This window comes from Empidonax traillii, unplaced genomic scaffold, assembly GCF_003031625.1.
Source record: "Empidonax traillii isolate 1590-97213 ecotype Southwest subspecies unplaced genomic scaffold, ASM303162v1 scaffold882:size376633, whole genome shotgun sequence".
Classification (NCBI taxonomy): Eukaryota; Metazoa; Chordata; class Aves; order Passeriformes; family Tyrannidae; genus Empidonax; species Empidonax traillii.
The window spans coordinates 127,161-187,437 of record NW_020956075.1 but is presented as its reverse complement, the minus strand read 5'-3'; the positions used below and the strand labels follow the sequence as shown (position 1 = coordinate 187,437).

The following is a 60,277-nucleotide window of genomic DNA, read 5'->3' as shown; positions in this document are numbered from 1 at the left end:
TACCTTTTGTTCCTAAGGATAATTCAGTAATTTATAAAGAGAACAGCGCGAAGCACATTAGCAAAAGAATAGTAATCACAGGATTCAGACAGCCCTTACACTTGTCCTTCATTTCAGGTTTTTGGTGAGCTCTGTTCCCTTCGAGCTCTGTGTTTCCCTGCAAAACACAGACTTCCAGTAGCCACCTCTGTGACTCCAGGGCTGTGATGGCAGTGCTGGTAGTGACCGGGGCTCTACAGGTCTGTGTGCACCTGAACTTGGGCCAACATCTGGCGTCCAGGCTCTGCTTCCCAGGATAACAGGAAAGCCTAAGCACACAGTATGTAAAAACATCATGCAAAAGTCACATCCAGGTGCATCAGTGTATTGTGTTTCTTCCTCCTTGCTCTGCAATCAGCAGCAGTGAAACTCTGCTCTGTTGGCAGGACTGCGTCTGGCCAAGACTTGTGAAAAAGAAGAGGAGCAGTCAAGGCATAGTTTTCAAGTTTAGAGGTTTGGAGCTGATCTTAAATCACAAAGCCATTTTTGAGACATGCTGAAATCAATTTAACTTGCAGGGAGCAGCTCCCTGAGACCTGAAGGCTTTGATGTATTTAGGATTTCAGGCATGCAGGGCTGAGGACACTTTGCGTGTGTAAAGACCCTGCAAAGGCTGTGTTAAGGGGGAAAGATGGAAAGAGGTGAATGTGTCCAGATTACCAGGTTCTGTCAAAGCCCATGGGTGTTAGCTGACATCAGAAGGATGCTGAGGAATTTCTTATGTAGGTACAAGTGAATGCAATTCGTGTATTTAATTATTTCAGCAGAAAACACTTGTGCTTTGACATGGGAACTGCAGAAAGAGGGAAATGTAAATAGTATAAACTCCCAGCTGAGAGAAGGGTAGCAATCTTCTCCATTACAAAGCTGACTCCCAAGAGGAATCCACCTCCTCAGGAATGTTTAGAAGTTAACTGTACAAAGCACAGTGTAGGGCTACCTACTCATGGGATACGATCACAAGCAGTTACCGCTGCCACTGTCTTGTAATATATAACCATTTTTGACGTGGAGCAAATTCTACCTATTGCTCAGTAAAATGTCCTTCATTAAGGACCACAAAAGCCCATTATTGGTTGGCCCACATGTCCACAAGTATCGTTAGTGATAGTAAATTTAGTAGCAGCACAGTAATGTTGTCTTCTTAATGACACAATAATGTTTGGAATTCTAAAAATCTACCTGTGCACTCTAACAGTGTCATGAAAAATAAGTAATTCACAGACATCGATACCAAGCTACCACATTTTAATAAAAATTGTTATTTGTCATTAAGCTACCCTTGTTGGGGATGTAATGTTCATATACTGCCACTCAACAGCCTGAGACATCTTTATGCTTACAACTTCGAAATACTTGAGTTTTTTGATAGCTACTGATCGTTGATCTCCATGCTCACTGTCTGTGGAAGGTTTTAAAAATACGCAGTTCCCCATATATACTACATCATACCTGTCTAGGTCATGCAGTTTTAACTTTGTGTAAGTAGAAATGCAGTGAATGCAGATATGTAAATGATTGTTACCTTTGCCAGTATCTCAGCACCAGAAGAAATAGCATTTTGTCTCTGATCTTAACACGGTCAAGATTGAAAGTGTGCATAGTTAAAGATTCAGTGATGAGTTATGCTACTAAAATGTGTTTACATATATATATTCTGAATGGAACCTCCATCATCATAAGGATGGCTAAATAAACTTTTGCTTGTGAATGAGGAAAAAATATTTTTTTTGAAAACAGAGATTCCGCTCTGCATTCAGTGCCACACCATTGCCACCAATGAAAAAAAAAATTAGAGTGTACAAACAAATGCATTTGTAGTAGAAATACATACCAAATATGCACACATGCTGAAGGCTTGCTGAACTGCAGGGTTACATTCTTGTTCACCAATTTGACAAGACAAGGACTTCATGGAGGGCTTCAGCTCTTCTTCAGATTCAGTAACTTTTGGGTTTCTGTCATGAAACATACATTATTTATACATTTTGTCTTTTATATCTTGGTCTGGATATATTTATATCCTCCAATTAAAATTACCAATCAGGAGCATGAATCCTGCCATCGTCCATTTAAAAATTATAGGAAAAAAAGGTGCAGAGATATTAGAAATCCATTTCTCTAACCCGTGCCTCAGTTTTTGGCATAATTATTGGTCTGGGAGGGACTTTGAAAATTCTGCCTCCAATCCTCAAGGCTGTTCCATAGGTTGGGTACACTTTCTGAAGGTGCCCAGCACTGCAGCATCCCAGACTGCTCAGAAAAACCACCTCACTGCCTCCTGACCTTACTGCTGGAAAAGTTTCCTAATGGTTAAAATGGATTCAGAGACCATTCCTGTTTGTGCTGTCCTATGGACATGGAAAACAGACCATTCTCTTATTTTCTGCTGCAGCCTTTTACATATTCAAAGTTCGTTAGCCTATTCCTACTGCCTCCTCCTCCTTAAGTTAAGCAATCCCAGTTTGTCCCATCTTTCCATGTAGGTTATTTTTTATTATCAGGTTCCAGCATCTCTCCAGTGGCACACATCTGTTTGGATGGTTATGCTGAGACACTGAAATGCTACTCCAGCAAAGCCCCACTGGTACTGCAGGGCCTGAAGGATTCCCTCAAGGGGTTGGTGACCCCAGGTCTTGACACAAGACTCTTACCCAATCAGGTATTGTACACCTGTGCAATTGAATTAACAACATTTTGTTTTCTCCAGACTGAGTCTTACAAGCCCATTCTGAATCCCTTTCCTCCAATGTGCTGGTGGTCCCTCGCACTTGATCCTTGATCCATGGTGAGACTCCATGACTACTGCTTGACACATCATCCCCTGTATGGAAGGCAGAGCAGATCCATCTGAAAACCTGGGTGTGAACCCAAAGTCACTCTTTGGGTGAGCTAATACCAGTCTTCTGCTCCAAGCTCAGTCTTTTCTGCAGCCTGCTGTGCTAATGATCCAGGAGGGTCCTCCTGAAGCCGATTGCTTTGACTTTGGAATGGTCTGTGGTGCTGAATCCTTCCCAGCGTGTCTCTGCTGCTCAGCTGAGCCATTGAACCTCATCCCGAAGAGTATCCAAGCCTATTTATTTTTGAAGGAGGTGATGATTTCACCCAAAGATCTTCCAGCTGCCAAAATCCAGGGCTGAGTTCTGAAATGCATTGGCTCATTCCTCTGTGCCTGAATTCAGACTTGTAATTAGAGCTTCCTCCAGAAGATAGACAGGAGAGACACAGAGGTGAGTCTCTTCAGAATCCACCTCCTAGAGTTGAGATTTATTACTCTGTTATTTGTAAAAGCTGCAAAGACCTGAAGTTGAAGAGGGAAATAATTAGTTATTGAATAGACTGCGGTCTCTGTAAGTCATTAGATGGTGCCCATAATGGCTCTTCACTCACAGTTAATTGTTACCTGCATTTGGATTTTACTTTGCCCCTCCTGCTCATTTTCATTGTACTCTGTATGCACATTTTGTGCTGATTCATTAGCAAAACTGTGAGGAACAAGATTGGCAGAGTAACTCTTTCATCACATGTTAAGTTGCATATGAAATAGCATCTACCAGTGTTTAATAAAATTATAGGCAGAGTCAATTTACTGCCTCAGAGAAGTTTTGAGGAAGGGAAGCTATTTATTTCTCAAGGTCAGCTATTGACTGTCTTTTGTGTGTATTGAATACACACGAGATCCTGTCCTGTACAGAAAGAAACCTCCTCTTCTCTGTGTAGGGGCTTTCACACTCTATACACCTGGTCATCACAGTGGTTGACCTCTTGTCCCTTCCTCATGCCCAGCACTGAACACCTCTTTCCATTTTTAGCAATCCAGCATATTTTAATAACCAACAAATGAAAGAGGAGTATATTTCTGGGCTGGCTGGTCAGAAGATCTGCCTCACAGCAGAAGCTTCAGCTGTAGACACTGGTCTCCCAGTAACAAAATGCTGACGCAGGAGGGCCTTTGGACCTGGTCTTAGGGAACACACAACTTTTATCCTCACGTTGTAGAGGAACCCATCTGCTGGGCTGTGAGGGCTGGTGTAGAGGGAGGAAAAGGACAGAGCAGTGGCCACAGGGGCTGACCAAACTCAGAGTCCTCCTTGCAATGATTCTGCACAAAGACCATCCTGATAGATGTCTTCAGGGATAAGCACAGAAGACAATCAATAGGAATTAGAAGGTATTAATATGTTCATTTTCTGGGGGGGGGAGCTGGCTCATAGGCATGCAGGTATCTATTCCAAAGCCACAACTTCAAATTAATTTTCTCTTATTAGCCCAGTGCTCTGACCACAAAATTGCTCTTGGTGTGAAAGCTCCCAAAATGGTGAACCATCACAAAAACAAAGGTAAACTCTCATTTGCCTGATAAAAAGAAATGGCTGAAGTTTGGGAAGGCAGGTGTGGGACTTGGGGAGCTACGGTTTGCAGTAAAAGATCTCAAACTATCTGTTCACTTGCAGTGACATGCACATTTTTCATCTCACACCACCCATCTTTCCTGTGGCCATCCCTCTCAACACCAGTTTCTGTGACAGCTGTCCTTTTGCAAGATCACTCCCATACAAAGGTAAGGGATACCATGACAAGGCTGATGCTCAGTCTGGGTACAGAAGTCCGTACTGATGGCAAGACAAATCTCTTGAACACCTAAATGTGAAAACAGGTGTTAGAAATCCCATTCTCCACCCTGTTGGACAAGATGATTCTGTGGTTCACCTAGAAAAGTGTTGGATGTTGCAGGCTAGTCAGGTGTGACACCATCACAACCACCTGAGGTCATTTTATAGGGCCAGCTATGAAAAATGACAATGGGCTTCCCCATGTAAGTGAAAGACAGGGAGTGCTGGACCTATATGAACACCAAACTACTGCAGAACACTGGCTGTGTGCTCACATTCACTGGGCATGTTTCAGAGTCTCTCCTCTGTATTTTCATGTTCTGTGTACTGAATTTGTAAGATGCCGAGCATGAACAGAAAAAATATACTAAAATATGTACTAAAATTTCTAGTCTATTTTGTGCACACTTAAAATTACAGGAAACCATGCTAAAGCAATTACCTTTTAATACATGACACTTATCTTGGTGTCTAATCAAGAATCTGCTGAAGGCACTCTGCTCCATCAACACACCATGAGGTTTTTTGCTGGGCATCTGCTAAATCCCGTGCTGGGATGGACAGCCAAATGAAAGCATGTTTGGAAAAGAAGGTGAAGGTAACTGATTTGGACCTGGGGAATTCTGAATATCCCAATTTCTGCATGAGTAGATTTCCATATTTAATTTACGGAAGCTTTGCCCTCCGGCAACAGCCAAACACACAGAGCGGGGGACCTGTATGAGAAGAAACTTAGATGACTACACATATTTTGAAACATCTTAGGGTTCCAGCGTGTGAAGTGACTGAGAATTTACTGATTGCCATAGATGTGGAATCCAGCTTAGCTACATTTGCTCCAGGTGTCACGACTGCATAGGAGGCACACTAGCTCTCCTATCCGACAGCAAGCACTCCTCCCTAACTAGAAGCACATTATCTGTAAGCTTTCCCAGATACATCATACGGAGAAAAAGTTTTAAAGAGTGGGAATCGCAGTACAACCGCCTGGGCAGGAAGGGAGGCAGTGCAGAGCTGGAGGCAGGAGGCTCTTTATCCAGACAGGTGAATCCAGGAGAGCTGTTCCCAGCCTCGGAGCAGAGGGTGAATCTCAGGCAAGATCAGGAGCAATGTTATCTACTGTACCTTTTTTGCCAAAGCCTCCTTTCCCTTTCTGCCCTGAGAATTCTCCCTGTACCCTCTGCGTTGGGCACTGGGAGTACCTGCACACTGTGAATGCCATTTCCTCTGAGCTGATTGAGGCTTTGCCAAATCGGGTTTTGTTCCCTTTTGGCTAGTTTTCTGTTAGCTTTACAGCAAAGGTGTCACATCTTTTCTTCAGCTGGGCGTGTTACATTTGATTGCACTGAGGTGTATCTGATGGCACTAACACACGGTGAGATTCAAAGTCTTGCAACATGTTCCGGCACAGACAGCATTATGAACTTAACACACAGCACTGTTTTAGATCTCATATCGAATATCCTCTGGCATCAGATCTGAAATGAATTGTATATGGCAACCAAAGAAACGCTCTATCTGTCTGAATAACAAGAAAAAAAAAATGAAGAAAGAGCTCTGCTGTATCTCCAGCTCTAATCTGGACAAATGGCAAACGTCCCAGTGAGCAGCAGACAAGGCAGCCCCATTGCTGCAAGCCCTTGTGCTGCTCCCACAGCCCCCTCTATCTCCCCACACCTTCTTTTCCTCTCTCCTGCCATAAAGGGCTTTCCAGTCATCCTGACACTGCAGTGTCTCCCCATCCTCTTGCAGATGAACAGTGGCCTTGTCCATCACCTTCCACTGGTGTAGATGGGGATGGGAGGTTGGACTAGATGATCTCCAGTGGTCCCTTCCAACCTCAGTCTTTCTGTGACCTCTCTGGGCACGTTTGAAGCTCCCTGGCTGCTGTTCAGCAAGACTGTAGGTAGGTCTCTGAAGGGAAGTTAAGCCACGTTTTGGATATGCTGAGCACAACAGGCATTGGGTCTCCAGCCCTTTGGAGCCACGAGCAACGCAGGGCACTGCCACAGCAAGGAGAAGTAATCACCAGGCAGGATTCCTTTGGGAAGATGGATGTGCCAGATTGGTGGAGGTCTGGAAGCAGCCTGAGGACACGAAAAGCCTCCTGTCCCTTTCACAAAGGCCCACCACCACAGTACCTCCTGGAACAGGAGAGGTTTCTCCCTCACCACCAGCACCACAGGGTTCCTCAGCTGCCCTCCATGGCCCCAGGTGGTTACAAACACACCAGCTGCACGTGTGTCCTGAGACTTACACCTGGCATTTCCAAGGGTAACTGAAATTTTCCAATGGGCAGTTCTGTTTGCATAATTGAACCCTATTGGTTTCCCAGTCCATGCTCTAAAACCCACTGCTTTCATGAATTTCCATTTTTCCTCTAACAGTGCCATCCCTGAGGACTTCTGTGCCAATGAACCTGGAGCCAGACAGCTCTGCCACACCACCTAAAACACTGGAAAACCTTAAAAACTCTTGTCCTGTCTCCTCACAGCAATGAACCCAGCAAATGGGGCATGAGAGACTGGATTTGTGCCGAACTTCACAGCTCTTTCACCTCTTGTCTGATCTTGTCCAACTCCACACCAGACTGGTCAGAGCTGAGGGGAAGAATATCCTTGTGAATCCCTATTCTGCTCTGTCATGGGCCTCTTACACACCTCTTGAGCATCTCAGGAATGGGCATTACGCACTTAAATCCCAATATATATTGATTTTAAGGGGAATTAGGTGCTTGAATAGAATTTTGGCACTAACATTTTTCAAATATGTTAATATCCTACTGTCTACCTCTCAGTGGGTGGTGAGGGGAAAAAGAGGCAGTGAAGATCTTGAATACCCTGGGTAGAAGTTCCTGTGAATGTGGAGGTGCATTTTGGCGGTGCTACCTGCGTATGGGCACTTGTGAGCAGGACTTACCTTCCCCACCTTCAGCCATCTAATTTCTTTGGTCTCCTCAAAGGGTAAAGGAGAAGAGCTGGAGCCCAAGGAAGGTCAGAGGTCTCACTGGGGTGGACAGAACGTCTCTGACTCTCCCCTATTTAATGGGGCTACAGTGAGAGCCCTAGCTTAGGCACAGACTGCAAATTTGGTAAATCCAAAATCCTCCGTGCGTCCGTACTGTGGGAAATTGTATCCTCCCCCATTAAAACTTTTCCAGCTTTGGAAGGAGACCAGCATTATACTTCACTGAGCTGCTGTGTGCCTGTATGTACATTTTACATAATGCCATTAGCCTCCAAAGTCCCCTGAGCTCACTCCAGACATTCCCAATGGGATTCTCTGGTGTGGAAGGTGACGTGCAAAATGTAAAACATCATTGTTGGCCTGTCTGCAGCGATACAATGGAGCATTAAAATTCTGTGTTATAGTTTCTGAACACGATTTCAGACAGCATGTTAAGGGAGCTGGGTCATTGCTTTGATAGCTCTGACTGTGAATTGCTCGGGTCTGCTCAAGCATGCGACCCCTTCATGAGCCACTCTGCTTCTGACAGTGCCACAAACCACCAGTTTCACATCACAGCTCCTCCAGCCAGACCTCTGGGTGTGCCCCACGGAGGAGACCCAGCTGCCTGACGTTTGCTGAGTCCCTCTGATTCTCCTGGGAGGGTCCCAGCTGTCCTTATCAATGTGGGGGCCTCAGATGGCTGCAGATCTCCTCTCCATCCCAGTGCAGCTTCGGGGCCAACTGAAGCCAGCTGAGCATTTCAGTGTTTATTGGCATTCAGCTCCAGCTGGGTGGGAATCATTTCTCCCTCCACCCTCACAGAGGGCTGTGAGGAGGCCAAAAGGGGAGATGCATGCACAGCCAGAGCTTTCTGGCAGCCACTTTTAGTGCAGATTAACTCAGTGCTTACCCTCTTGCTAACTCCAAGCTGCTTGGACCTTCACACTCTCCAAAGTGGCTTCTTCCTGTCTTTAGGCTCTCTTTGGAGATGCTCTCCACAACCAGGAGATGCATCCACATGGCCCCCACTGAGGGAGGAATTACAGCCACAGGTCAGGCTGTGCCAGCATCTCGACCAAGCCCATTCAGGCACCGCTGAGGGCAGCACCGCATGTCAGGGAGCTGGATAAACCAGAAAGTTTGGAGAACCCCAAGAGGAGGTAAAAGAAAGCCCTGTTAAATCATTGCTTTTCAAAGAACCTACCCTGGAGCTAGCTAACTGATCCTGTTAGATCTTTCCTAAGTCAGATAAGGAAAATCTGGCAGGAGTCATCAAAGGCAGAACGATGCATTAAAAAGTCCATTGTGAGGAGATCCTGGAATCAAAGGTAGAGGGTTTGCAGACAAGATTGGTGGGACTCAGGAGCACCAACCCCATGGAAATTTCCACTCCCTTCCTGGTTGTAGGAAGCAGCTTTGTCCCACTGCCTTTGACTGAGAGCTGCTCTTCCCATTGACAGCAGATGCCTCTTGCCTTCCCTGTCTCACGTGGTGACTCATTTCCAGGGAACTGGGGAAAAAGAAAGGAAAGGCAAGTGGGGGAATAGTCAATCCTTTACTATTATTTCAGCTTAGTGGCAGTCAAGTGAAGGCTGTATAAAGGTAAAGGCAAGGGTCTTGTTTTGTCCTGCTAATCCTTCCTCAAACTCCTGCTCTTGGTCCTGTTGGAGGCAGAGGATTGGTCCAGGTAGAGTGATCTGAGCCAGACTGGCTGTTCTTATGTTCTTACTTTTCCTGACAGTAGGAAAAATACCCAACAACCACGTGGTGTTTTAACCCACTAAGTGGCCCTCACACTACCTTTAGAGGTAGCTAAAAGGGGTATCACTATCTTTATTTACGGTCTGTGAAAATGGGATAAAGATGTTCTTTGAGATGTTTTATTCCTTGGACAGCTTGAAGCAGTGTGTCTCTCAGCTGTGGGCACGTGTATTAGGAATGCCCAAGTCAAAACTGGCCAAGGAAGATTGGGGCTCTCTCACTGAAGGCCTGTAGATGACAGATGAAAGGGAAAACAGGACAGAGCAGCAAAAATGGGAGCTGTGCAAACACGAGGCGTTGCCATAGGATCCACCTCGTGTCTTGCCAAAATGCCCATAAGCCAGAGATCTTGTCTTATGTTGCCATATGTCACACACTGCACATAAATCAGTTTGGTTTTGGCTGCCTGCTATTCCTCTTATAATCTCCTATGTATCTTTCCCCATGTAATTATGAGTCAAGCCCTTGGAGGAGAGGGAAAGTCATTCAGTGTCCTGCTGGCATTTCCTTTGAAAAGAAACTACCATCTGCCACTGGAGACGTTGGAGAAAATCACGGAAAAAGGAGAAATACAAATAGGTGGAGAAGCTACACCTCTGGGCTAAAATACAAAGATAAGCAAGCAGTTTCTTTTTGACTTTTTTACTTTTTTCCCTACCTGTTTGGAACTCAGCTCCAACAAAAAAGCCCACAAACAAAACAAACCACATGGTGTGAAAAACCACCAACAGTAACGAAGAGAGAGGTTACAGATAATTGTCCATCCTCTCCTTCCCTCTGACCTGTTGGTGCTATCTTGGCTGCCAAACAATCTAAGATGGTCATGGGACTTCATTCCTGCTTTGCACTTGTGCCAGAATGTCAGAGTTGCCCACTCCCAGACTAAGGACAGGGTTTGTGGACATCACCCCTGGAGCAATACTGGGCTTTCCAGGCCAGGCTGTGAGAGGTCCCTGTGGTTCCTCAAGGGTGTGACATGCACATGGGGATATATGTCAAAACCACAACAAGATATGCCATTGGGGGCCTCTAAAGAATTTAGCTGGAGTTATGCACATACTTTAGTTCCTGTATTTTTGCTATTACGGGGTTTGAATCCTCACTTCAGCTCCACGCTGAAAGAAGAGAGACAGTGATGAGCAAAAGCTCACAGTGCTGATGTCCCAGCTATTGCAGGGGGTAAATGAGATGGACAGTGCCTGAAGAGTTTTCCTGCACCTGAACTGCTGGCTGTCTGGTGTTTCAGTGCATTTCCAAGGGAAAGGAAGAAGAACAGCCAAATCAGCTGTGGATAGATAGGCAGGACTCACCTCACCCAGCTGATGTCTGTGTGGCAGATGTCTGCTACTGAGCTGCCCACCCCACCTTTATGCCTCCACAGTCAACAAAGCAAAGTAGGACTTGTTTCATCAGTCAGATGCAGATGTTGAATCAAAGAGGCTCTGAGACATCCACTTTCTCTCCCCTGATGAGCAGAGAAGCCCAGGGCTGGCTCAGATGGGGGAGCAGGCCGGGCAGACAACTACCTGTGATCAGATGAGCCTCACCTATTTGTCCCCTGAGCAAGCTGCACCTCAGGAGGTACTCCAGGACCAGAAATAACCTTTGGAAATAAATGAGTCTCCAGGTGCAGCAGGGACTGCTGAGGAAGCCTTGCTAGCAACGTTTCAGTGGTGTCCAAACCAGCCCACAGAGCACCAGCACAATCAGTGTCTGGAGCTGTCAAAGTCCAACCTGCAGGAGAGACTAGAGGAAAAGAAGCTGCAGAGGCTGCCAAGGACCAACAGGGCCATTGGCATCAGCAGCTGCTGTCAGCCAGAGGAGGGGATTGCTTTTAAATGCCAGATCCTGGAAGCAGAAACTTTTCTTCAGTCAGGGTTCATGTTTACATTTTTCCACAAACATTTAAGTCCCTTTAGGACATGGTTCAGTCCTATCTCACCATTTTCTCACCACAAAATTGTCATGAGTAATTATTAGTTTAAAAAGGTTTCTTCTTTTTTTTTTTTTTTTTCCTAGGGGAAAAATATCAAAATAAAAAATTGTGGCTGGAATTACCATTTAGTGCATCAAAACACTAAGATTTGGAATAATATGTCCACATGCTGACGCTTTCAATTTCTGGATATTTTGCAGGGTGTAGTTTACAAGAAAATGATGGTATTTTGGCTCTTTGTTCCAGTTTTAGGAGTGAATAATTGAAATGAGAGAATATCCTGCATGTGGGAAATTCTGATTCCTGAAGAGTTGTATTCATGATTGAACCAGCTACTGAGCTGAAAGTCATAGCCTGGTTTGTGTAATAACCCTCCCAAATACTATTGAGAGATCTAATGTATTTGTATATAATTATAAGCAAATAGTAACTGTTCTCCATCATTTATAGTGTGGCTTTCATTATGCCCTCAAAAGAGCTCGTAGCATTTGTTAAACTAAAGTGCTCTCACCCTCTGTTCCTTTTAAATGTTTGAAGCTATTTTAAACTCCTAAGGGAAGGGATTTAAATTATCAGCAGAAAAAAAGACTTATTTTTGAAAGAAAACAATTATTCTGATGACTGCTGTTCACATTAATCAAGAATAGTTTCTTAGCTGAGTTTTTGTTTACCAAACTCACTTTTCCTTGCTCCATGCTAATTATGAGGGTTGCTACATTATGTATTTGGAGGTTTTGTTTGACTGTTTGTTTCCAAACAAGGTTAAAGTATCTTTGAGAACATTTGATAATGAAAAATTACCTACTCACCTTCCTACCTGGAGTCACTGACACCTCTTTGCAATGTATTGCTTTCTTACTCATTTCCACTTAACATGGCCCAGAATAAAAACTAGAACCCCACCAAAGACTGCAACCCAGTCAAAGCATTTAGTCAGTGCATTATTTTATAGCATTTCATCTTTAAAGACTGGAGATAGTAAACCATCAGAGTTTTAGAGGTTTATTGTGTAATTACTTTTGCTCTGTACTCAGGGTAGAGCTATATCAACATTATTTTAAATGAGCACACATGGAAAAATCATTCTGGAAGTGTTTTAATACTTACAAGAAGAACATTTTCTTTGCCATCATGACATGCAGTGACTCAGGGAAAAACTTCAGGGAAAACTTTAGCCTTGATAAGAGTCAAGTGGAGGTTTTCCTTAATCTGCTTTTCTATTATGTGATGCTTAGCAGGGCATTTCAAGATCTCCCTCAGGAGCATTAATTAGAACAAATGAAATTAGTCTATAGCATCCTTATTAAGGCAGAATTCTTACATTAATCAGTAGAAGTTCTGCTGAATTAAGGGATTGTCTCAGGTCTTCCTACACGGCAATACTGACTCGGCACAGGAATCAGAAAGGATTTAGAGGAAAGAGCCAGCAAAATCTCCTGAACCACAGGAGGAATGAACAGAAATCTGAAGTTTTAGTACCTTCTTTATGCTGTAGTTGGTCTTGTGTGCTTGTTGACTTCAGATGGCTTCAAAGGGGTTTGTCATAAGGGTCATCTGCTCGTGGGAGGCTTCTCTGTATAAGCTAATGGGGGAACTGAAAATTCCCACACAGATTGTGCGGCAAGATTGAGTGTCACGGATTGTGACCTTCTAGGAGCTCCAAAAAAGGATTTGGGGGCATATATTGGGATTCTGTTTACAGAAGCCAAATGTTGAACTCTTTCCTGAAAAACTCCTCAGGTGCTGCAGGAAAATGCTGTGTGAAAACTCCTGCTTTGCCTTTTGAGACACTGTGACCTGGACAGGGTTCACCACAGGCAGGCAGGGGAGGTCACACTTACTGTAACTCAGTTTTCCTTAGCATTGCCACCCAAATCAAAGAAGGAAGAACTTTGGGTTGGAAGGGACCACAGGACAGCTCTGGTCCAGCCTCCTGCTCCAGTCAGGCTCAGTGCTGAATCCAGACCATCTTATTCAGCATATCCAATGGGGCTGCAGGAAAATGGGAGAAGCACCCTGCAGTTAGGATCCAGTTCAGCTTTCTCTGAGAGCAAACCTCTCTCTCTTCCTGCCTTCCAGGCAGATACATTTTTTATTAAGGAGATGGCCTGACTCCAGAAGCGATAGGCGCTTGCCCTGAGGGTGCCAGAATTGCCCTGAACAGAACTTTTGGGACTGGGGTCTGATCTGGCACTGCTTTCCTGCTCTTCCAGCACAGACAGCTCTTCTCTGCAGCTTCCCTTGGAGCTCAGCAAAGAGCAGGAGGAAACACATTAATGTGATGGTTCCATCCAGCTTAGAAAAGCCAGTGCATGAAAAAAAGTTAGGTGGGAAAGACTGGTTTTGCTCCTGGGGTTGTGTTCCTGGGATCCACGTGAGGGAATAAGAAAAGCAACTCTGTGTATGTAAATCCTGCAGTGGAGGATCCCAATCCCCAAAAGGGTTAATGCAACCTCTCTTTTCCCCCAATAGCTTCATGGCCCCAACAACTTTCATTGTGAAATGGGTGCAGGTGTGGGCTATGCTTTGTTGATCACAATCCCTTTTGCAGAGGAAGCTTTGAATATGTTTGACATAATCAGCTCACAGCCTTTGCCCGCACTCTTTCATAAACAGGCCATTTTCACATCCTTTTCATGGGATCCGACAAGCGGAAAAATAATTAATGTTACCTCAGCCTAACAGTGACCCAGCTTTGATTCAAAAAGACGGCATGTTGCATAAACTAACCATTTAATTGAGTGATAGAAAAAGCCCACATGTATCAATTCTGCCTCCACGTATTATGATTACTGGGGCTTTGCAAGGATTGTGCTCCCTTGGTCATAAAGCAGAGCTTAAATTCAAGCCCATGAAGAGGTTTCAGCAGGACTGATTGAGCATGAGCTGGGGATTATCTGTATTTACAGTGGCAGGACATGGGAGCAGGGGAATATGTGGGTACCCAGCCATTGAGGCGCATGTTCAGGTTATATCCAGGTTGTGTCACATGTTCTTGTGTGATCTGACAGTGGCCAGATGTTATCCAGCCACAGGACATTTGGGATGTTGATGGCACCACACTGCCACCTTTCCATGACCTCAGAGCCAAAGCTAACTGGTACATACCACAGTTAGGACTACGCCTCATATGAACAGGACAGAGTCACCCTTGAGGTAACCCACCGAAAAAGAAATGTCCAAGATGAATCAGTTAAATTGAGATAGGGTCTCGAGGTGGCAGTGACTCCTCTAATGGCTTTGTGAGAGGCAGGTCCTGCTTGAATAACCTGATGTCCTTCTATGACAAGGTGACATGCTTAGGGAATGAGGAAAAGGCTGTGAATGCTGTCTACCTGGACTTTAGTAAAACCTTTGGCACCATTTCCCCTGGTGTTCTCCTGGACAAACTGGCTGCCTATGGTTTGGACGGGTGCACTGTTCACTGGGTGAAAAACTGGCTGCCTGTCTGGGCCCAGAGAGCGATGAGGAATGAAGTTACATCCAGCTGGTCACCAGTGGTGTTACCCAGGGCTCAGTTTTGGGGTCACTCCTGTTTAACATCTTTGTCGATGATCTGGACAAGGAGATCGAGTGTACCCTCAGTAAGTTTGCAGATCACACCAATCTGGGCAGGAGTGTTGATCTGCTGGAGGGCAGGAGGATCCCTCTGCAAAGGGACCTGGACAGGCTGGAGAGATGGGCTGAGACCAACGGGATGAGGTTCAACAAGGCAAAGTGCCAGGTGCTGCACTTGGGTCACAACAACCCCATGCAGAGCTCCAGGCTGGGGGAAGAGTGGCTGGAAAGCTGCCCAGGGAAGAGGACCTGGGGGTGCTGGTCAATAGTGGCTGAACATGAGCCAGGAGTGTGCCCAAGTGGCCAAGAAAGCCAATGGCATCCTGACCTGTATCAGTTGTTGAACACACCACCTTACATGGTCCCCGCCAGTAATTCCAATGCTAGCCCTTCTTGCTCACACAAGAATTTTCCCTTACAGTGTAGAGGGGAAATATTGTCCTTCCCCATAGTCTGAAAAGCCCCAATACAGCAGGCCAGAAAAGCACTTGGTGAGGCAAATAGATCAATACTCATGAAGCACATTACTGGGCTTTACCAGACGTCCCGATTTGCTGGTGCAAGGACTCCTGTGCTCAGTGTGGGTGCAGCAGAGGAGGGTGAAACAAAGGGTGACTTCGCAGCCACAGGCCCTCAGAAAGCTGATGGGGAGATGTGTCAGGTTGCTTGTCATTGAGGCCATGTCAAGTGCCTTCATGATAAGGCCATGTAGGAGCAGGTACAGAAACCACTCTTCCTCAGAAACCTTCAGTGTTCTCCCAGTGGGCCATTTTGTGTCTCTAGCAAATACTGGTTTTAAAATTATCATAAATATTGGAGATGCAGGAGCTGGGGAGCAACCATTGTACTTCAGCTGATTGCATTTTGTTTCATCCCTACTAACACAACCTTCTGTATTACACCCCCATCCTTTGACTCTTCACACCTCTAGGTATTGGTCACGTTTCTGGCTTGTCTGCTGTGCTATTCCCATTGAACCACCCTCCATCACTCTCTCTCGTAGCTATTTTGTTGAACTTCTCTGAATTTTTTTTTCAGAGCTGTCCATGTTTTTGCCACATCAAAGTATCCCAGTCCAACCTGCTGGGGAAGGAGGACCTGATCTCTGGGTGTTCACTGGTGGTGGTGATGGTACCTGTGGCCACAGGAGCCAAGATATGGTTCCTCCACTGGCCAGCTCACAGCCCATGAAACCACAGAGGAGGCCTCCACTGTGCTCCTCAAGAAGCCTGATGGCACTACAGGAACCAGACCTAGGACTGGTTGCTCCAGCTACCACACCTCAGATGGGACTGGGTGACCTCTTCATGCCTTGGGAACAGACATGACCTTTCCTGCCTTCCCTGCTATGCATACTGCCCATAAAGCCAGTCTGCACAGGCAGGGGTTTTTATTTCCCTGTTCTTCCATTTAAAATCTGAAATGTGAGGGTGGTGAGACGCTGGAACAGATTTCCTAGAGAAGTTGTGGATGTTCCATTCATGGAAGTGTTCAAGTCCAGGTTGGATGAGGCTTTGAGCCACCTGGTCTAGTGGAAGATGTCCCTGCCCATGGCAGGGAGTTGGAATTAGATGGTCTTTTAAAGTCCCTTCCAACCCAAACCATTCTGTGATTCCATGAACTGACCCCAGCAGAGACATGTCACGTAGAGAGCATCCCAGGCTTTGCTGCTTAATGTTCCCAGCCTACTCTCCTCTGAGCTGCTCTCTTCCCTCATCATGGGGCTGTTGCCCAGAAATACTCTGGGTGACCCAATTGCAGGAGAGTTGTGCTTTCCCTGAAGATTCCTGCAGTGGGACACCTTGCCTGGGTAGTCTGGGGTGTCCCTGTGAGGTCCTGGGGATGAGGGTATTAAAATGACCAGGCACAGAGATGGGCAGCAGAAAACAGGCCTGAAGTGTTGCTTCCACGTAGTGACACCCGAAAAGTTTTGCGAGGAAACCATTTAGTGTTTGTAGCAAAAAAAGCTCCACAGTGACACAGAGGAAGGAGTTGCTGAAATCCCAACGAGAGTACCAGCGACAGTCCTGCAGCCTCCCTGCCAGCTCGGGGAGTGCATGCTCCTCACACCTGAACCATCTTCATTAGTCCCTGACGCACACACACCTTCTCCAGGCACATCTCCCTTTTATATAATCAGTCACTGCATAATTGCCACTCATTTGTATTTGGGAAGTCAAAAGGCTGCAGCCTAGGATGATCTTCAGTGCCTAGTTCTCTGCCCTCATAGGAATAGAGACTACACGAGCAGCTCTGAGATGCTCCTTGAAGGGAGACACTCCTTAAAGGGAGCAGGGCAAAATCCTGGCTCTGGTGAAGTTTCGTCCTCATCTGGAACCAGAATATGCTTTGAGGCATGAACTGTGGAAAAGCAGGGCCATCACGTTCACCTTTATTTTGGAGGAGGCTACAGATTTCATACCCTGAGGGGATGGCAGCTTGCTCAAGGAGGGATCCTGCCAGCCCTACTTCCAACAGGTATTACCTTACTCTGCCTGTTCATTCCCGCAGAGCACGGATGGAGTAGGATGCTCTTCAAGATGAAGGTGTGCGTGGGGGGATCAGCCCTCAGTAGAAGAGTTTTCATGTGAAATAAGATTAAACATCCCTGCCACACCTCCACCTCCAGCAGTTTCGGCCTACACAAAAAAGAGGAACGTGCAGAGGAGCAGAGTGCAGGTACTGCTGTAACTTCTGGAAGGGTTTAGAGAGGAAAGAGAAAAAGAAAAGGAAAAGAAAAAGAAAAAGAAAAGAAAAGAAAAGAAAAGAAAAGAAAAGAAAAGAAAAGAAAAGAAAAGAAAAGAAAAGAAAAGAAAAGAAAAGAAAAGAAAAGAAAAGAAAAGAAAAGAAAAGAAAAGAAAAGAAAAGAAAGAAAAAATAAAAGGAAAGAGATATAGAAAGAGATGAGAAAGAAAAAGGAAAAGAAAAAGAAAAAGGAAAAGAAAAAAAAGAAAAAGAAAAAGAAAAAGAAAAAGAGAAAAAAAAGGAAAAGAATGTCCAGAGCTGAAAAGTAAATTTGGCTCTCTACTAACACCCATGGAGCTAATTGGATTTACTGCCTGAGTGCAGAAAAACTTGAAAAGATTATGGGAAGATAAAAAAATTTGGGATTAACACATACAGTACATTTCAATATAGGTAGTGGGACAATTAGAAATGTAGTTAAGATCTGGAAAAAACTTTGTGTGTCCACTCCTGATTTTTCTACCCCAGCCAGGTGCTGAAAACACAGTGCGAAAGAATGGTTTGGAGGGGTTCTTCCTCTTCCCCATTGAAAACCTTGAGGAGAGGGGAGGAAAACACAGAAGACTCTGTCCCCACTGGGTCCTGGAAAGGACAAAGCGATTTTCCCTTCACCTCCTTGGAGTGATGCCATTGGAAAGCCTGCACTGGGCAGAAGACAAACCTGCCTGAGTCCTTCCAGTGAAAGACAACTGGAACAACTCACCGGTTAGGGGAGCCCATGAGGGCTGTTCCTCTTCACTGCTTGGGTGGCATTTAACAATCAGAGCTATTGAATTCTATTTCTCAATGTCAGTCAGTCAACCTGGGCCCAGCGTGGCTCCCTGTGCTGCTTTCAGAGCAAATGAAGTTGTCTGTACTGTGAATAGCAGGATGCATCCAGGGGAATTTACATCAGAAGAGGGACTTGGCCTCATTCCTTCAACAATTAGAGAAACACAGTGGTTTCTCTAGGTGTTGGAGCAAAAGAGAAAAGACCTCTTCCATGGGCAGTGAAATGAATGAACGGTTCCTGATGAGTTTGTCTTGCTTGACCCCTCTCTCCCTCCACATGTCCCAAGGTGCAGCAGCATGGTCTGAAGGCCAGGCCTGATGGAGTCCAACTGTTTCCCTGGGGGAGACAATAATTAGGGCCTCGCTTACTTTCATCACACTTATAGTAGTGTGGAGAGGGAATTGATCCATCTAAAGCAGATCTGCCCTTCTCCATTTGCAGTAGAGATCTGGGGATCAATTTATCCATTCCTGAAGGAAACCTCAAAAAAAAAAAAAAAAAAAAAAAAAAAAAAAAAAAAAAAAAAAAAAAAAAAAAAAAAAAAAAAAAAAAAAAAAAAAAAAAAAAAACAACCCACACAACATCTCCTTCAGTTCAAAGGGAAGACAAGGGTGATTAGCTCAGGTTGTAGACTTCTGACATCTGTGCTGGAAACACCGTAAGTTGGTGAAACCAATCCCACTCTTAGAAGGAGCTGAGGAGTTTTGGTGAGGATTTGACAGCCTCGCGTGTAGGTGGGCAGGGAGGGCAGGATGCAGCTTGCAGGTAAAGCACTGGATTGTACGTGTCTGCAGGTGGGTGTCTATAAGTGAGTGAGGTGTCCAAGTCCTGTAAGTAGCAGGGGAAAGAGGCTCTGCGCAGTCAGAGGAGCTTAGGGAGTGAGTCACACTTGAATGTCTGACATGAAGTGAGCTGAGGCAATTCCTTTGCTACAAATAGATATGTTTTCCTAGACTTACTGAATCAGCACCTTCCAGTAGCTTAGAATCCAGTTGTGGTGACTTGGCCAGGAAAAGACCACTTCTGAGATCAGTTCAGGAGTCATCCCTTCTCCTGCTTCCAGCACTCTCCTTGTAGAAGCTCCGGGCATCACTTTCTTCTAGTGGAAAACACATTGCCAGTGGCAAGGAGGAAGCAAGCATTCCTGAATCAAAAACATCTCACCAAACCAGACATCAGAACCTCATCTGTCCACCAAAAACTGGGGGGAGGGGGGAACTTCCCCCACCCTCAGGACCAAGGAAAGTGGACACTCTCAGTGCACTGTAGCAGCTATGTGGAGGTGCACAAGTGCAAGCAGCACGTGTTCTGTGAGCAGCAAGGCTGGAGAGAACTCGAAATGGGTGGAATCAGATTGATATCACTCCTGAATGCAAAGATGATTGCACTTGGGGTAGAGAAGGGACCTGAACTGCTGTAATTAGATTATCAGATCTCCAGAGCAGGATTCAGCCCATAATGCATTTTTAACCCTTTGTTCTAAGATCGTGACACACAAACTGAACATTGCTACTACAAAACCTTGGCAGATTTGTAATGCAGGGAAATGGATCGCAAGTTTCTGATCACTGCAGCTCTCAGCTGCTGGTATTATTTATGGTAGATGTAGCACATTTCCAGTTGCCTTGTGGTTAAGAACAGGGCTTACACACTATGAAAATCCCTTGGGAGAGAACCAGTCCCTTGGATGTGCAGGTCACTTGTGGGGTTTGGAGGGAGGAAGATTAAATGCTGCAGGATTTCCTAGGCAGGACCAATGTTCCCCCAGCTGCACCCATGTCTCTGTGTAAAGCCACTACAGATAAGATTTGGGAAAGAAATGCTGGGATCTGTTGTGCTTTCCTGTAACAGCACCAAGGAAGGACGAGTTTGGAACCATGCCAGAGTGTTTCAGGCTGACTCAGCAGGGATGGTTTAGTGATGGAGGCATTTGAAAGCATGGATTTGACACCTAACTTTGCTACAGCACTGTGTGACCTTTAACAAATCACTTTCCCATGATGTTCCTTGACCCCTTGCAGTAAAACAGGGACAGCAACACTTCCTCGGTCATACTTGTCTATTTGGACTGTCCCCTTTCCAGGGCAGGGAATGAGGTTTCACACTGTGACAAGCAGCTGCTGTCTGGAATGAAACAGCATTCAGAGTTATGCTAAATGACTTAACATTCATGACATGCTCATTGCTCTGGTCTTCCCACTGCTCACATCTTCCCTGCCAGGGACAGTGAAAATAAACACTGTCCCTTGTTCCAATATAATAAACACATTCCCTGATTCCTTGAAGGGTATCCTTGGTTTTTGTCAGCTGTGCTGCCAAGGATTAGCAGCAAGTGTTGGAGAGGAAGAAGACACGAATTTTGTCTCCACCAAAGTATGACAGCTTTTATTATCTTTTGGCAATGCATATCCATGTTCAGTCACACACACTGCCGCCATTAGCTCACATGGGTTTTACATACAAGCAGGGACGAAATGATCCCTACTTTTCCCATGAGCTGAGAGCTCTGTCTGAAGAGACTGTGGTTTATTATCACTTCCTAACTTGTGTGAGAGCCACAAACTCACGTTGTCTTCCCTGGGGTGTATATCTGTTTCCCTGAACTTGAAGATGAGCTCTGCTCCAGTCAAGGGCCCTAATGAAGAAGCTTCACCAGTGCAAGGCCGGGGCATCCCTTCACAGCTCTCTCATGAGTGTTGCTCTCCTCTTGCACAGCAAAGGCTGTCCATCCTTCTGCCACTCAGACATCTGATGGTTTCGATGCAACCGATCAAATAATGATGCTCCATATCTGCAGATATCCATGCATTCCTGCCCTTGGGGAGGTCTAAAATCTTGACCTAAATTAGCTCTTCAGGCTTCCTTGGCATTGCATGGAGAAAAATAGGCACCTGCAGAGAGCACACTGCCTGGCCTAACTTAGCCAGCATTTTTTTTAGGGTGAGACCCAATGTCCTGAAGCACAGAGATCCCCAGGGTGCCTCCATCACCTCTAAGGTACCTTCTCCTCTGGTCTGCTTTGAATCTGTTGCCTGATTACTGGATGTCCATTGTCTGGACTAGAAGAACACTTACGTGAGTATAAACGTCATTTACACACACAAGCAACATAATTTGGCCCCATTTGAGTATCATTCCCACTGCTGAAGGAAGCCCAAGCTTGGTTGTGCTCCATGTTCACTTTGACTCCCTCAGTTGTTTTGGAGTTGAGGCACCAACCCCGCGTCTTCCAGGATCACTATTTGTGGTGGCCCTGAAGGGGCAGGTGAGATGTGGGTTCTGCCACCCTCCAAACCAGCCTGGGAGGGAAATGACACAGCTCAGCTCCACGATTTACTTTAATGAGACATAAAATCAGCACCCCTTGAAGGGTCCGGGGGCAGATTAACCATCAGTCCTGACCTGACTTGTCGCTGTTACTGCAAACGTGGATCGGCTGCATGGCGAGAGCTTTGCTTTGTCAATAAATCCCAGACACAATGGACTGCAGGAAAGGGAAAATGATCCCAGGAGCTGGGGTGGATGGGGGAGACAGCTTCCGCTCTCCTACGGCAGCCAATTGCCTGGATCAGGCCTACAATGTTTAATTCACAAACATGCAATCTTTAGCTCCTTTTACGTGTCCCCGGGCAGTCTCATAGACACCACCTGAAGTATATTAGAGCCTGGCTGATTATGGGTCTGCTCCAAAGCCCTCTGAAGTCAGTGGGAGTCTTTCCCCTGACTTCACTGTGTTTGGGGCAGGCCCTGGATGAATATCCCTCAGGTTAGACAGTTTAATCATCCATTCAGCAGTACACAAAGCAGATCACATACACTTTTAGCCTGCATTGTATGGTGTTATGAAACGAGAAGATTATTTGATATGATTCAGAGATAGCTCCAGTATAAGGTAAAAAAAAAAATAACAGCTTTGATGTTCAACATTACACTTCAGTTATTCCTTGAGGGGCATTTTCTCGTCACCTTACCCAGGTGAATATTGCTCTTACTAATTTGGTCAAAAACATTCCAACAACCTTCTTTTTAATGTTGGGGGGGGGGGGGGAGCAGGGGCAGAAATTCTGCTCGATGGAGATTTGTGACGAAAAGAAAGAAAAATAAAAGGTCAGTGCATGTTTTCCTTCTTTTGACAATCAGAAAAAAAAAAAGAGAAAAAATTAGTTTTGAATGGATTTTATAACAGGACTTGTCTTCTTTTTTATTTTTTTTTTTTTTTCCCCCAGAGAAACAACAATTTCCCAACAACTGTAGTCTCCATGTGGCACAGTTATTTCTAGCTGAGGCATCAACCATCCATGTGCTATCAACAGGCCTGATTCTCATCTTGACCCTCTTGGGTCAAGCTATAAAATGAGTCTTTGTCCCTCTTATTTTATTTTCTATAAGAACAAGACTGGCAGGACCACCTTCCATGAACAAGGTGGGTAAAATTTAGGTACATCTCACCCTAAAGCAGGCCTTGTGGAGCCTTATCTCAAGAAGCCTGATGAAGATTTTTCTATCATCTCTAGATATACAAAGAGGGCAAAGGCAGGATACCTGTAGTTTCCTTGAACACTGGTGCATCATTTGAACTATTCCTAGAGATTTCAGGAAAAAATCGCCCTCAATCAGTACTAAAAAAAAATAAAAGAAAAAAAAAAGAAATAAATCCTTCTGTACAGGCACAACACACAGTGGCCAAATTCCATGGACTTTGTGAGCGACAGGGCAAATCAAAGCCTCCTCCTTCAGAGGAGAAGCAAACCACAACCCATGGCCAGTGGCAGTAATTGAAGCCCCATTTCTAGGAGAGTTGGCGGGGGATGAATCCCAGCGCGGGTGGCTCTGTTCTGCCTCTCGAATCCCCTCCCACCGCCTCGCAATACCCTCGGTGCTGCTGGGGGTGGGGGGTTTAACTCTACTGGCACGAGAGTTTCCTTTGTTGGGTCTCCTCTAGGGGACTGGGCTGATCCAGCTGTACTGGCAAAGCCTTTGTACTGCGGAGCAGCTCAAGTGCAGACCTGCAGCGGGTGCCTGCCCGAACCTCTGCTGGCAGGTCGATAAGGCCAGCGCCGAGCAAAGTTAAACGACCCCGCTCTGGAGAAGTGCCACACGTAGGAGCCAGCAAGCACCTGTGTTACTGATCCAGCGCATCTCTTGAAATGCCTCTGGACTGCACCTCTTTTCAAGCAGGGAATGTCTTTCCTTAGGAGTTGTGTGTGCTGGAAGGGCCACAGCCCCTGGCTGGGGGTGTTTCTGCGCAGGGCACGGGCACCAGGCAGCTGTGCTCGGGTACCAGGCAGCTGTGCTCGCAGTCATCAGCACAACCACTGGAGCACCACAGTCCTGCCCAGGTGGGGTGGCATCTCTCTGGATGCCTAGAAAGATTGGAGAGACCAAGCAAAGATGAGCCTTCCTGAGATGCTCGGTGTTAGTGGGCTCTCAGCTAACCCTTGTGAGGTCACTGCTTCCCTAGAGCCTGTTAAGTTCTGTGAAGAACATATTTTACAGGGTGATTCCAAAGGCTGCCAGAGCAGAGAGGATGAAGGCCTGAAGTTTGCAGCCTCTCTCTAAGGGAAGGACAATTCTCAGATGACTTCCCTAGGAGCAGGTTATGCCCTAGGCTTCTGGGCCATTACCTGACCCAGCCTGGGAAGAGGCTCATTGTCATGGAGAACTGCCCATCCCAGGCATGGCCTTGGCATTTAGAGGGGAGTGGGGGCTCTCAGAGTGGGACAGCAGGCTAATTGCCTTTGTCTTTCACCTCCTTCAATCGGGCAATCTCAGCAAATCCCTAAGCCCATGACAAAAGCCCTGCTACTTTTAAGTGCCTTTCATTAAACTCAATCCTCTTGCCCTCCCTCTCCCAGATTTGCTAAAAAAAAAAAAAAAAAAGAGTCTCTTTTAATGACAAAAGGAAACCTAAAAGGCTGCCATTAGCTCCTTCACTTGGTTCTTCTCTGCAGACTAGGTGTCTATTTGCTGAAATCTACTCTGGAGTGTCCCTTGGGCAGGTATTTTACCCTGAGCACACCAATGGTGGTTCCTCAGCAGGAGGGGTCACAGGCCCTGGCTCCAGCTAAGGGAGGAAGGAGCGGGATTTGGTGCTAATGGCTGGACCGGTGCACTGGAGACAGTCAGACCTGACAAGACCTCCCTGGAGCCCACCACCATCCCTCAGGAGCGGGGCTGGAGCACTGACTCCAACCGATGCGGCACAAGGTGCACTGAGCCACAGGATTTTTGCTGAGAACATTCTGCCAGGTGCAGGCCACAGAGCAACACAAAAAACTTGCCAGATTCGGGATCCTCGGGAGCAAATGTTGATGGATAATGCCTGCAGAAACATACAGCTGATGGAAGTGGCAGAGGGTTAATGCTGAAACAAATCTGGGTGGAAGAAACATGAGCTGGACACATATGAGTGTCCCGTGTTGGTCCAGGGCTTACTAAGGTCTGACAGGAGGCTGGCAGAGTGGGGAAGGGGTGAAATGGTCACTTAGATATGTGAGTATGCAGTTCCTGGGCTTACTTTAGGACTGGCTCTAAATCTTTTGTAGGTATAGGGAATCCCTCCACTGCTTTTAGATCAAACTCAGCAGTCCAAAATCCAAATAAAGCCACTCCACACCTGATGGGATTAAACTCAAGCACAACAAGATTGACCACCTTGTCTTTTTTCCTAGTGGTAATCTGTCCTTTCCCTCCCATTACCACTACCACTGCATCACCTGAGACAAAATTAAAATCAAGAGGAATTACCCCTAAAGCCAGGAAGATGGTATCTGTGCTGGGAGGGTGTGAGGGAGGGGGAGACGAGGCAGGAGTTGCCACCCACCCACTGGTCTCAGCGATTGCACAAGTGGCGGTCGGTCAGCCAGTGCTGGGGCAAGTACTTGGTCCCGATCCCAAACACATGGAAGTCATCTGATGTTTCATCATGGCTTCATTATGAAGAGTTGGTCTTGCATCACTGCCCTGTATGTTATGCAGGTAGCCAGTGAAGAGGTGCTGCCAACTATTTTGTTTTCTGAATAGCCTGCAGGGATGGCCTTACATCACTGGCAGATGCTTGAATGTTAAACAGCTGCAATTTCATGCTTAACTTCATTATTGATGCTGCATTCCTCATGAAGACACTTATATTTATGCCCTAACCACACACAGCCCCCAACAAACAGCTTATGCAAAACGGTAAGAATTAGGGGTTGATTGTTTAGCATAATGGCTACTTGAGGATGGATTCTCCTTTCCCAGCAGCGGGGAACCAGGCAGGATTCTCTGAAGTGCTGCCTGGCCCGCTAGCTGACTGGTCCCACCTCCTCAGTAGCTGACTGGTCCCACCTCCTCACTAGCCCACAGTGCAAGCAGGTGCAATCCCATTAGAAAAACTGATTTGCAAAACGGACTGAGCCAACAGCCAAGCTCAGACCTCGCACCTCCTGCTAGCTGGCACCACGCTGGAACCAGCCCCACTGCTTTTATTTTTGCAAGCTTTTATTTTTTTTTTTTTTTTACCAAACCGGGCTGAAAAAGGGCAGTTGCAATTCAGAAAGCTGACAAAAACAAACAAACAAAAAAGCCAAGAGTGCCCACTCTGCACAGAGAGACTCCAAGAGGCTGCAAAACAGCTCAGATGTGTCTCCTGATCTGATATCCCAGATCAGATATTTTTCTGTTTTACTGGCGCAGATAAAATTGTTCATAAACCTTTGCACCTTTTATCCCAAACCACGTGAAAGAAAAACCTGTCTCCCACAGAGTTTTAAAATACCTCAAACATACTGAGGAACAACCAGGCCAATATCTAACAATTGTTAACATTTTATTCCCAACAGCTCTTCAGCCTGAAAAGTTTCATTAATACACTAACGAACAAAAACAAAACCAACAAAAATTTCAAAACAAATAAACAAACAACAACAACAACAACAAAAAAGGGAAACGAAGTAAAATAAACTTTAACAAAGTTTAAAACACATTATAAATAAGTACAGCTCCAGAGCATAATTTACAAATATAAAACCACATAGAAACGTATGTACAGAAGAGTTACATTACGTACAAATGTATAAAAATACCCCAGTGTTTATTCTTGTGCTAAAGCTGCATGGCTAGAGTTATCTTTGGTACTAAGCTCAGGGAAAAGGGTTGTTTTACAAGACACGGCCCCGCTGCACAATACGCCATGCACAGGAAGACCCTCCGTGAGTCAGAGAAGGTTTTGGGTGGGTTGTTTACTCAGAGTATCCCCCCGTGCATTGCATATTGCAGGAGCAGGGCAGAAGCAAGGGCTTACAGAGGCAACTGCTGGCAGAAGAGTTTTTTTAATACATTGTACAAGGCACTTCATAAGAAATCTCTTCATTTTCTTTTTCCTGTTCTCTTCTAAGACTCACTGGATGTCTACACTTGGCTCTTGCCGATACTGCTTTATAGTTATAGTTTTTAAACTTCTTGTTCTACGTTCAGGATTAGAAACCTCTGAAAACATTAATTCAGTCCACGCCTGCAGAATTTAGATGGCAAACCACCTAAACCACCTAACATCTTCCAGGATGGGGAAAAGACTTTGCATCTGCCTTCTGCTGGTGTTTAAGGGGTGTTCGTATTTTGAAAGGTGAGAAGATCCGTCTTCCTGGGAGAACTCCCGGGAAGTGTCCACATTGAAATGCTGTTCGCAATAAGCGTACGGTCCCTCTGTGCTGCCAGGTACTCCTGCAACTGCCATTCCCTTTGCAGCCCGACTGCCCCAGCACCCTACACCTCGGTTCCATCCCGCGTGTAGATGAGGCTGTTCACCGTGAAGTTGTAGTAGTGGTTGTACTGGGCTCCCTGGCTGCTGCTGCTGGGATGGAAGGAGCTGTAGTAGGCGGGGGAAGGTCCCGCAACCCGCTGCAGCTGGTCTGGTGAAGGCACCTCCTGAGAAGAGCTGCTGGAAGGGGTGAAAGTGCCGCTGCTCAGCTGTCCAGCAGAGAAGTTCCTGTGATGCAGGTCACTGCTGAGGCCCCCCGTCAGCCGGCTGCCTCCGCTGCTCAGGGAGCTCATGCCGCTGAAGAAGGTGCTGAGGCAGCTGGGGGTGGATGAAATGATACTGGAGGGAGAGGAGCTTTTCGGATGGTCCCTGGCAGAAGGTGAGGGGTCCAGCTCTGGGGGTGGGCTGTTTCCACATGGTTTGCCCGTGGCTGGGATGGGTCGCTCTTCCTCGGTCTTCAGGCCCCCCAGAGAGGAGGCCGCTGATGCGGTGGCGGGGGCGTTGGGCTCAGAGCGCCGCTTGCGCTTGCGACGGAAGTTCCCGTTGTCAAACATCTTCTCACAGTTGGGATCTAAGGTCCAGTAGTTTCCCTTCCCTGGTGGAAAACAGGAGACACAAGAGAGAAAGTCAGCTTCTGTGACAGCGAGCCCCACTGCTGACAGATAAGCAGCACCCCTGTCTTGTCCAACTGGCACAGACCCCACATCTCTCCTACACCTGTTTCTCATCTCTGTTATGCATCCAGTGTATGGATCCAAAACCTGTCTCCAGGACATCGCCACCTCCATCCCTTCAATGCTCAAGTGAACCTTAAGGCCACACGGAGGAGCATAAACCTCCAGGGGGAATCTGCACCTCTACCTCAGACTTGGCTAAAGGAAGCAAGAAGTAGGGTTCCCCTTGGTCTGGCTGCCTCACAGAAGCTGGGGCACTTGCTGCCATCTCAGCAGTGAGTGACAAGGCAGTGTCCCTGCCATGGCTCTTCTCAGGAAGGCTGATGGAAAGCCAGGCTGGCACACTCCGGCACTCTGAGGGGACAGCAGGACAGCAGCACTGAGCAGTGGGGGTCGCAGACAAGCTGCCTCACGCACAAGAATTGGTGTGAGGTGCTGTGGTGGCATCAGCTGTCCCCATGCGCCTCCTGCCCACGGCCGGGATGGGCGCAGTGACCCCACAAGGTCCCGAGCGGGTCCCACCCGGCCCGTCCCCGCCCCGCCGGGCCGGACCAGCGCTGTCCGGGCGCGCCCCCGCCCACTCCCGGGCACCGGCTGTGCCCCGGGGCCGGGCCGGACAGCGGCGGGCAGGGAGGGGAGCCGTGAATCACGGCCCAAGGAGCCGGGCCTTGCACAACCCGAGCTGCTCGGGGAGGGGGCGAGGGCTGCGGCCAGCCGGCCCCCGCCTACACCTCCCGCGGGGCAGCGCCGGGCCGGGCTGGAGCGAAGGGGGACGGTCACCTCACAGCGCCCGGGTGAGGGGACGGGGGAGCCCAGTCTCCTCCTTGGCGGCCCCGAGGGAAGGCGGTCTCATCACAACACCGAGCCCCGGGAGACAAGGGAACGCGGGATCCTCAAAGTGCCCGACGAGAGGGGGGACGGAGGAGCGCGGCTTCCTCTCAGCGCCGGGCTCCGACGGGAGGGGGGAGCCCCATCTCCTTACAGTGCCCGACTTGAGGAGGCTGTGGAGTCCGGTCTCCTCTCAGCGCCCGGCCCCGAGGGTACGGGGAAGAGCGATCTCCTCACTGCGCCCGACTAGCGGGGACAAGGGACCCGCCGGCCACGGGGACCACTGCCACCCCCTCTGTTCACGGCGGTGCCGGCGCCTCCTGCGCTCCCTGCCCCCGCTGCCCCCGCCAGCCCTCCCGTCCCGCGCGGGACCTCACCGGGGTCGTCCTCGTCGCGGGGCACCTTTCGGAAGCAGTCGTTGAGGCTGAGGTTGTGGCGGATGCTGTTCTGCCACCCGGCCTTGCTGCGCTTGTAGAAGGGGAAGTTCTCGGCCACGTACTGATAGATGTGGCTGAGGGTGAGCTTCCTCTCGGGCGCGCTCTGGATGGCCATGGCGATCAGCGCCGAGTACGAGTAGGGCGGCCGCACCAGCTTCAGCAGCTCCTCCTGGCTGGCCAGGCTCAGCCAGCTCAGCTCCGCGCCGCCCGTCGAAGGCGACCCGGGGGCCGGGGGCGAGCCGACGAGCTGCCCGCCCCGGGAGCAGCCGTACGAGGCGGGCGGCAGGAAAGGCGCGGCGGCGGCGGCGGCGGCGGCGCCGGGCGGGCCCTGCAGGTAGGGCGCGGGGCTGTTCATGCCCCACAGGTACCCGGCGTTGGCGGGCGCCCCGTAGTCCCCCAGCGCGTACCCGCCCGCCCGCTGCCCCGACGAGGCGGCGGCGGCGGCAGCGGCGGCGGCAGCCGCGGCGGCGGCAGCGGCGGCGCCGGGCGGGTGCAGGCTGGACTGGGGGTAGACGCTGAAGTTCTCGCTGCAGTACACCGCCATGTCGGGGGCTTCCTGCGCGCTGCGGGGCTGCGGGGGCGCGGGGGTGGCCGCCGGCGCCGAGGCTCTGGGCTGCGCCTGCTGCAACTCACCAGCGCTCATAATCCCTGGCCATGCAGGGCGGCCGGCGCTCCCCCTCCCCACAGCTCCCGTCCTTCTGCCGGCGACAACGCCCCCCCCCCGCCCCGCAGCCCTGGTGGCCTCAGACCAAAAAACTCCCGGGGGGCTGCGGCGCGGAGCCCTTATAGGCGCTGCCGTGCGCCCGGACTCCCCGCCCGGGGCCGGGGCCGGGGCTGGGCGGGCGGGCGGCGGCGCGCAGGGAGCAGCCAGTAGCGCTGCTTGGCGGCGGGGAGGGGGGCGGAGGGGGGCAAGGCCGGGCCCCGAGAGCCGCGATGGGGGAGGGACCGGCGGGGGAGCTGCGGGAGGCGCCAGGGATTTGGCTCCCGGCAGCGCGGGGGCAGCATCCCCGAGCCGGACCCACCCCCCGGGCTGTGCTCGTTCCCCCCCCTCCGTCCAAGTCCTGGGGGTCTCCCCGCTCTGCCCGGCCGACCCCGGCTTCTTCCACCCCCTCTACGATCTGCCCCGGCTCTCTGGGATGCGATCCCCCTTTCCCATGGATGCGATGGTCCCCGATCCCTTCGGCCCCGACGTTGAGGTCGGAGAGGAGTGAGCATCGCTGCGGTTCCCACGACGGGAGCGTGAAACTCGCTTAGGTTCTGTTCCTGAGTTGTAACTTTACCGCTCCTCTCTCAGCAGCCGGGACCGAGATCTCAGTTCTTAAGCTTTGGATAAAGAATTGCTTTTGGATAAGGAATTGCCCGAAATTAAACAAACAAACAGCACCAGCGTGTTCGCTCGCACCGCAGGCGGAACGGGCTGGCGGGCACAGGGCGAGATTTAGCGAATAAAAGTTGATTTTCACCTTACTCAGGGCAGCCTTAGCTACAGTGCATCCCTTTACAGAGAAGAAGCTATCGGTGTTCACAACAATCCCGACACCCGGGATATATAAAGGGACCGGCTCTGGCAAATCCTCTGGTCCGGGGCAAAGCACACGTGTAACAACAAAAATACTCAGTGGTGCGGGAGGATTTAGAGAGCCTTTGTCGGTCGTTTACCAGATACATGAGATGTACATCTCATCCCCGCATCTTAAATGGGGTTGTTATTCCGTTTTCTGCTGGTAAAAATGCCTAAAAATGCCCTTTCCAGGTACATATGCGAAGTGTTTTCTGCAAGCACCGGACGTCAGGATTTGGGGGAGAGAGAAGCTTTGGGGAAAAGTTTTTGCGTTTTATGTCTTCAATGAAATGGTTGTAAACGCACTTGTAAATCAGTGCAGCTAAATCGGGGCAGCTTTCCCGGGCTGCCTCCAATCCCAAAATTTCATCCCTGGTGTGATCTAAGCAGCGATATAATACCTGAAGGATTTTCAACTTCGTATTTCGTTTTAAAACAAGTGAACAAACATTTTGGATACAGAGAATCACCTAAAAGTGTTTGAGTTAAAGAATTACGATTTGGGGTTTTCTCCCTTCATCATAAGGGAGTTGGGTTTTTTGTTGTTGTTCTTTTTTTCTCCATTTTTTAAATATTTTTGTTTATTTTTGTTTTGTGTTTTTTTTTCCTGTTGTTATTTTGTTTCTTTCACTGTTGCGTTTGCTGATATTATTTTGCATCCTTTGGGGAAAGAGCTTCCCGTTTGTATTTGGATAGCCAGAACGGCAGGAGAACAGTTTACATTACGTTTTGCAAGGTGCCTTTTCCCCTTTCAAGCTTCCTTGCCTTTACGATTTATAACAGCTCCGCATCTCTTTAGAGCAGGGTCGCACTGGAAAACGCTGGTTTGAAGCCTGACCGGACAACAGGCATCTACACCAAGCAGTTTATGGGGAAATCCCAGCTAGAAAGGACATTTATAGGACAAGAAAGATTTTTAAAAAGCAACTTCCTTCTGTGTTTGAAGAGTTAAGCCGAAAATATTATTCTCTAAAATTGTAACAAATCTGTGTTTATCCGTTTGGTCAAAACCCCCGCGATCGTCGCAGGAGGATGAGGAGCAGTCAGTGGTATCGCCGTATCGCTCGAAATTGAGGTTTTTGCTCCAGGGACTTGATGTTTTTGGGCAAGGGCAGAGCCATCTAGAGGAATAGCCCGGCTACGGCGAGGCAGGAAAGGCAGTTTCCCTCACAGGCATGGTGTGCTGCCTTCGAGTTTTCCTTACTTGATTTCTCTGCTTCCAACAAAGGAAACGGGTGAGAAAAATAATGCTGAATTAGCTCTAATAACAGTACGTGTCCTCAGAAAACTCCAGCTTGCTTTACCAAATAGTAAGGAATGTGAAACAAAAATAGCTTCAGAAAGGTTATTACATAGCTGGGATGGCACGGATATGCAAACCAACACTTAATTTAAAGAGCGGAGAGAATAAAGGCTTTGATGGCGTGACGGCTGTAAAACCATTTAATTTTCTTAATGCATTTATCCTGCAAGTAGCGTGCAGTGTTGCCTCGAAACATCGTCAGCTCTCAGTACAGACCTGTTGCTGTTCCCTTCTGCCAAGGCACGAGGAGAGCATGAAGAGATCCAGCACTCTGCCTCTCTGCTTTCTAAATGCTGCTTTTTTTTTTTTTTCCAGAGAGCTCTGGGAGACATTTGCCTTGGAGAAACTCACCGAGTAGCTGGCAAAAGATGCTGAAACACTAAACTGAAATGGGTTTCAAGGTAAGAGTCTGAGGCTACTGTCCATCACTGGGAGCAGGTTTGGGGCTGGGTTTTGGCAAAGCTGTGAAATGACTCTGTTATTACTGAGTGCCTGGGCCATTCGTTAGCGCTGGCACTGAGTGTGGGGCAGTGAGGTCTGCTGGGGAGGGGAGCCCGTGGCACCTCGGAGTGGGCCTGAGCCCCAGCCAGCTGCAATTAAGTGCAAACCTCTCCAGCCAGCTGCCTTGGAAAGTGTTTCAAGACTTCCCAAGGAATAATGCTGCAGGAGAGCAAAGTCCTCCCCATCCCTTGCCTTGTGCTCGCCACACTGTTCGCTTTGACGTTGCACTTGTCCTTGTTGTGAGTCTGTCAAGCGCTTTTCCCCCTGCTAGGAAGACACTGTCTTTGCCTCTAAGGCCCAGCTCCTCTCTGAACATGTAGGTACAGGCTTAACTCTCCTGTTGTGAATCTCAGGCGCGTGCAGCTGAACACAGAAACCCGAAAATGCTTCAGACCTGAGCACCCAGCCTCGCAGTGGGAACCGATATCTGCACCCAGCTGGGTCTCTCTCCATTTCCCGAGGATGCTGAGGTCTTGGCACAAGATATGTATTGGAGGATCAGGGCATACTAACCCATATTGGCTGATGTTGCCATTATTGGGAGGTAGAGAAACCAGGATCCTTTCAATGGCTCTGAATTGCTGCAGTGAAGCAGGAACCACAGGTTTGGTTTGTTTTGGCTGCATTTGCAATATAAGTCTCACTTTTTCCCCAGGGCTGGCGAGAAGCAAGGCAGCAACTCTATGGCCCATATACAACCTGCACATGAAGCATTCCTATATATCTTTCTCCAAAGTGGTCAGTGAAATTGGGATTGAGTTCTTGATCCTCAGGGACAAGATGGGAAAATTATCTTTTCTCTTGCCAGTACTGTGGCTCCACCCTCAAGAACAGTAAAGAATTGACTAAGAGCAGCTCAAGTTAAATTTAAGATCTGGTATCACTCCCTTACTTACAGCCAAGCATATTCCTCCCTGTACTTAGTGTTTAACACCTATTAGTGTGCTATAAGAACGTCTCTTTTTTTCATCAACCTCAGATTTGTCCTGCAAATGGCCAACAGAGAATATCTGATGGTGTGCAATAGAGGTTTCACTGCCATGCATTTGGGAAGGGTGTTCTGTATATGTGTATACAGGTTGAAGTCATTTTTATCCCTTACCTAAGGAGAGTAATGTATCTTCCTCCCTCCCTGTATCTAGTCATCTATTGGACTGAAGTTCTGGCGATTAAATTTTGCCAACTTACCTTACGATAAGATCAGAGGTTTTCAAATCTTTCTTGATTTTTCAGACCCTACAACATTTCCTGGGGAGGTGTCCTCATTCCACGATGTTCAGGCTACCGACAACAGGCTTGGTTTGGTTTTGTTTCGAGTTGATGGTCTCTGTAAAACACTGCAGACTGCAGACTGAGGGTGAGCATTTTGGAATAGCACACATTTTTCCCAGTGTGTTTATGTGCTGCTGAGTGTGATGGAGCTCCTGGACCCGGCCATAGGGCAAGGAATAAATCACAGTTCATCGCAAGCCGTAGTTACTCCCAACCCTTTGGCTTCTGGGAGCAAACACCATCGCTGAAAGAAGCTGTTCTGTGTCCACTCCTCGCTGCTCTTTATGGCTTCTGTGCTCACACAAGTGTTTCTGTCGCTGTAGACTGGGCCACTAATCCGGTTCGAGAGGAACACCCTCTTCCCAATCCTGTTTTTAAATTTCTTTCCCCTTTTTTACCCCCTCAGGTTGGTTTTAGCCTGGGCCTGCCTAGCCCCTTCCTGAGTGAGAGCTTGTTAGTGACTGATTAGCCGAAGTTTTGATAAAAGCTTCATTGTTTGTAACCTCTGTAAATTACCCGGGGCTGTGCTCCTAATAAAAGTGGGATTAAATAGACACCTTGGGAGTGAGACAGTTGCAAGTGGGAATTTCAGAGTTTTGAGGGACAGAAGGATGTGGCCAGGCTTCAGTAACTCTGTGCATCAGATGTGATTTTACCAAAACTGGGAAAAAAGCCCGACTTCTGGGGGAAAAAGGAACCTGGTGGGAGACAGAAGGAAATCAGCTGTTAGCGGGTGGATTAAGCACGTGCTCCAGGGCTTTGGTAAGGCGTTTGCAGAAGCTCTCAGTGCCCTGCATTCCTCTGTCCTCTCCTCAGGCTTAAGATTCATAAAAAGTATTTTAAAATCCCCACTCTGATCCCGTGAATTTAATCCTTCCTCGTTTTATTTTTGCAACAGTACAAAAGTCCACCTGACAAGGAGGTGTGCCTGGCTTGGTACTATTGGATGGTGACCTATCTGGGAGGGGTGTTAAGCAGGGGGCTTCTTCCCTCTTGCCTAAAGGAAGAAGTTGACCTGGGTTGAAATAAATCACCTTCTTGCTTTTTACATGTGTTTTTATGTGTAATGGGATATTTCCAATGGAACTTGGTGCTCTGGGCTGGTTGCCCTACAGTGGTTACTCCTATAGGAGGAGGTAAAGACCAATATCTTTTGGTGTCAATTCATCCAAATAAGCCACCCTGAAATGAATAATGGAAACAGAAAAAACATAAATTTATGGTCAGCTAAGGAGAAAATAATTGAAACGATTAATAGATAAAGGCAGTAGCTGTCATCAACACAACCACAAGGAAATGGAGGAGTATTAAACTGGCATTTCTTTTCTGTGTTTGTCCGGGGGAGACAAATCAGATAGTGTATTAGTATCAGGTACTGATGGAAGAGCATTTTGGGCTCCATTAATAACTAGGAATTATGTTAAATAGCAACCACATAGATGAAATATTTTATGATCAGCCAGTCTCAGTAATTCACGGCCAAGAGTTTCAGAGCTCTTTGAAGCAGCACTGTGTGGGTCATTAATGCTGGCTTTTCATTTTGGGACACTGGGAAGGGTTTAGAGGACTAAGAAAGCCAATATTGGCTTGAAAAGATTGGGCAAGTGATTGGGTGGTGCTAGGACTGTCAGGCTGTCACTGTTGAAGGCAAGAAATAGCGGGCATGTCACTTGATCAGTGAATTCTTAGAGGAAGGCAATGAAATCGATGCCAATGAGTGTGTGTACACAGAAAATAGACCTTGTCAGATTAATTTGCTGTTGTCCTCCAGGAAGAGGGAGTGATGTAACTGGTTTATGAAAGTATTTGGTTAGTGCCATCTTGGAGGTGGATTTTTACAAAATGGTATGAAATCCCCATGGTGCAAATTAAGTGGACCTAACTGCTTCAACAGAGATCTCAGAGTGCCACTGTGAAAAACAAATCCTTGAGTCTCCTTTCAGGGAAATTTTGTGGAAATTTCTCATTATTCTCTTTCTGTCATCGATTTGGGGGGAAGAGAGAGTCATTGTCTACTGAATGTTTAGGAGTCTAAAACTGGGGTTATGGAGTGTTAAATAATGAAGAAGACAGTTCACTTACACTGTGAGCTACCTCTGAATGAGGACAGAGAGCAAAGGGGTGGGGTGTCTTTAGATATGGAGAAGCACAAGGACACATTAAAAAAAAAAATCTGAGATTGAAGAGGTGATGGAGTCTGTCTCAGAAATTAATAATTTTTTAAACGTTTTTGTAGTTCTTGTGAATTATCAGCTGTTTCTTGTTGTGTTTTTTGGGTGAATGAAGCATAGAAATAAGGAATTATAATAATTTCATATTGATGCAGTATGAAATTATAATGGAACATATAAAATAATGAGTAGCAGGGTAAAGTTACAGGGATGAAGTTGTTTATTTTCCAGGCAAATAAAAGAGCTATATCAGATAAAACTGATAGGAACCATGTTTGTGAGCAGATACCACTGCACACAACATGCAGCTATGCCTTGAAGTTTCTCAAGGAACTCTCTTTAATTAATTACAGGCGAGGGGTATTATGGGTGACTTGTTTGCAGTCTATAAATATCTATGCAAGGGCTGAAGCATGAGGATAAAGGACAAAGTCAGAAGAGGAATCAGTGGCCAGAACTGAAGCAAGGCAGATAGAAAGGGCTCAGTTCAGCTGCTCACACAGGGATGACTGTCCACAGTGATCTCCCATCTTCCTATTTTCCTACCAGCAGTCCTGCCTTGAACACTGGACTGTACTCCTGGTCCAGACTCAGGTTTTCTTCAGTTGCTTTGCTGTCTTTGCACTGTGATTAATTTTGCCCAGTACAGACAAGTTCAGTGATATTTCTGTCCAGAGTTTATTGCCCAGTCTGGCAGGTGGTTCTGGAAATTTAGATACTGCTGTGATGCCTAAATTAGAATTGCCCTCTCTTGGAAGTGTGGCTCTTGTGGGAAGGGCTGAGCACCTTTTCATCTCCTAAGCCAAAACTCCACTCATGGGAAGTACTCAAAAGATGCAGAGCAACAGGTGCTGAGACCCACAGGCCATTTCAGCTCTAAAGTCTACTGGAAAGAAACATTTTGAGGTCTGTTCACTCTTCTTGGCCATGTAGGTGCTATCTGACTCCTGTGGCTCAGTGTCTGATGAGGGGAAGTGGTTCAGCAGAAGGATTGCTGCTAGTGGAAGCTTTCAGCCAGCAGAAACAGGAATCTGAGATCCCTTTGGGTAAAATCTCACTGCTAATGAGCCAGTTAGAGAGGCACCAGCATAACAGTGTATGCATTTGAAAATCAGGTGGACAGACAAGGGAGCGATGCCGTGTGGGAAAACCTCGTTTTGAGGCAGTGATGCAAAACACAAGAGAGACATCAGTAGGAATCAGAGTTGTAAAAAGAAAACCCTGGTAAACTCAAGGTTTGCCAGCTCACAGAAATCAGTCTTCCCGTTCAGGGCAGTGGAACAGGTTTCCTAAGGCTTGTAGAGGTATGGGCTCCTAAACCAGCTGAAGAGGAAGAATTTCCTTGATTTCTTTGAAGAGTTTCTGGTGATTTTGCTGCCAATCAAGGCATGCCTAAGCCATACCTTGGGAGTGAACCATTCATGTGCCCAGTGACTGATGTTTGTGACTGACTGGCACATGTCAAACACTGGCAGAGACAGTACTAACCAGGAGCAGCTCTGGTGAGTGCCTGCAGGGTTTTGTGAGGCTCTACAGACTCTACATAAGGAAAAAGAAGTGCAAATGCAAAATTAACAGGCAACAGAGCTGAAAAGCTCTGACTGGCACTTAGGAAGACCAATGGGAAGAACAAGCCCTGAGTTTCCCTTGGAGCAGTGGTCTTCTGCAGTCATAATCTCATCACCTGTCTCAACAATATTTATTTAACACTGCTTGGTGAGAAAGAAAGGTGGCAGCCACCGAGCCTGGGTGTTGGAAGACACTCTCCACCTGGGCAGAGCTAATCAGAATGCATAGGTGAAAGCATATACCCTGAGCAGGCATACACAAAGCAAAAGTGAAAACAGCAAGGGCAGTCAAGGAGAACTGGTTTAAAAGAAGGCAGCATTAAAACATTCTCGTGGAAGTCCAAATCAAGATGGTCTTTTTATATTAAACATTCAGGAAGAAGAACTAGTGTATTCTCTTCAACATTAATGTTGAGTAGAGCTCCCTGCTCTCAGAGAAGGACAGGCTGAAGAGATGGGTGAAATATTACCAGAGTTTTTACAGATGACTGATCAAGAGATTAGGAGATTCTCAGTGTTTGGGAGATTATAATGCTTCAGAAGCAGATTGACAAGAATAATCTTGCTAGCAGAGGTGCAAAGAAGGCTGAGAGAATTGGAATTGTTCAGCCTGGAGAAAAGAAGGCTCTGAGGTGACCTTGTTGTGGCTTTTCAGTACCTGAAGGGAGCCCAAAAGAGAGCTGGAGAGGGACTTTTTACAGGGGCATGTAGTGACAGGACAAGAGTTTAAACTGAAAAACAACAGATTCAGATTGGATATCAGGAAAAAATCCTTTACTGGGAGTGTGGTGATGCACAGGCACAGGTTGCCCAGAGAAGTTGTGGATGCCCCATCCCTGGAATTGTTCAAGTCCAGGTGGGACTGGGCTTTGAGCAACCTGGTCTAGTGGAAGATGTCCCTGCCCATGGTGTGGTGGGGTTGAAACTGGGTGATATTTAAGGTCCCTTCCAACTCAAACCATTCTATAATTCTGTGAAAGCTCAGAAGACTGAAGAAATCTGAGGGGTTGAGAATGGATCGATGGGACTGTAGCATGGAGCACTCACTCAAAACTGGAAACTGTATGTTATCAAGAAAGAAAAGATCCCTTAGACAAGGAAAAGTGTTCCTATTAAGTGAATTCCTACAAGGGACATTCCAAATTCTGTGTGTTTCCTGATAACCAAGCAAATTCCTCACTGTGTTCCTTGCTGGAGGATTCAGAAGGCAGATTCAGTTTCTACAAAGTAAGAGGGACTCTTCAGCAAAACCAGAGGCAGGTCACTGGTGAGTTCAGAGATATCAAGAAGTGCTTCAGTTCTTCAGTTGCACAATTTCAAGAAGTCATTTGACCCAGTGTGTTGCAACAGGTGTGTGGAGTGTCCTAGGGCTATATGATATGTGTAAGAAGCTGCTGCAAAACATTATGAAGAGGTGAGGTCAGCAGTCCTGGTCAAGAACAAGCTGAGCAACTGGTTCAACACAGTGACTGGTAGCAGACAGGGAATTATCAAGCAGACTTGATAATTCACAGTAACTTCTGGAGCTGCCTGTAGAAAGTGAAGGATGGAGTTACAGCCACCAAAGACTTTGGGCAAAGTCAGAAGATCAAAAACCTGAGTATGATCACATGTTCAGTGGTGGCTCCCGCTCATCAGATGTGCCAAGCCAGGTTGCTGTGTGCCACGATGAATGATGCAGATCAGACATTGGTGTGAGCCAGACAAAGACCAGGAGGAAAGGGAGAAAGGAAGAGAACTACACAGACAGGTAGCAGCCAGGTGAACAAGATGGACAGCCCCATTTATCTGAGAAATTTTACCACACAGGTCAGCAGCACATCCCTCACAGAGATCTGAAATAGGATGTAGCTGGCACATGTAGGTGTAGATCAACTTCAGCACTCACGAAAAGACACAGACAAATGGTGGAAGCAAAAATCAGACTATTCAGTATGTTCCTGTCCTTGCTTTGTGTGCAAAGAAATGAATGGTCAGGAAGGCAAAACAAAACAAAACAAAAAACCCCACAACTGGTCTTTGCGATTAAATGTCACAGATTGTGAGAGGATGTCAGAACTGGGACAGTCAGCAGGAGGGTGTGCAAAAGGCATGAGGAAGCTCTGACTGCTGGCTAGCTGGCTGGATAGTCACCTTCAAGGTACCCTGCTCTTTACTCTGGTAAAGGGAAGAGAATTAAGATCCAGATGTTAGGAGAAATGAGTATATTGCTTTTCATTTTGATTTCTTTTTGTTGTTGTTTTACATTTTTCTCAGCAGAGGTGTGGACCCTTAGGTATTGCATTGGCACCTGTAAGCAGATACTCCTTCGTATTCCCTCATAGACCCTTTGGATCTCCAGTCTATGGATCAAAGGGGTGGAAGACATAAGAAAAGGAGCCTTTATTTGCTGAACACAGTAGAGCACTTGAAAATGGCTTGCAAGTGTACCCTATGGCCATTAGTCCATGGGAAAAAAAGTAAAGGACAAAACTCTCTGAAAATGGAGGTGGCAAAGACAAGGGAACTGGGATGATGGGTAGATTTATGCATGCAGTAGTTCCAGTTCATCCTTGAGCTCATCCTTGAGCTGCTTTGAGATTCCAAACATGGGACCTATGCCACCAGGCAGGCAGAACCCTGACAGACAGCAACCAGCACCAAGTGTGCAGAAGAAGAGGCAAAATCCAATTCAGATTTCCACATTCTCCCCTTGACAAGTCAGGAGATTTCTGTGGAGTGGTGAAATCACACTGCTTAGTCCCAAAGTTTTGGATGGGATCCCTATGAAAAAAATAAAACCTTCAGTATGGAGAGAACCAGATGATTTAATCTGGGTTGTAGGAAGGGGTGAGTGAGATAGAGGTGATTGAGCAGCATCAAAGGGTGACAATCAATTTGAATTTCCCCAGAAGTGATGTTGATGCCTGTGTTGCTTCTCCCTGTGCTTTTTCTTTAATTAAATACCAAATGTTCCATTAGTAGTTGGAATAACATGCTGTTCTTGGGGAAAAGAAAACCCGAGTAATCCCTTTATCTGCTAAAATAGATGATTTCTAGTAGATTAAACAATGGCCTTTCAGCTACCAGAGCATAGTTCAGGCCATAATTGAAGTCCTCTCCTTGGCCTCTCCTCGGTCCCTCGCAGCCAGTAGTCCGTGGAGCCCCATCATCAGAGATAACCTCAGTGACTCTTGTCTGCAGTGAGTGTTTCTCCAGATGAGGAGATTAGTCGGAGATAAAGCATATTACCTGAAAATAATAAGTGATTATGGTCCCGAACTGTCTCTCCACATTCATTTCATGCTGGTTAACCCTTGCAAAACTGGCTGCTGGTTGGGTTTAGGTCTTTGAAGAGGAGGGAGGGCGAAGGAAGCTTTCCAGTGGCTGAGTGGGAAAGAAGAAGTCCCACCTTTTGTCATCTGTTTCGTTGTCTGGATGGGGATTTCTGCGAATGGCAGGAGGCACTGGGCTCCTTGCGTTGCTGCACCCCACAGTCCGTGGAGAAGCTGGAGCTGTGCCTTGTGGTGTCCTTGTGGGGTGCCATCACTCTCTGCCTCCCCGTGCTGGTCATCTTGAAGCTGTGAGGTCTTAAAATTCTCTTGTAAGTCATCTTCCATTTACCTGATAATAGTGTAGAAAAACACTGGATGCCCAGTGCACACACACACACTGGCTGCATTTCCACTGCTGCATTGGACAGGACCTTGTCGTGGGCTCAGCTGTGACCTGAAGTAGTCCATGCTGTTAAATTATTAGTGTGGACCAGCCATATTTTGGGATTCACAGTACCCTCCCATCCCCAGGCACGGCTCAGAGGATCTGAACTTCTCAGTGGGCAGTTTCAATGAGGCCAGCCCGTTATTGGCAGTGCTGGCTGGGCTTTGTGGATGTGAGCTCAGGGCCAAAGAACAGCCCCTGGTATTTTTTCCAGCATGGATGTAGCTAGCCTGACTTGACAAGGCAAAACCACTTATAGCTGCTGCATTCATTCATCAACAAGACATCCAGAGAAACACAAAAAACCTTTTAAGTTTTTTACAGCAAATTTTCAACATGTCTAGAAGGAAAAAATTACCACACTGTGGTTTTCTAGAAATGCAAGTTGTTTGCCTAGGTGGGACGGAGAGAAGAATGTAAAAGAAAAAAGCTGAAGAAGTGCCTTGAAATCTGCTTGTGGGGCTCTCTGTTGCTGTCACTGCTGGGAGCGAGTTCCTGTGCTGCACAAAGCAAGTGTCCTGGTGGGAAGATATTTTTCCTTGGTTTCTCCCCGCAAATATTACAGGTGAAGTCCTGGCCCGGTTCAAGCCACTGGGAGTTTTGTTAACCATTTCATTAGGACCACTGCTGTTTCATTCATAAAAGGCTTCTTCCCGGCTCCTGTGCCATTACAGTATCCTCTGTCTGTCATCAGGCTGGTCTCCGTGAGCGAGGGGCGAGCAGGTTCATCCTTCTTCCTCTAAACGCTTCATCAGCCGCTCCCTTGAAAACTGTAAATAAAGGCCGCTGGGGATAGCTTTTCTGCTTGACCCCTCACCTGAAATGAAAATAAAGGTGACTGAATTTCATCCTGACGCGGAGCTCCTTCCCAGGCCGGCTCTTTCCCGTGGCTGTTGACAGTTACCTGCCAAAGCCCCACGGTTACCTTTGATTTTGCCGTAATGACACGTCCATACTTAGGATGGCTCTGGGGACTGTAATCCTCTCTGCAGCCTTTAACCAATTTGTGGGGTAACCTGAGACCAGGCTCTCTCTCCCCTGTGGTTTTTCCTCTTGTTAACACTCACTGAAGGCATCAACAAACTAAATGCAAGGGGTTTATTTTATTGCATGCCCAGGGTTGGTGAATATCTGCTTTCACGCCTGCTGTAAGTCTCAGCCTTTAGAAAGCAGCTGCATGCACTTGCCACATTAAAATGGCACCGTGTTTTATTCCCCCAAAGCGTCCTGCTAAAACAAACACTTTGTTAGCAAAACCCAGGCAGTGCTCCAAGGAGCTGTTAAGGGCAGAAGTGGGGATTCAGCAAAGTGGGATTTATCCAGTTTTGCCACGGATTTTCTGTGTGATCTGTAGCTTGCTTTGTCTCGGAGCGCTTCGTCTTTAAAATCCTTCAAGTCAAAGTCCTTTATTTGTGTCGTGTGTTTAAACTGAAAGCTCTTCAGGGCCAGGGCTTTTTGTGTGTGCACTGCAGCTTTTACAATAGCTCCCTGATCTCTAGAGGACCTACCTGTGCGTGTATAATACAGTTATAAAAGCTCAGGCTCAGCTTCATCACAGTGAATGAGGACATGGTTCCCGCTCCCTAACCTGTATTAATTGGCTTCTCTAAAGGAAATCTCAGGGCAGATGATTTACATTGCGGTGGAAGTAGGAGGAGGATCCCTGGGGAAAGCAAACACTTGAGACTTCAAGGTGGGATGACTCTGGTGGCACACTTCTCTAACGACCATCTGATCCAGGAGGTGCCCGCTTCCTAAGCACAGATCAAAGACAAAAGGTGACTTCTGAAATGACATGCAACCACCTCTTGCATGGCTTAAATTCTCTCCCTCTGCTTGCGTTTGATCTCACTTTACTTTTCCTGTCACTGGGAGCAGGTGGTTGCTTTATTCTCCCCGACAAGTTCAGATCAGCTGAACAGCTAATGGCTGCAGTGAGAGAATCTCCCAGCTGCATGTGCAGCCCAAACCTTGGAGCAGTTGTGGATGAGGCCTGGATGAGCTGATTCAGAGCGGTCATTGTCCTGCCAAACTTGCCTTTGAGAAGTAGTTGTGGTTGTACCGTGAGGTGAGACTCAGGGAAAGCCCAGCTGGCTGATACCCGTGACATGTGGGCACATGGCTCGAGGATTTTCTGTGATGTGCCATAGATGCACATTTCCTCTTTATGCGTTATTAGCAAAGGCTCATGCTTGTTATCCTGGGCCCTCAGCTCCATACGGTGGCTCTGCTGACTGCTGGTGAAAATGTCTGGCTCTTGGCCACCATGAGGTGTGTGAATGAGGTTACAAGTGACAGGCACAAGTCAAACCAGTGTCATATTGCAACCAGAGTTACACCAGATCAAGAGCCTTCCCGAGATTTGGGTCACTTGTGTACTCTGCTGTGAATTTCAGCTGTTATTCCTATTTGTCTGTAAAGCTGTTCTGCATTACTTGTGTGAGCCTATCTCTGATTTTTAACCTTCTCCTTCCAAGGAAAAGGAGAAGCAGAATTTACCTAACAGGCAAGCTTTTAACAAAGCCTTGGATACCTGATACACATAATGGTCCCAGAGGCATGTTTACTTTGGACTGAGTGAGTGAGTGAAAACCATTTTGGGAAGGACTTTTTCACCTCCAGCGACTTAACCTAACGAGGAGAAAAGTGATGTGGTTAAAGGGCTGTTTAAACAACGGGCACTGGGGAGCAGATTTAGGTTCTCCGACAATGCAAATATGCATTTGCCTTACACAGGTGCATAAATATGCAATGATTTATATCACAGGACACATTGTACAGACAGTGATGAGATTTCAGCCATCCTCTGCTGATGGATGCTTTTTGGGGGAGAATCACGAACAAACAGCTGATTGTTTTGGCAGGTTACAGCAGAATTGCCAAAAGATTTGGCACCACCACTGAGTTCACCAGGTGCCCTTGTCTTCTGCACAGAAGAGTGTCTGTGCAACAAGCAGTTTGACTTTGAGGGCTCAGTCCTGTAGGTGATTTAGGTGGCTGGAAGAGACCTACAGGGGCCTCAGATTTAGGGTGAAGGATGCTGCTTGTTTCTGCTCACAAGGCGCCCTAAGTGCCCCTACCAATTTATCAAGAAAACGGGAAAGAAGGATGAAATAACTCCATAGGAAATGTGCCCATGCTGGACTGCTGCACTGCCACCAAAGTTCATGTTTTTAGACCCAAATGGGTGACTGACCTCATGCTGACAGAAGGGGCTGTCAACACCCGTCCCTTGAAGAAGCATCTCCACTCTGTGCTTTGTCTCCTCGTGGTGATAACCTGAATGGAGATGCACAGATTACACCCTGCCTTCTCCACGCGCTGGGGGTCCTGCTTACCCATCACTTCCCTCTTTCAACATCCTCATGGGGGCAATGAATCTTGCTCCTAGCCCAAAGAGCACTTTTCAAGGGCTGGGTTGACAGGGAGGTACGTCCTCCTTGGCCATGTTTTTTGTGCACTGAGTTGTTAATAGATGAGGTGGTTCCCCTGAACCCTGCCAGTGCCCAGTGCAGCGCCTTGCGCAAGAGCTGTACAGGCTTAGACAGCACCTTTACATTCCACAGGTGGGAAAAGACAGCAGATATGGTAAGTTAGGAACAAGTTGAGGTGAAATTTGTCTCTGTGTCATGTCCTATGTGCTGCTGCAGTCTTACTGAGGCTATGAGATGGAATTTCCAGAGGTACATAGGTACTTCTAAGCACCAGCAGGATGTCAGGAAGGAGCTGCAGAGGTCGGGTACAGAAATCTCATCATTTTAAGATCCTTGACTATAACTTAAACTCCTTCAATCTGATTGTAAAGGTCCTCAGCTCAGGTATCAGATCTTTGGGTCCAGTGTCAAATTATCCCAAGGTGCTACTAAAACTCATCGTTGTCTGCCTTTGACAATCTGGTCCTGTCTGTCTTGTTGTAATTTGCTTCTATGCATGATGTGGAAGGGTCAAAAGCACCAGGACCCTCTGAAAACCTCCCTGGATATTTGGGGTTATTGTTGCCTTGAGAAACAGGGGCACTTCCATTCAGGTGAGTAGTTTAGGCTTTGACCCTGGGAATCTCAGCCATTGCCTTCCTGCAGTATTGTGAAAATAAATCAATCATTTAAGAGCAATTTTCTCCTGCAGGTGTTTATAACCCAGTGTTGGTCTTCAGCACTGTATCTTCTGTTTCAGAGATGTGCAGACAGCTACATGGGGAGCAGCCATGCAGGGTACAGTGAGCTCTCCTCAGTGAAATGCTCCTAGGGCAGGGAAGCTTTAGCAAAACATACAGTGGGGGAAGGTGGGGAGGAAAAGACACAGGAAAAAATCTGGCTGGTCAAAAAAATTCTGACAAAACAACCCCATGGCTGAGATTCAAGGTGACACTGAAGTGCCCCGTGCTGCTTTGCGTAGCCCAGCAGAGTTTGAGTGGTCATGCAGAGGTTAATGGGGCAGGGAAGGGGCAGTTCCAGCTTATGTGAAGCCAACACAGTATTTCCAGTCACTCCAGCTGGATGTCTGCCATGAACAGCCCATGCTGAGTGCTGTGGGGATGCCAGGGGAGGGATCTGACATGCAGGAGCATCCTGCAGCTGTGTTTCTGTGTATCAGGGGATTCAAGAGAAAACTGGGACCACTGCAGTGAATTGGTGTCACAGGAGAGATAATGGCACTGCAGCCCACCAGCTGCTGTAAGGGAAATTTTAAAAGGTCCATTTATATATATAAAAACATTTTTTAAAAAGGCATGTGGCTGGTTAACTTTTCCTCCATATCTGCATTAGCAACGGGGAGGCTGATAAGCTCTCTCGGAGGCAGAGGAAGGTGAGAGCTGGGAATTTGGTTCCTATCCACTTCTAATTGGAATTATGTTGGCAGTTATCAACCCCATCTTTTGATATTTGGGAAGAAGAAATGGGAAACTGAACAGTAATAGTGGGCTGTTCCTGCATAAACTGTTCTGGCAAAATGCCTTTTAATTTCATGTGAGCTGTGCCTGCGAGAAGACGGAAGGATCAAGCTATCATCAAGGAAGATTAGGATTTGGAGCCAGGTTTTGGAAATTGTCTTCTATCTCAGTAATGAATCAGACACCTTAGGTGAAATTCGGATCCTACTGAATAAGCATTTTCTTTTCTTGTGTTTAACAGGGCCAGGATTTCACCCCTAACTTCAAATACATCCAAACACTGCTGTGCCTGAAGCGTGGAGCTAGTTACCAGTGTTACATCCTAAAATTTTATCTCATTTGTTTTAGCCTTGTAGGACCTTATTCTGCTCCCACTGTAACTGATGGGGGTTCCAGTGCTGAGTTCAAGATGATGGGACTGTCCCTCCTTTACTATGTTGCGTTACAGAATTATCATATTTTAAGTGTGATTCTTCTTAAGGTTTATTATTCCTGTTAATTACAGAGTGCAGACTTGGTGTCATTTACACCAGAAATAGGATCCATTTTCTCTGCCCTGGAAGGAAGACACTCTGAGTGCTTACTGATATTTGTGTGTTTGACTTTAAGGCAGAAGTTTGTTCCTAATTAATTGAATAAGTGCTTTAATCCCTGGCCTGAGGGCTTCCCATAGAGCATTAGCTGTATTAAGAAGGAAATGGAGTGTAATCCCTTTAATATAAGCACAGGAGAACATGAGAGTTTCACATTTCTGGAAATAACTTCTTTCCTTGTTGTATCATTTATTGTAATATGAATTTACCTAAAATGCAGTGGGGACAAAGGACTTCTCTTCCTTTTTAATGCTAGTGCTGAGCTGTTTGCAGCACACGACCCTTGCCAGAGTGTTAACATCCTTGGGCTCCAGTTGCACGCTGGTGCCTGACAGTTTGCAAAGAGAAATAACTCTTGGAATTCAGCTCATTCCAGCGGTGCCTGTGAACACAGGTCCATGACTGGCTCTCCTCTGTGGAGGATCCTGCAGCTGAGATTTCATCTTCCTGGCTCATCAGCAGCATTTACTACTGTTTGCAGTGCTGTAGTGGCAGACAATCTCACTTCTGAACCGATAGCCAGGCTCATGTGTAGCTACAGAAACTGGAGTCCTGGGGGAGATTCAGCTCTCCAAACACAGGCTTTCTGAGAAAGCAGGTTATTTCAGATCCAACTCTGTACCTGCACTGGTCACATGAACTGGGCTAAACAAGCCAGGAAGTCAGGAGGGCTCAGCTCAGACGGAGATGTTGTCCTTGTGGACATATAAAATTAGGCAAGGTTAGCCCTGTGATGAAATGCATCCAAGCCTGGTCAAGGCCTGTCACTTTTGAAAGAGTAAATACTGCTTGGTGGACCTGGTCTGGTGTTCCTGACTCTTTGTGGGATGGAGCACTCAGTCAAAGCATCCCCAGTTGTCTCCTGTTGCAGCTCACCAGAGGAAGAGAACAGCAGCCCCCCCCCAAGGCCTCCAGGGTTCTGAGTTACAGTTGTGTCACAATGGGACAGAGTTTTCCCTCCACCCTGGAAACACCGTGGCCACACAGGCCATTGGTGGATCCCATCCCAGACATACCCTGTCCCAGGAGGTCACACCTGTTCACCCTCTGGGTGGCTCTGGGACTGCTGGTGGTGGGATGCCTCCATCTCATCCCTTCTGGCTTCCAGCAGGCTGCGTCCCCTGAGGTGTCCGTCTCTGTAAGTCCTGGCTGGGTAAATTTTGCTTTGCTGAGCTTGAATGAAGTCAGTCATACTCTTGCCAGTTTGAGGTGCACAGGGGTCTTACGGCCCCAGCTGAACCCCCTTCCTCCTGCTGGTAGCCGGCTTCAGACCGGGATAGGTCCCCTATCCCTCGAGCTGGGATGGAGGAGTGGATCTGGTTTGCTGGTTTTTAACTGAGTGACTTTTCTGGTGCAGGTTCCTGGTTCACCATGGACCTAACGAAGAATGCAAGGCGATGGAAGGTGAAGGATGCACAGGACACTCATCCTCAGTGGTGTTTGAGTAATGGGTTTGCTGGGTCTGATGATCTGGGAAGATAACAGGAACTGGTGACAGTGGGACCCTGGGTCCTGGCCAAAGGCAGACACCGGTCTGGGAAGCCCAAAGGGGGAAAAGAGTGAAATGTTAGGAAAAAAAGTACTGAGAATGTAAAATGTAGAATAATAGAAGATAGAATATAAAAGTGGATGACTGCTAAGGCAAGGCATAAGGAGCCCTCCTGAAGGTGCTGTGTGCCAGTGGAGTTATTAGTAGGGGATTATTATTATTAGGGATTCCTTTTAATCACAGGGACATGGGAATGCAGACTCTGCCTTGGCTGGCCGAGCCACGCCTGTGTGGTGGATGTGTCTGTGTGGCAGCAGGGATCACAGTAACACCTCCAATTAGAGATCATCTCCCCCAGCCCTTGCCATGCACTGACAAGTTATCACATCTAATGCTTAAGTATGAAAACAGCTCTTGGACCAGCCTGAAGGTTCATCTCACCAAGGAAAGCTGGAGCTTTCCTGGCTCCAGAAGTGCTTATGGTGCATGCTGAGGGAGAAGACACAGCTAGTGCTTTCTCCCTAAAACCCTCTCCCAGTGTCCAGAAGTTTGCTCTGCGAGGATTTTCAGGGCTAGGGCAGGTGTCACTGGCCTCATATACCCTGGCAGAGTATATTTTTCCTCCATAGCTTCTCCACTCGCTTTGCAGAATGAGTATTGACATTAGCCAGCACTTTAAATATGGGATAAGCACGTAGGAAGTCTTACTGAGATGGACGATGGAAGCATGCGCTGATTTAACTTGAGAGACACTGGACCTCAGCAGCTGATCAAAGTATTTCAGCAGCTCTATATTAATGCTCTGCCTGGGGCCATCCAGGCAGCCAGAGGAAGCTTGAGAGAAGTAGAAGGAAGCTGTTTGTTGCATGGGGTAAGAAAAGCCCCAGAAACTGTTGCAAAAAGAGCATAGGACCTTCCTGGCCACCCTGCCTGGGGCTGAACTGAGCAAGGAGTAGCCTCTGTTGCCTCAGGTGGCCCACAGGTCAGAGACTGTGCCTAGAAGAGCAGCTCATCCTCTCCTGACCTATGAGAGAGCATTTTGGGTTTGTACCACTGCTTTTGAAGGCTTCCTCTGAGACTTAGTGTTTCCTTGTGTTTGCCTTCTCTCATTTTTAGCTGCCTGCAGCACTGGACAGGTACAAGAGTATGTACCAGAAAGACTATTGCTGGCACAACACCTACGAGCCACCCAACCAGGAGGACGTACAGGTACTGTGGTCTTCTCCTTGCTTTCCTCCTTAGCTGTCAGCTCCCCTCTTGTGGTTACAGGACAGCTGGGGACTGGGATGGTGCCGGGGGGGCAGCAGGCACGGGTGCTGCCTGCACTGGCAGGGTCTGCTTTAGTCCCCACCGCTGTGACCCACCAGCAGGTCCCACCACGCCCAAACGCCCTTGGCTTGTGCCCCCCATCCCTTCTGCGGGAAATCCCCCTTGCACCCTCCGGTAAAGCTGTTCGTGGGGAGTGATGCTAATTACGCTCATTAAGGCAGGGCACTAACGACTGCCTGCTGAACCGGTGCCTAAGCCTTGGACTCCTATTGCTCCCCGTGGGGCTGATGGAGTGCGTCAGGATTAGACCCATCCCGGTACCGCCTTGAGGAGGGGGACTGCGTTTGGGATGGAGATGGCTCCTTGCCCTGACACGGGCCTGAGAAGACTTCTGCGGGGAAGCTGGAGTTGTTTTTTCTCTAATCTCCTCGCAGTGCGAGCGACCCCCTGAGCTATTTAATCTGATTTGCCTCGCTCCGCCTGCCCTGGCTTAATTGCTTGTGGCAGCCCGGTGGGGACAGCTGCGGTTTGCACTGGGCCACGGCGGAGAAGTGGTGGGGGGCATGTTCGGTTGCTGAAGTGCTTTGGGCTCATACGAGAGAGGAAAAAAAAGAAAAAAAAGTTGAGGCTGAGGAGGAAAAGGGGGGGACAGCAACAGAGAAATCATTGTGTGAAGGTGCCCGCCGGGGCAGAGGGGCTGTCTGCGGCCACCGCTGCCATCCTCGCCTGGGCAGCAGCCTGGGGAGCCCTCTCCTCTCTTCCCCTCTCCTCTCCTCTCCCCTCCTCCTGCCCCGGGGAGCGCTCCCGCTGCCAGCAGCCTTCATTAGCGGTCCTGCTCGGGGCTCCCGCTGTTCTCCGGGCTGGCGAGGGCTTCCCGGGCAGCCCCAGCCTTAGGTGGCTGCTCCACTTCCAGGAGCCCAGATCCCGGCTGGGAGGGCAGGGTTTAACCCCTGCCTGCTGGAGCACAGTTTCCAAGCCGTGCATCTCAGTTTCTTTTTTTTCTTTTTCTTTTTTTTTTTTTTTTATTTTATTTCTTTTCCTTTATTTCTTTAATTTAATTTAAAAAGTTTTATTAATTTTATTTTCGGAGGGCTGCACGCTTGCTGTGGAGGTTGTGATGTAGTTTGGGAGATAAGAAGGGAGGGGGCTATGTCTGATTCTCTTGGGTTGCACAGCTCCCTTTGGCTCTTTATTAGTTCCCAAGCCCTGCTGAGGAAAGCTCTCCCACTGGGGAGCACGATGATGAGGTACTTGGGAGGCCCAGGTTTCCCTCTTGGCCCTGATAGGATTCATTCTTTTTTTTAAGCAGATGAAACAAGTGTGATGTGAAATTTTGGGCAGTGTCCTCCTCCCCGGGGAAAGGTGGGGAACTCCTTGGGTTAAGGAAGAAAGCACTCACTGCTGAACCGTGCCCACCGTGTGTTCCTGGAGGCTCCTGACCCTTTGTAGATGCCCCGTGAGGAGCTCTGGCCATCCTCAGTAGGGGAAGTCCCCAGATATAGGTCATTCCTGTAGCTCTGCAGCTTCCACCTGCCCTACTGTCAGCATGGTGAAGGAGAAATCACCTTTGGGAGAGCCCTGAGGACCTTGGAGACTCAAAACAGAACAAAACCCACAGAGACCAAACAACCACCTGTGAAGATGGTTCTTGCTGACCCCAGAGCTCATAGCAGGAGAGTCCCTTTCTGAGTCCCTAGAAAGCAGCACCTGAAGATCCAGTTGCAGCTGGAGAGGCTGGAGGCAGCAGCCCCTCCAGATCAGCCACACCAGCAGCCCCTTTAGCCTTTCCCTGGCAAGAACCCTCTCCCATCGTCAAACCACTGCTTGTGCTGTGGCTCCCTCCCTCCCTCCAGCAGAGTCCCAGGCTGTAAGATAGGCAGACAGAGGAAGCTGTGCCTGCACTTTCAATGACAGTTGTGCCCTGGGGCTGCATTCTCAGAGATACTGACCCCACCAAAGCCCAGGCTTTGCTGTGCACAGGTAGCGAGTGGTGTTGGATGATGCTTGAGCAGCTGCCCTTCCCGCTCGCTGCCTCTCCATTCACAGGGGGCTTTTCTTCCTGCAGATAACTTCATACCATCCTAGTTCAGACGGCTACGTACCAAGGTGCTACCTACCCAAGTCCCAGCCTCCCATCCAGCCGACACCGGGCCGGTCAGGGAAACTGGAGATCCTCGCTGAGCCGCAGGAAGGGCTGCTTTGTTGCCAGGACCTCCCACCTCCTGCTCAGACAGCCGAAACAGAAGGTAACCCCCAGTGCTGGTGCCAGCCACTCTCAAACAGCTGACTGACCTCATCCATCCATCTCTGCCAGTCCCCCCAGCCCATGGTCCATGCTGGCTGCATGCACATGGATGGCAGCATCCCGAGGGTGTGTCGGTGCTGGGCTGAGCCTGGTGAGGATTAGCAGCGTGGGCACAGCACCCTGTCACCACAAACGCAGCTCCCAGGCCAGCTCAAAGCACAGATGCACCGAATGGGGTCTTGGAAGCATCTTAGTGCATGAAGAGTCCCTGCTAGCAAGGCAGAGTCTCTTAAGGGTTTTATCTTCACAGCTCTGTTGGGATAGAGGGAGATGCAGTTACCCCCACCTTGCAGGTCATGAACAGAAATGCAGGGAGGCAAAAGGGCTTTGTGGCTGAGCATGGGGGATTTGGGTGGCTCAAACACCTTCTGTTAGGGGTGTCTGCCTGACAGCAAATGCAGCAAAGGGGCTGGTAGCCAGCCCTCAGCCACACCATTTAACAACTTGCTTGCAAGGATTAAAACGCTGATGGGAAGACAGGAAAGCAAAATGATAGGTCACCAAACATCACTCTGAAGCAGTGGAGATCTTCCTCTGAGCTTCTGCTTGAGAGGGAAGAGGGCAGAATTGCTCAACAATGCTCCAGAAGCAAACAGGAGATGTGGCCATGGATGTCCTCTCTGTTCCCTGAGCTGATCTCTCCCAGAGTGGGATGTCTGTGTCCGGATCCTTTCACGATCAGTGGAGAGCAAAGACACAGACTCCTCCTGTAACTTAAATGCCACCCTGGAAATGAGTTGAACTAAGCCCCAACAGGCCTTCTGTCTCTCCACTCACTAGAAGGAGATTCTGGACAGGCAGCTCATATGGATATATCTCCACATGGACAATCAGTTGTCCATTTGGTCAATCCATTTAGGCTCCACTTAACATCTGAGGGCTTTGAGCATCTCCTTGCCAAGCCCATCTGAAGCTGTCTTGTGCTAACAACAAAACTCCTGAGGGCTTTTCCCTTCCTGCTCTGCCCCTGTGTATCCCAGCAGTGCAGGATTTCCCACAAAACCTTTCCCTTTCACACACAGACCTCCTGCACTCCAGGGCAACGTGGAGGCAGCATGGCTCCTTCCACTTGCTTTGCATCAACATAAATCCTTCCCCTACTTGTGCCATGAGCCAGATCAGTGCAAAATTGATGCACCTCAGCAAAGCTCTGCTGAGCTGACTGGGCCTCCCCTGATTTATGCCAGCTGAGACTCCAACTTGCCCTGGTTGTTTACTTGCTCACACCCAAGGATTTGGGTGAGTAATTGATGGTGATTCCTGACTAATGCACCTTTTTCTCCTCCAATGTCTTAGGGACGATGCTGCACAGGGAGAAAGTGTCCCCAGGCTTGGTCAGCTACGTGCAATTCACCCAGGGTTTGTACCGGGAAAGGCTGGACAACGCTGAGCAATACAAAAACAAGATCCTGGGCTCATCTGTTTTGATGGAAGGTCAGTGGATGGCAGCTGCCCCATGTGAATGACTTGTGGCCTTCATCCTGGTTATTTTTTTTTTTAATTTAATGTGAAAGGAGACTGAGGAAGGTGAAGGGAAGGTGATTGGCACAGGAAGGGTCCACAGAGCCCCCGTAACCACCTGCCCATCAGTGGGGAGAAGCAAGGCAGGGAAAAACAGTTATCTTTTAGAAGAGGCTGGAGTGTTGTAAATGATTTTTCTTTCATCCCAAGTTCCATATGGGCCACCCCATGGAGCACAGCCCTGCTCGATGTGGTCTCCCTGGAAATGATGTCACAACACAGGAACTGCTGCTGCAACCACCCAGGTTGCATTAACAGCCTGACATGGTTGTGCACATGTGAGGTACCTGTAACCTCAGCCTCAGTGAGAACAGCAAAATTACTCTACTAATGACTCATTATAGAAATGTGTCGTTTTAAAAATACACAGAAAATCTGAAAGGTCTGCAATGGGTGATTCTGCTTTGTGTGCCCTCCCTGCTTTGTTGTGAGTGAGACCTTGTGAGAGGTTTATCCACAGGCAGATCTGCTCAATGAGGACACACATCAGGCTGTTAACATACAGATGAGACATCTCTGGAAGGGTTGGATGGGAGATGGCACGCCATCAAACCACTCCCACAGGGATTTTTGGGGAAGATAGCACAACAGATGTGATGGTCCTCACTTAGGGGTTAAGTGGGCCATGGATATCTTCCCTTGTTTAGTTCCTGCTTGAAGGCATGATGGAAAAGAAAATCTAGGCAGGTGGGCAAAATATATACCAGGTGACAAGTCAATGTCCAGATGGGAAGACCACAAGATATCGTTTCCAGGTCTGCCTTGTGTGGCTTCCCTCTCACATCAAAGGCTATGGAAAATAAGGGCTTGATAATCTCATCTAAAAGACCTTATCTATGCCAGGGAAGCAATTTTACATTTTCCCTTGGCTAATCCCTTCATTGTGGTAGCTCCAGCAGGAGCACTGGAAGCACACACAGCCAATGGAGCTCAGAAGGAGGAACACTCAGACTGTGGGATACAAGAGACAGAGACCCAAAAAAAGTCTTTAAATTCTTTGGACTCTCTTTCACTAGACTGCTCTATACCTGACTGGAGAAGTACCTACCAGCTGGATTTCCCACGCCGGACAGGAGTCCATGGTGGATTGTACACAGAGCAGACGAGGCCTTCTCCCATTTTCCCTGCAGATGGACGCTTCAACCAGTAAGGGAGAAATGGGCTGGGGAGGAGAGGGTGGATGGTGGGAGCTGGAGACAGGGTAAGAGTAGGACAGGGAGGTTTTGGAACTGTTTGGGATTGGATGGTGTTTCTCAAGTGTATTTCTCCCTGTTCAAGTCATGAAATCAGGCCAAAGGAATCCTCTCAGGGACAAATCCATTCTCAAAACCTGCTTACCCTTTTCCTGAAAAGGCTTGCAGTGGGGTCGATAAGGGTGGGGAGACAACTGCTGGGACAGCCTCATCCCTGTGGAAAGAAGGTGCTGAGATCTCTGTGGAGCTGGGGCAGGAGGCATGTCTCATCATTTCCATGCCCAGGCTTCCCCTGGGAAAGGGCTCTCTCAAACCAAACAGGGCAGGAGCTTCTTTGCAACATGACTCACCTGCACACTATGAACCAAACAGGCACAAACGGCTCCTCAGTCCTCATTTCTCACTGAAAGGTGATTCCTCCCTGCTGCCTCATGGCCCCCACCTTCCCCCAGCACACATATATTTCAGCTCTGCACTGAAGATTTTGATCTGTGATCCTGGGGTTTTATGTGGGCTGGAAACTGAGCCTGTGTAATGGTTGACCCAGGTGGGAGATCGGTCCCCGTGACAGCCACGTGTGTCGCAGCACCTGCACCATCCCTGATGGGGACAGGCTGTTCCCCCTCTCCCCCACGCCAGCTGGATGTGGTTTCGTTTGTTCCACACAATCTCCCGGCTGGGAGGTCAAACGCTGCTGAAGGGGAGGCAGGTTCCTTGTCCTGGTGCACAAAGCAGAGGATGGAGCTCCTCTCCTTCTCCCCCTGTCCGTGTTTTCCGCAGAGGCCGCTGGGTGTCTGAGTACGCGGACAGCTACAGTGTTTTCTTGAAGAAGCTGGACTGGTCCACTCCAATCCCTTGTCCGTGGATGCTGTCTGGGAAGGATATGCGCTGGAGACCGCGATGCTGTGAGTGGTGCTAAGGTGGCCATGGTAAGTACCAGAGTTACCCGTTTTGGCCCTGAGATTTGGGATTCCAGGGTCTGAGGCAGTGGGAAAAATTATATTCAGTAAGACCTGGTACAAAATACTGTGAGACCTGAGATAAAACGGTAAGGGCTTCACTGCTGGAATGTTCTTCCACGTAGCAGGGTTTGTCGTTGCTCATTGCGGGAGGGCTGGACTAGATGACCCCCAAAGGCCCGTTCCCACTCAAACCATTCTATGATTCTACAGGTCTCTGGGCTCCTTGAAAGCGATTATCCAATCAGATCTAATTAGTGGGAGAATAATGTTCACCGTGAGGGTGGTCAAACACTGTCTGGGTGCAGAAGAGGGAGGGGAATGGCATGAAGATGTTCACTGGGTGATAGGACTGGGTCTGAGCAGCCTCATCTAAGCTGGCTCTGTGGGACCAGGACACCTACATTATTCCATGGTTTTCTGGTTTCTTTTAGTATGTGTTACCTATGTTGTTCTGTGATTACAGTCTCTCTTCTGTGATTACAGGCCCTCTAAGCTGCCTGTAATATTGCTCATCCAAGACCCTGCAAGCCTGGAAACCTCCTCTCTTCCAAACCATGTCTGTCAGATGTGAAACGTATGGCAAAGACCTCTTTAAGTGCAAATTATCATTAAAATCTCCCAAGAACCTCAGCTTTTATCATCGTTCTGAAAAACTTTTTTGGGGGAACGGCGTGGGCTACAGAGCTAAATCCATCTAGGCAGTTTCAATTTATGTACTTTAAAGAAAACCTGATGGTAAATTTTGTCTCTCAGCAGGAAGTATAAGCAGCATTGCTTGTGGTAATTTACTCTCTAAATCCTTGTGCACTCAGGGGGTGGAAAACATCCATGTTACCCAGGGTGGCTGAGTACCAGCCTTGCAGAACTCCTTCCCCTCGTTTGTATTTAACACCTTGTTGCAGGGTTTGGCCATCAATTTCAGCTAATGCTCGGCAAGCCGGAATTGAGTTTGCCATGTCAATTTGGGAGATTTCTAGGATTTCTGGAAGGAGCAAGGCTGCTCTCAGCCTGAAGATGGCAATGGAGAGCCGCCGAACCCAGACCCGGGAAGGGCTGACAGCCTTTTTACTGTGGTTTTAGCGACCTGACTCTGGGTCTTCTAAACGGGTGCCAGAATTGTCCTGGAGTAGGTGGTGTAGAGAAACCTCTCCCTGACTCCTGAAAGGCATTCCTTTTAATCCTTGCAGTACTGAGGGATAAGCATGAGCTAAAATATCAATATTAAAGACAGCAAATAACTTACTTTACAGTATTGTCAAGCATCCCTTGACCTGCTGGTGGCAGGGACTTTGCAGACGCAGCAGTATGCTGGTTGCTGCCCCAAGGGAATCGCCTCTCCTGCTTCCTTACACTCCACAGGTGTTTCACCCCATCATCACTTACCTAAGGCAAATTTTACCAATTCACTTGCTGTAGAACCTTGGGAAAGTCATGTGCATGGCTGTGTTTCCCCATGGGAAGAGAAGCACTGGGGGATTTAGCGAAATGACATCTGCCAAGGCCAAGCTCCAACCAGAGGCTACAGGGAAGTAGAGGGGTCCAGTATTTCTGCAAAGCTGCTCTGGCCTGGGGCACTGCTGACCACAGCCCATGGGTCCTTAGTGTGACATAGAGTGCCACTGGAGCTAAGGATAGTGGACTAGTGCCAATTTTGGAGGGCAGAAACAATGAAACTACCTTTAACCTAAAATACAGGGGAAAATACTCGCTTGCATCAGAGACCCCTGAGGAGACAGTTTGAGTTCTTTGGGAAACGACACCATGAGACTAGAGATGTTCTCAACAGGAAGATGTACTTTTGCACCACTTGGAATTAATCCCATGGTCTTACTAATAGTTTTCTCTTACGAGAAAGCATCATTATCCTGCATCCCCGTGCTGCAGGCAGGCTCCTCAGGCTGATTTCCACACTGCTCCCCTGTATCGTTTTGTTACGCTGGCTGGGGCTGTGTCTAGATGAGAGCTCAGAGCACACACACAAGGTAAAACCACCAGGAAAAAGCACGTTGCTAAATGCTCATCAAAATGGGCAACCACGGTGGAAACAAATGTCTGAATCAGAATATACTGTCGTGCTACACCCCGTCAGGAGCACTAATGAGGATAATCAATCAGGCAGATGGATGCTGGGTTTGCTAAAGTGGTCCTTAACTGTGTGCTAAGGGAGAAGGAAGGAAGCTGCTGATATTGAAGATAAATGTCCTTCCTGGGTTTTCTGGCAGCAATGCTTGTTTAGGCACTTCCCACTTTTGAAGACCAGGCTTAGAGACGTGGCTTTGGAAACCTGCACTCACACGTTTCAGTCCCTGCCCAGTATCCAGCCTGTTGTATCCCCATCTCCTGACATTCCTCTTCCCAGGATTACATTTATTTTCTTCCAAACATTTGTTTCTTCAGCCCTCACTGCCCCTTCCCAATATGGGTCTGTCTGTCATGGCAGTGATTGCTGTTAATGCTTTTTTTGCCCCTCCCAAGTCCCTGCTAATGGAAGTGGTGATGGTCCCATGGCAGCTCAAATGCACAAAAGGGTTCTCGCACTGCCCCAGGGAGTCAATTCTGCATTTTACCAGGGGACATTCAGACTGCATGCAAATATATCCAGGTGACAGAAAATCAGCTCCTCTGTTTTCCTGATGCTTCTGTGGATGGATTCTCTTCACATGAGTGACACGGGGTTAACATCCAAGAGCACTGGGGTCAAAAAGAGGTGAGAAGCTCTAGCTAAGACTGGCATCACCTCAACACCATTCGTTTTTCTGCACAACCTGGGCTCGCAGATGACAGCACCAGATGACACCAGCCATGAACTCAACAGGATTCAAAAAGGATGCACCAGGTTTTACACTAGTAACAAAGTCCAAGAGGAAAACCCCAAAGCAACAGAGAGAAACAAGTTGGGCATGAGTCAGAATGTGGCTGGTGGAGATTAGGAGATGCTTTCCAGGACCTCGTTGCCTCATTATCGCTATGGTTGACCTGAGGCATATTTTTTTCAAATCATTTGGTGCTACCCTGTGTCCAAAACAGAGGAACATTCCTGGATGGAGGCTGCTGTGATCCACCATTTCTCTGGTGGGAAACTCATTGGAGCCATGAGGAGGACTTCAAGTACAAGTGGTAGCATCCACAGGGAGTCAGAAATTTGTTTCCTCTTAGGACACTCAGTTGGTCCCATCACAGGGAGCACAACCCAGTGAATGCAAAGTTTTCAGGTTTTCTCCCCAGTACACAACTTCAGGGAAAACAGGTTTTGGGTAAGGCTGAAGTGATGCTTTTTGTGTGAGTGCCTGAGTGCCATCTCCTGGGTGGAAGGGGAAATTCTCATTTTGGAAGTGGAACACGTGGCCCCAGCACACCTGGCTGTGCAGGTGCAGTCGTCAGCAGCTGGGGGTGTGCCTCCTCCTGCCAAGCTGCTAAAGAAATGTCTTCCTTAGGATTCGGGATGGAGATGTCTGTTGAGGGCAAAGGGGTGCTCTGGGCTCATCCCTCATCGTCTCCATGAATACTGAAGTAGCATTTTCCATCTTTAACTTCTTCTTTTCTATTTCCCAGCGTGGAGAACAGACTGAACCCTAAGCTCACTTCACACATCCTTTATGGAAACACTCATTCAAAATGATCATAGGTTAGTTAATCCAATAATGACTGGTTTTATACTTTGAGGCTTTTTAGATCTCTCTACAAATTATCTCATTATACATTAGAGGTGTGAAACTGCCTTGTTCAATAGTTTAATGAATTTCACGGTGCTGAAAGGCAGGCTAAAATATGTCTGTGACCATGCTGGTCCCCACCACAGAGCATCTACTTTACCAAGGAGTGACTGAACCCTCAGATGTGTTTGATGATGCCTGCAGCTTGCATGGAAACAGGAAAAATCCTGCTACAAGCAGCTTCCTTGGAAGAGCATGGTTAGGAAGAACTGGTGTTTTGTGACAGAACAGGCATAAATTTTTAGAGGTGTTTGTACAGATGCAATTGGAAGCTGAATTTAGCCCGGAAGAGTCCCAAGAATCGGTGCTTGAGATTCCAGTGGTATAATGTGACACTTACCAAAGAGAAGCACCTGCACACTGCTGGCACACATTCACTGCTCTGCAAACAGTGTTGGTTGCGAATACCACTGCTTCTTGGAAGGCTGCAAGGACATTCAAGTGCTGTTCCTCAGCCCATCACTGAGCAATCGTCTTTTTCTCCTCTTTTGGACAAAATTCTTCCCATGGCTACCACCCAACCCTCAAATATGCAATAAGTCATCCAGCAAATGCTTATTGTTAATAGAGCAACAGTTAAGGGACGTAAATCCACTGTTTCCTGCAGCCAGGTCTCCTCTGATCAGCCCTGACCACGGCTCAGCCACCAATCTGAGCAGAAATTATAAGCAAAGGGAAAGAACTTGCCAATTAACATATTTCACCAAACTATGATTTTTGTCAAGGGATGATGGCAAAAAAAGCAACTCTTTTTGAATAATACAGTTTTAATGAAACTTTCTTGGGCAAATGACAGAGTCCAAAAGAGATGGAGAGAAAGAGAGAGGAGAAGCATAAAAGGCCTATTGTGATGGCTTGGCAGTCCAGAACAAAAACAACTGCCAGCTACTACACCCCATTTCCCTAAAATCAAATCTTTTGCTGTCCAGCCAGCCTCAACTGGCCTCATGCCTGTTTCCATGCTGTTCCTGTGGGGCAGTTCAAGTGCTGTCAGTGTTTGGGACCACACCAGCCAGGCTTGAATGTGGGACGTTACCTTCACAGAAATTCATAGGCACTTAAATGGTCTTCACTGCCTTTTTTGGGGGGCTTGCTTAGATGAAGAGAGCTTCTTTGACTTGGTTAAAAACGACATGAGTCATCCAGCAGAAAATGAAAGGGAATGTATTCCTGAGCTGTAACGACTCCATTTCTGGTGCACAGATCTGCCCGAT

The 60,277-nt window shown here is 47.7% G+C and overlaps 2 protein-coding genes across 5 annotated transcripts; one reads left to right on the top strand and one right to left on the bottom strand.

Moving 5' to 3' along the window:
• Positions 1–26,303: 26,303 nt before the first annotated feature.
• FOXI3 (forkhead box I3) lies at positions 26,304–29,695 on the bottom strand. The gene is made up of 2 exons (XM_027902506.1): positions 28,993–29,695; positions 26,304–27,708 (listed from the first exon to the last, which is right to left on the bottom strand). The coding sequence occupies exons 1-2, from the start codon at positions 29,693–29,695 to the stop codon at positions 27,119–27,121; spliced, it is 1,293 nt and encodes a 430-aa protein (XP_027758307.1). The 3' UTR covers positions 26,304–27,118.
• Positions 29,696–47,571: 17,876 nt separating this feature from the next.
• LOC114067214 lies at positions 47,572–55,985 on the top strand. Of its 4 annotated transcripts, none has more exons than XM_027902504.1 (9): positions 47,573–47,640; positions 47,723–47,884; positions 47,964–48,015; positions 49,217–49,309; positions 51,435–51,615; positions 52,971–53,108; positions 54,212–54,341; positions 55,169–55,317; positions 55,817–55,985. In XM_027902504.1, the coding sequence occupies exons 3-8, from the start codon at positions 47,983–47,985 to the stop codon at positions 55,305–55,307; spliced, it is 714 nt and encodes a 237-aa protein (XP_027758305.1). In that variant the 5' UTR covers positions 47,573–47,640; positions 47,723–47,884; positions 47,964–47,982; the 3' UTR covers positions 55,308–55,317; positions 55,817–55,985. The 4 variants fall into 4 exon arrangements, with proteins under 4 accessions (XP_027758304.1, XP_027758305.1, XP_027758303.1 ...); XM_027902505.1 differs by having other exon boundaries at positions 47,616–47,640; positions 47,723–47,764; positions 47,969–48,015; XM_027902503.1 differs by having other exon boundaries at positions 47,572–47,884.
• The last annotated feature ends 4,292 nt before the right edge of the window (positions 55,986–60,277 follow it).

What these genes read in the sequence shown, in the direction of transcription:
- FOXI3 (XM_027902506.1), bottom strand. Translation starts at nt 29,695, where the DNA reads ATGAGCGCTGGTGAGTTGCAGCAGGCGCAGCCCAGAGCCTCGGCGCCG. An exon ending in CCGCGACGAGGACGACCCCG is followed by an intron (nt 27,709 to 28,992) that starts GTGAGGTCCCGC and finishes GTTTTCCACCAG; the next exon opens with GGAAGGGAAACTACTGGACC.
- LOC114067214 (XM_027902503.1), top strand. Translation starts at nt 47,983, where the DNA reads ATGGACCTAACGAAGAATGCAAGGCGATGGAAG. An exon ending in CCAACCAGGAGGACGTACAG is followed by an intron (nt 49,310 to 51,434) that starts GTACTGTGGTCT and finishes TTCTTCCTGCAG; the next exon opens with ATAACTTCATACCATCCTAG. An exon ending in CTCATCTGTTTTGATGGAAG is followed by an intron (nt 53,109 to 54,211) that starts GTCAGTGGATGG and finishes CTCTTTCACTAG; the next exon opens with ACTGCTCTATACCTGACTGG.